General features: G+C 36.8%; 2 protein-coding genes across 2 annotated transcripts; both read right to left on the bottom strand.

Annotated features, from left to right (window-relative positions):
- Positions 1–4,056: 4,056 nt before the first annotated feature.
- LOC143593526 (uncharacterized protein At1g15400-like) lies at positions 4,057–4,359 on the bottom strand. The gene has a single exon (XM_077073134.1). The coding sequence runs from the start codon at positions 4,357–4,359 to the stop codon at positions 4,057–4,059; it is 303 nt and encodes a 100-aa protein (XP_076929249.1).
- Positions 4,360–16,400: 12,041 nt separating this feature from the next.
- On the bottom strand, positions 16,401–58,033 carry LOC143593525 (zinc finger CCCH domain-containing protein 39-like). Its single transcript, XM_077073133.1, has 4 exons — positions 57,890–58,033; positions 57,337–57,418; positions 17,450–18,163; positions 16,401–16,642 (listed from the first exon to the last, which is right to left on the bottom strand). The coding sequence occupies exons 1-4, from the start codon at positions 58,031–58,033 to the stop codon at positions 16,401–16,403; spliced, it is 1,182 nt and encodes a 393-aa protein (XP_076929248.1).
- Between the last annotated feature and the right edge of the window lie 14,056 nt (positions 58,034–72,089).

Raw genomic sequence — 72,089 nt, 5'->3', positions numbered from 1 at the left:
TTTGGTCAGCCTACTTCGGCTCAGTCGGGTCCAACAACGACATAAACGTTCTCAACACGTCGCCCGTGCTAAAGTATTACATCAGCCGTAGCATACCAGTCTTACCGTTTTATGCCAACGATAACTTCTATCGTCACAAATACTATTTGGGAGATGGGATATATCCAGAGTACTCGATTATCGTCAAGACGTTTCAAGACCCGATCGAAGAAAAAGAGATTATTTTAAGAAGAAGCAAGAGTCCGCGAGAAAGGATATCGAGAGGTGTTTCGGGGTTTTAAAAAAACGTTGGCATTATGTGAAAAACTCTTGTCGTGTATAGACGCTGGCAAATATGAACGATGCCATGTATACGTGTATCATATTGCATAATATGATTTTAGAAGACGAGGGAAACACAATATGTTAATACTATACACCAGGAAGCGTTCCAAAACAGTTCCCTGAACCAACCCAAGACCAACGAACGTATAACATTCACTAGCTCACATCAAGTGATATACATCACCAACTGAAGGCGGATTTGGTTCAACACGTGTGGGATAATCGTCCCGTTGTGGACGAAGAGTTGGACGAAGACGAGGATGGGGACGAAGACGAAGATGAAGACGAATGAATTAGTTTTTTTATTTGTATTTTTATATGTATTTTGTTGTGGTGTGTTTTTTTATTATGATTTATTTTTATTATTGTGTGTTTTTTTTAGTTTTATGTATTTTTTTGTATTTATTTTTTAATTTTAATATATTTTTATTTAATTATTTAATTAAATTGGTTTTTATTAAGAAAATAATAAAAAAAGATACTGTGGGCCCAACTTGTAGCCCCCCTACAGTTCTACACCATTACACCCCAAAAACAAATTCTCACCCTTTGTTGACTGGACAACACGTGTCACAATTCACCCCCATTTGTAACCCCTCCACTACGCATAACTTAAAATGGGTCAAGTTATTCTACAAAGGGTAAGAAAAATGAGAAGTGTGAGAAGCCATAAATAATTGACATGTGTCAAGGAGGGACCAAAAGAAAAAGGGTATATAGGTAATTGTACACATTTTCTCTCTCCACATGCAAGGCATATGTTAATACTCCCAACATTTTAGAACGTTTGTAACTTTTTCGTATGACATTTTTTTTAAAAAAAAAATATCATCATAATAACAAGTGTTTTTTTTATCTTTAACATGAGTATGATTTTTGTTATGTAAAATTTAAAACAAAAATCACGTCATTGTGTCTTTTCGCACACTATTATGTCTTTTCGCTTATCAGTGTGTCTTTTTTAATCATTGCGTTTTTTCGCAAACCATTGTGTCTTTTCGCACACCATTGTGTCTTTTTTCGTCATTGTGTCTTTTCGCTTATCATTGTGTCTTTTTTCGCACACCGTTGCGTCTTTTTTCGTTATTGTGTTTTTCGCACACCATTGTGTCTTTCGCACACCATTGTGTCTTTTCGCTTATCATTGTGTCTTTTTTCGTCATTGTGTCTTTTCTCACACCATTGTGTCTTTTCGCACACCATTGTGTCTTTTCGCTTATCATTGTGTCTTTTTTCGCACACCATTGTGTCTTTTCGCACACCATTGTGTCTTTTCGCTTATTATTTTGTCTTTTTCGTCATTGTGTCTTTTTTCGTTATTGTGTCTTTTTGCACACCATTGTGTCTTTTCGCTTATCATTGTGTCTTTTCGCACACCATTGTGTCTTTTTATCTAATACATAAAACACAATACTTAATACATGTTACACAATAACTTGAAACGTAAAACACAATGGTGAATACGTATAACACAATGACCTAAAACGTAAGACACAATGGTGAATACGTATAACACAATTACCTAAAACGCAAGACACAATGGTGAATACGTATAACACAATGACTTGAAACGTAAAACACAATGGAAACAACATATTACACAATGACACAATGAACAACAAAAAAACACAATTAAGAAAACCCATTAAGTTTTTTTAATTTTTATATAACAATATGATACTCATATTAAAGATAAAAAAACGCTTATTATTATGGTGATTTTTTTTAAAAAAAATAATGTCGTATGAAAAAGTTACGAACAGTTTAAAATGATGGGGGGATTGGCATGTGCCTTGCATGTGGAGAGAGAAAGTCAACAAAGGTGTGTTATTACCTTCATGCCCTTTCTATCAATTTTTACTTATTAAATTAATCTCAGCTATTAAAATACAAGATTAATGAACTGGATTCCTTCTCACCCTTCTCATTTTTGTTGTCTTTTGTATTTTAACTTTACCCAGTGTTTAAACCAATAAACCGATCAGCTTTAAACCAAAAGTATTTTAAACCAAAAGTATATACACTATTACATGAGTTATTAAATTAATTTAATTAATTTTCAGGACAAAGATATTATAAAGCAATTACATTTTTTTTCTATAGTCTATCTCCAACTAGAGGTGTCTACTGGCCGAATTGGGTAAATGTAATTAATTAATAAAATAAAGGAATGGGCATATGTGGATGCCATCATAGCCATACGAGGATGGTGCAATCAACACTCATATAATTGTGGCATGATAAAAATACTTAGAAAAATATAAATTAACCACGCCACCATCACATCACATGCAATTGACATTTAAATAATAATAAGGCTGAGGGGTATGGAGCGCGAGAAAGGGCGCGTGAGGCCAGCCGCTCGCGCCCCGGGGCGCGAGCACCACACCACCGAGGCCCGAGAGGGGCGCGAGCACGAAAAACAACGCAGGCGCAAGAGGGGTAGCGGGAGGGAAGAGGCGTAAAGGGGGCTTGGGAATGCGTGAAGAGCCGTTGGGCTTGGGAATCCAGTTAAAATAATAGTTTAAGGAGGCTTTTTAAGGTGGCCAAGGTCGGATTCCGACGGCCGGAAACCCAAATCGGAAAAACGGGAATGAAGGAGATGGCTAGCATATTATAATTTAAATGTATTTTCACTTTTAGCCCTTAATCTTTGAAGCTTTATTATAATTTAGATGGCTAGCTTTATTTTCACTTTTAGCATATTATAGTTTGGATATTTAATGTTTTTTTTTTATTTTGTACTTTAATTTTTTTTTTAGATATTAATGTGTTTTTTTAATTAATGTGTGTTTTTTTAAATAATTTATGAGTTTTTTTAATAATACGTTTTTTTAATACATTTATAAAAAAATAAAAAAAAACCGCTAGCGCCCCCTCTCGCGCCCCTCCACACCAGGGCCAGGGGCGCGAGCACCACAACCAACACCCATCTTATCAAGTTTCTCTCTCTGCCACACGTCACAATATTATTGGCTGGCGCCCCCACTCGCGCCCCCTCTCGCGCCCCCCACACCCCTCAGCCTAATATTTCCAAAGGAGCCATCTCTTTTGAAGCCTCTATTGTCTTTTATCAAAATTACAACAATATGCAACAAAAAGCTGTACCATGATTGGTTTTTGTCAAACAAAATACACCAAGAACAAGATGCCCATCTTGTAATTGCCACTGATTTCGTTGTAAGGTACAACTCCATAGCGGATCAAAGTACAATCCTTTAATGCATCAAGGTACTTCTTGGAAACATTCAAGATAGTAGTAATTAGGGATTCTTTGGACATCAAAGCTTTTGAGTTTTGACACACCCACAAGTAAAGTATAAATTATAAAAAGATGTTGATGATTCATCCACAAATTCTTTCAACACAACTCATAGTACCAATCTTTGTGATTGTGATCCATTCCAAGGTACAACCCTCAATGCAATTGGGGATTCTCTATACAAGACACGCTCATAATTTGGAGAGAAGAAAGAATTGTATACACAAACAATTACATGAAGAAAGAACACAAGAAACTATAATCCTACATAAGACAGCATCCCAAGAACACAAAACTAGACTTTCCCATGCCCCCAATAATATCTTTGTATGGATATATAGATATAGAGATGTATCCCATGAAACTAAACCCAAAAGTATTTAAAAAAGGAAAACAAAGACTGACCCACAAACACCCAACAAACAACAAGATAGAATCAAGCTCACCCACTTCAAGAAGATTTTCAAGATTCAAGATTTATGGGTGGGTTTAGGTTTGTGTTTGTTGGGTGTGTTCTTGCTGGATTTAACAGGCTTTCCAAACATGGCACAGCAGCCAGAGACCTTAGGGGATGGAGGGTCAATAGTGGCTTCAACTTCAACAGATTTGTAAGGTCTTGGTTCTGATCTTTGTGGCTCATGAGTCTTGTCCTTGTCGTCTTCATCTTTCGGCTTGGTTGGTTTAAGCTCTCCTGAGAGCAGTTTGTCATCCCAAACAAGCCCAGAAGACCCTGATCTTCTGAATGATATTTCTGACCTTGGTAAAGCCTCCATCTCTGGCTTTCTCTCTCTAAAAATGAGTTTGTGAGGGTATATAATGATAGAAAGATGGAATCCAGTGGGGTGGGTTGGTGATGAAATTACAAGACTGTCCTAACTCTTGAGGTCACTTTCAATTTATGTAATTGTAATTGTAAATTGTAATGTAATGGTGGCATTTAATGGATTTTATTATTATTATTATTATTATTATTATTATTATTATGTGCAAAGCTTGTAAATTTATTTATTTATAAAAGATGGAGGTCGGTTGAAAGTTCGTTGTGTGGCAGGGTAGACGAAGTCAAAGGAGGAATGCCAAGATATTCAACACTCTGTTTAACTTTGAAGACTGTGGCCCATCTGCAGAGGCTAATTTGGACCGTTGATTGGATTTTGGCATAGGTGTTAATGCTTGAATGTGTGGGCCACATCTCATTGAAAAATAAGCAATTCATGTTATGTTTGGGGTAGGACAACGTAATTCTCAAAGAAATAGTTATGTTATGCTTACTAATCTAATCTCTATAATTTATTTCATTATTATTTCTGGGTATATACATACGCTCGTATACAAGACCGTATAAAGTGAATTGTCATCAGTTAAACGGTCGTATAAAAGGAATTATATCATGATTAAACAACTGTATAGCATATCTATATGTCGATACACAAAATAGACTGGTTGATATGATAAGAGGGGTGTGTAACTGTATACCAATGTCTAATTTATTTATATTATATTAACTAAATTACATAATATGCACATTGCAGGATTCGAACGTTTGTCATTTTAATGAGGGGAATTGTAGCATATACTTATGGCCCAGGTCATGAACTCCCCATATCTAGATTCGGATCGGCTCACCTATCTAGTTACATGAATTTAGGAGTGAGGAAAAGTGGTAGATTTAGACATAAATCTCAGGAATAACGTTACAATTTTTTTTTTTGCTGTTATTCATACAATGTAAACGAAACAAAAGTAGAAACATGATAATAAATATAATTAAACACATGGGTGTAAATTTCTCCTCTTTGGTTTTTGAAATCTTGAAATTGAGTCATTACACCCTCTTTTTTATTTGTATCAAGCGTTTATTTTTCGACTGCACATTGTTCAAATACTTATCACCCATTTGTTTGCGCAAAGCCGCATTGATAAGCTTCATTTTAGAAAAAACATTTTTCAACAGTTGCGATTGTAATCGGTAAAACTAACACTGGCTTCAGTATTCAATAAACCAAAGGAAAAGTGGTGTGCTTTTCGCTTTTCACCATTACATGACACAGTCACAGGTTCCATTCAATCTTGCAAATTTATCATCTTCTTTTAAAATGAGATAAAATTTTGTACGATCACCTAAAATACACCCTCTTTTCATTACTAAAATCATTCGGATACATCTCCGAAAAGACCACTATCTTAGATATATCAAACTTGAAAAACGAATATCATAAATTTAAACCGGACATATTTTCTAACAAAGTAGTTGAGACCTCAATGAATCTATTTCCAAGTTCTTGAATTTGCATATCCAAAACCGTATTAAAAGCTTCAACCTCAAAATGATGATTTCGTTAAGCGTGTTTCCGTTTGTTGTTTCTCGTTCAAACAAAAGAAAAAAATGGTTAATGGTTTTTATTTGTTTTGGGCTATTAACTTTGTTTAGCCTTTATTTAATATGAACTTCTAAAAAATGATGATTATGTTGAGCCTATTTCTGCATGAGCATGTTTCTGTTTGATGTCTCTCGTTCAAATAAAAGAAGAAAAAAAGTTAATGGTTTTTATTTGCTAGAGGCTATCAATTTTGCTTGGACTTTATTTGATTTGAACTTTTGAATTGGTTGGGCTTTAAACAAATATGGGTAACGTAATATTTTTTCAGGGTTAACGAAATACAAAAAACCAACCCAAAATGAAAAAAGAAATTACACTATCGACGAAAAGTTGAGGAGTGGCGGAGGCTACCCCTAGTTATACTATACACCCGCCACTGCTTAAGTATATCATTGTATTTGCTTAAGTTATCGTTTTTTAGTGTTTTATATCTTCGGTTTTTATCTTTATCAGTTAGTTTGTTAAAACCTCTGATGCACGGAAACGGCGCTAACCTGCCGTACCCCGTCCCGGAAACTCGCCGGGGACAGAAACGGCGTCGGGGACGGCCGGAAACGTTTCTTGACCGTTTCCTAGGGGACGGTCTTTGACCGTTCCGATAAGTCAAAGGGCGTTTCCACTCGTTTCCAGAATTTGGGGACGTTTTTTAAAGGTTTCCGGCAGCATATTCTGGCGTCGGAGCTGTAGTATTTTCCAGAAACAATGAAGAAGAAGAGTAATCACGGCTGTAACTTCACCTTTTAGGTTATTTAGGTTTAAATAACTTTAGATATATTAACATTTTACCCATTTAACTTTCAATTGTTTGTATCTAGTCCTCAAAACTTATAAGTTTTAACATAAAATGTTTAAAATTAGTTTGTGTATTTCAGTATTTAGCCCTCTCTATTATTACTATGATTGATTATGATTGATTTTAAAAGACTTATGATTGATTATGATGTATAAATTTTGAAGTTTACATCAACGTATAAATATATTTTGGGCTTTGTGGTACATTATCTATAATATATATTTATTTTTTATATGCATTTATTGCTGTACCCGTGCAGTACCCGTTTCTTAATTTTTTGAGTTTTTCCGTTTCCCTTTCCCGTACTCGTGCCCGTTTCCCGTTCCAGTACCAGTTCCCATGCAACATAGGTTAAAACACTCATATAAGTACTTTTGATTTGAAATTTAAAGTTGATTATTTTCTTTGATTAAACATAACTTTATTTGTTCTTGTTCTTCCATATTCATCGATTTTTTACTTCACATATCCGACCCATATTAGTTGGTATACGAGTTGTTGGTTATCAAAATGGTTCTGGTTGTCGTGCCATGTTTTATTACTAAAAATTAAAATAAATGCTAATACCAATGGTCAAAACGGTTAATATATAGAACTCATGTGAAGGTAGAAGTAAAAGTCATAAATAATATTGAATTTGTTAACGGATTTATTTATTTATTCAAAGAAAGCATGAGATCTGTTCTGCAATGGCGTTAAACTTAAAAATATGTCATGTGGTAAGCTTTGGGGGCTTGACCAATCATTAAAGCAATTAATTAAGTTAATTAATGGTCAAATTTTCTTCAAAATTCCAATGGAATAGTCGGCCTTGAAGAAAGGATACCAAATTTGTTGTTATTCAATTTACAAATGGTTTGTCTCCTATTAACGATACTCTCCGACTAACCAACCTAAATTATTAATTTCGCGGCTAGATTTTATTTGAAAGATCGAATATATTAAAACAAAAACGGGAAACATCTAACCATCAGCTATGAGCCCAAATGCATACAAACGGAAACATCTAATGTTGCTAAGCCATGAAATATATTTTTAGACTGGGATTTAAATCATAAATCTTCTTTTCTAACTTCCACAACATATGCATAGACCAAATAGGAATTGGATATTAGCAAGTGTTTGTTATTTGAGTCAATAAAATCATTTGCTTCAGCATATCATTCTTTTCATAAATATTTTAACACAGCAACGTCAAGAGTAGCAAGTTCAGCAAGTGTTTTAAGTCCTTAAAGTCGTGTCTATCATGTTATTCATTATGCATTGAGGAATTACCATATTTCTCCTTTTTAGTATCGTCTTAATCGTATCATCTTTCTAACATTAATTATCTCTATTATATCATCGTTCTCGAATTTTTACACATAATTCAACTCATTTGGTTATCTTTATTGTATAATCATGTTATATTTGTCGTGTCATCATAAAGCACGAGACATTAAGTCATGTATAGATATCTAACATAGGCGTTACTCATGTATAACAAGGAATTTAATGTGAGAATGCACGCTAGTTAGCATCATTGACTCGGGTGAAGGACTAAGAAATGTCGAAAACAGAGGACAATTGGCTCATTTGTTGTCATTGTCTTGGTCGAATGATGCTTCTAGAATGTGACTAGCCGTATTGTCATGTACTAACCCTCGGTGTATGGCAAGAAAGTAACCTCACCAAAAATCTTCACATAAAATGGTGTTTAGAGTATGATGTGCAATTGCTACTTTAAGCTTATCTTGTAAGTTTTTAAATTATTACTTTAAGCTTATCTTGTAAGTTTGTAATACGGCCACACTCCTAAGTGCATATGGTAAGGCATTCTATTTTTATAGGCATTAATGAAGTTTATCTTATAACACACTCTATTTTTATTGGCGTAATTTATGTCGTGGTCATGTGCATTGTCTATTGTTGTTTTGATGTATCTCCATCATACGTCATAAGCATATAAGCATTAAAATGTGTGTCTACGTGCTCCTAGTTTGATTTACGGGTGTTCTTCGGGTTCGGGTTTCGGGTTTTTTGGTCGGTTTATTCGGGTTTCAAAGTTTTAAATATTGACTAGAAACCCAACTCAAATCTTTCACGGGTTTTTCGGGTTTGGGTTTTTCAGGTTGGGTTAATCGTGTTTCAAGTATCCTAGAAGAAAAAAAAACACAAAACCATTTTTTAAAAAAAAAAAACACAATGCCAAAATTAAAACAACATGTTCTTCTTTGCTTATAACACAAATAATTAGATAATAAATTAGCCTAACTTGATAAAACAATTCAAATGAAGAGTAAAACTATCTCGAACCATAATCGTATCAACCGGGCTTGATTTGGTTGTTCGATTACGATTGCTATTAGTAATAAACGGAAAACATAAATTAATACTCCGTAATAAGCAATCAATCCATAATAGTTAGAATGACAACATTCGATTAGAGCCAGATTCAGATAATTTTAGTGGCTAAGAATTTACCTTTTATATATAAAAATATATTTAATTTCAAAGCTAAAAGTTTATTCGGGTTGACCCAAATCTTATAAATCAAACCCGAGAACCAACCTGAATTACTTCAGTTGGGGCTCGGGTTTGGTTCTTCGAGTCGGGTTAGTTCGGGTTCATAAACGGGTTTTTTCGGGTTGGGTTTCGAGTTTCGTGTAAAAATGGCAGCCCTAGTTAAATTCATAAACAATCAAACAAGGTATGTAGTTTTTAGTCGGTAAGTCAAAATTTCCAAATAAAGAACTATAAAACCCATGTTTTTTTTACCTTCTACATGACTTATATGACCCATATCCCTAATTAAATTCATAAACAATCAAACAAGGTATGTAGTTTTTAGTCGGTAAGTCAAAATTTCCAAATAAAGAACTATAAAACCCATGTTTTTTTTACCTTCTACATGACTTATATGACCCATAGCCCTAGTTAAATTCATAAACAATCAAACAAGTATGTAGTTTTTAGTCTGTAAGTCAAAATTTCCAAATAAAGAACTATAAAACCCATATTTTTTTTACCTTTTACATGACTTATATGACCCATAGCCCTAGTTAAATTCATAAACAATCAAACAAGGTATGTAGTTTTTAGTCGGTAAGTCAAAATTTCCAAATAAAGAACTATAAACCCATGTTTTTTTTACCTTCTACATGACTTATATGACCCATTTGAGAATTGCATGAGTTGTATATAATATGTATATCTTGTGTAAACCACTAAAGCATGTCAACATAACACCACACATAGATTATTGAGACGACACGTCAATTGATTCCTATCAAAGTTTTCCTTTTCGTACCACACATGACTTGTGTCAAATGAATGCGCACACGACCTGTGATTAGTTGCAATTAAACCTTTAAACTGTTAAACCCGTGTTAGTAAACCCTATTAACAACAATATTCAATATTTTTTGAAGATTTCTCAAAACGGATCTATATGTCGATACACAAAATAGAACGGTTGGTAAGATAAGAGGGGTGTATAAATTGTACATTCTTTGATATACCGATATATAATTTATACCATATTAACTAAATTACCTAATATGCACATTGCAGGATTTGAACGCTTGCCATTTTGATGAGGGGAATTGGTGCATATACTTATGACCCAAATAACGAACTCGATCCAGATCTAGAATCGGATCCGCTCACCTATCCGGTTGCGTGAAATTAGGAGTTAACACTTGTCACTAGAATTTGAATTCAAATGTTCTTAAGTATTTCGTTTTATATGCTTAAGTTATCGTTTCTTTAGTGTTTTATCTTTTCAGTTTTTATCTTTTATCACTAAGTTTGTTGAAACACTTATATAAGTACTTTTATCACTAAGTTATCTTTGATTAAACACAATTGTTATATGTTATATTTCTTTCATATTCATTGATTTTTTATTTCACATATCCGACCCATTTCAGTTGGTATAAGAGTTTTGGTTATTAAAATGGTTCTGCTTGTTGTGCCATGTTTTACAATTAAATATTAAAATAAATAAGTTAATACCAACGGTCAAAATGGTTAGAATATAGAACTCATGTGAATGTAGAAGTATAAGTCATAAATAATATTGAATTTATTAATGGGTTTTTATTTATCTATTCAAAGAAAGCATGAGATCTGTTATGCAATGGCGTTAAACTTAAAAATGTGTCATGTGGTAAGCTTTGGGGGCTTGACCAATCATTAAAACAGTTAATTAAGTTAATTAATGGTCAAATTTTCTTCAAAATTCCAATGGTCGGCCATGAAGAAAGGATACCGTTTTTTTGTTATTGAGTTTCCAAATGGTTTGCTTCCCCTTAACGATACTCTCCAAGTAACCAACCTAAATTATAAAAACCGTTATAAGATTTTCTTTAAAAGCCCGAATATATTAAAACAAATACGGAAAACATCTAACCATCAGCTATGAGTCCAAATACATATAAACGGAAATATCTAGCATTGCTAAGCCATGAACCTGATGCATTTTGACATTGTGGAATTGAAATAATAATAGATCTTCTTCTCTAACCTCCACAACATACGCATAGACCAAGTAGGAATTGGAAATTAGCAAGTATTAGTTATTTGAGTCAATAAAATCGTTTGCTTCGGCATATCATTCCTTTCATAAATATTTTATCATAGCCACCGCAAGACTAGCAAGTCCAGCATAGTGTTTTCGCACTTAAAGTCGTGGTTGTCATGTTATTATTAGGCATTACGGAATTGCCATACTTTTCTTTTTAGTATCGTCTTAATCATATCATCTTTGTAACATTATCTTTATTGTATCATTGTTCTCGTATTCTCTATCTTAGTGTTGTCACGCGAGGAAGACCATCGCCTGTAATCTTTACACGTAATTCAATCTATTTGTTTATCTTTGTTGCACAATCATGTTCTATTTATCCTTGTCATCATAAAGTGCGTGGGCATTAAATTATGTATAAATATCTAACATAGGCGTTACCCATGTATAACAAGGAACTTAAGGTGGGAATGCACGCTAGCTATCAACATGGACTTGGATGAAGGACCACAAAATGTCGAAAACAATGGACAATTTGTTCATTTGTGTAACATCCTAAAATTTATAATGTTGAATAAAGAAAGTTATGTTAGTGATTTCGCGTTTTTAATTATTAATATCGGGTAAGAGCGGGTCATGGACTTGGATTAATTGAGATAGGATAAATGAGAATGGGATTTCAGGGATATAAATACCCCCAAAATCCCAAAATATCTCATTTCTCACCAAACTCCACACACACTTCACACACTCCTCAAAACACCGCATTCTAACCGATCAAGATTCGAAGCCGAGACCCGAGATTTCGTTGATAGATCTGAGTTGGTAAGGTAAGAACAAATCCAACAAAGTTAATATTACTGAAAATGGTTAGGATTGGATGGGTTAACCGGACCCGAAACCCAAACTGCCCAAATCGGACCCCTAAAACGTCGATTTTAGGCCGATTTGATGGTTGGGATTTGTAGGCGCTGATCATACGATTCCGTGGGTACCAAAATCGAGTTATTTGGCTAAGAAACGAAGGAGTTATGGGCAAACAGATCTGCAGCGCGATAACTTCGCCTGCAAGATTAAGTTCGCCTGATGAACTTCGCCTTCAAGCGTAACTTCGCCTTCAAGCGTAACTTCGCCTAAGGATAACTTCGCCTACGGCCAAGTTCGCCTAAGGTATAACTTCGCCTGAAGCCAAGTTCGCCTAAGGTTTAACTTCGCCTGAAGCCAAGTTCGCCTAAGGTTTAACTTCGCCTGAAGCCAAGTTCGCCTAAGGTATAACTTCGCCTGAAGCCAAGTTCGCCTAAGGTTTAACTTTGCCTGAAGCCAAGTTCGCCTAAGGTTTAACTTCGCCTGAAGCCAAGTTCGCCTAAGGTATAACTTCGCCTGAAGTGAAGTTCGTTTATAAAATAAATTAAAAACCTAATGGAAAATGTGTTAAGGCAGTTATCGAAAATAAAATTTTTCCAAGCTGACCTGGCAGCTTAACCCCAGCCAGGGGCTCTGCCCCTTGGACCCCGCTAGGGGCTGCCGCCCCTAGAACCCCGCTGCCAGGGGCGCTGCCCCCGGACCCCCGTTCGTTGTGGGTCATATATAGATGGAAATACAAAACGAGTAGTAGTAGTTAATTGATATGTGTAAATATTATACAGTTAGCCGAGCCCAGTTAAAGAAATGAATTACGATCAACGGCGAGCGTAACAGGATCCAGGTGAGTTTCTAGCCCCATTCCTTGTTATGTTTTCGGGGCTGTGTGCATACTTGATGTGTTGTTAATACATTTATCCTAAGTGATAAGTGTATGCCATATGTGATATATGTGATATGTATGAATGATTGCTTGACGGTTCGTGAACGATCTTCGGATATTGCACGTACTGTCAGGTTGTAACGTTATAAAGCCATATGTGATATATGTGATATGTATGAATGATTGCTTGAGGGTTCGTGAACGATCTTCGGATATTGCACGTACTGTCAGGTTGTAACGTTATAAATATGGCAAGTATGATATGTATGTTTATGTGTATGAACGTAATAAAGTTAAGAAAAGAAGGAAATGACGGTTGTATGGTTGTATGGTTACGAAAAGGGTACCGAGCCCTAATAATACTCGAGGTATGATGCATGGTTGTATGGTAACGAAGAGGGAATCGAACCCTACTAATATTCGAAAACAAGGGACCAGACCCTTATAATATCTGTGATGTTAGGGACCAGACCCTGATAATATCTGTGATGTTAGGGACCAGACCCTTACAATATCTGTGAGGATAGGGACCAGACCCTCATAATATCTGTGATGTTAGGGACCAGACCCTTATAATATCTGTGATGTTAGGGACCAGACCCTTATAATATCTGTGAGGTTATAGGGCGAAAGGCTCTTAAAAACGTATGATTATGAATGTAAAGAAAGTATGTAAGTAAGAAAGAAAGTATGTAAGTAAGAATGAAGGTATGAGTACTTATGTGTGTATGAAAGAAAGTTATGAGGTTAAGAACGTATGTATGTAATAAGGTATTGTATGGTATTGTATGATTAACTAGAACTCACTCAGCGTAGCTGACTTTTAGTATGCACGCAGGTGAGTAGGATGAGACAGCTGGCTTGAGTGGAGGACACATGGCAGAAGACTAAAGCCTGGCATCTGAAGATCTGTTATGTTTTATAAGTTATGTTTTGATTTTGAAAGAAAAGAGGAATGTTTTAAGACATGATTATGATTTGATATGTAATGTTTTATGAAAGTTTTATATTCCGCGTAAAGTTTTTAATTAACTATGATATTTAGAACTGTGTTTATGAGTAAATCCAACACGAAAGTAGGGTTACCGGTAACGGGGCCTTACAATTTGTTGTCACTATCTTGGTCGAATGACGCTTCTAGAATGTGACTAGCCGTATTGTTGTCATGTACTAATCCATGGTGTATGGCTAGAAAGTCATCCCACCAAAAATCTTCACATAATAATGGTTTTTAGAGTTTGATGTACTATTGTTACCTTAAGCTTAATGTCTAGTAATCATGTCTTTAGTAAGTCCATTGTGTTATTGTCATTAACTTTATCTTGTGTGTTTGTAGCTTGACTCTTTTAACTTAAAAGAGCTTTAACTTAACTCATCAGAGTCATGTTTCTAAAACTTGAGCTTGTTTATTATTTTTCTTATTTTATTTATCTATATTTTAATTTTTTATACATATTTATGATTAAAACTTTTATATATAACATAATATATAATATTTAATTACATAACATCAAGTGTTATATAATTTATGTTTCCTTATATAATAGAATGCTCGCTTAAGCTAGCGAGCCTACTCAAGCTCGAGTTCGAGCTCATTCATTAAAGTGCTTTAGAGCGTGTTTGGGATTGCGTTTGAAAATGCTTATTGACTTACTGGCTTTTTCAAAAAGTCATTTTAAAAAGCCAGGATTTGAGGCTTTTGGAAAAATGTTTTTTAACCCTTTCAAAAAGCTAAAATATATTTATTTCTGTGATTGCCATCACGCATTTTAGCTTATTGTCTTTTTGAAAACACAAATAAGCCAATAAACATTTTTCAAACTCAATCCCAAACATGCTCTAAATATAAATACAAACTCATATAAGTTCTTGGGATGTTTGAACTTTTAGCAAACTAATCTTCAATAACTTACGACCAGCTCAATTCACACAGTCACACTCCTACGTACATCTTGTAACACGCTCTATTATTATTGATGTAATTCATCATGCTGTGGTCATGTCAGTCGCCTATTGTTGTTCTGATATATTTCCAAGATTACCTGCTCCTAGTTGGATTTATAAACAATCAAACAAGGTATATAGTTTTTAGTCGGAAAGGCAAAATTTCCAAATAAAGAACTATAAAACCCATGTTTTTTCACCTTCTACATGACTTACATGACCCATTTGAGAATTGCATGGCTTTAATTGTTGCATATAGTATATATCTTGTGAAAAGCACATAAAGCATGTCAACATAACACAAGTACACAACACATAGGTTATTAAGACGACACGTCAAATGTATCCTATTGTCAAAGCTCTTTTCCTTTTTGGACCACACATGACCTGTGTCAAATGAATGCATACGACCCATGTATATTTTGATTGTGATTATTTGCAATTAAACCTTTTAAACCGTTAAACCCGTATTAGAAAAACCCTTTTAACAACAATATTCAATTTATTTTGAAGATTTCTCAAAACGGTCCTAATATATTTTCTGAAAATAGTTATTGTAAGATGGTTGATAACTAATTAGCATTTAAAGAAAGAAAAGGCTCAAATTTAAATTCCATTCTAAACCTTGAGATATCAGCCACCTACGTCCCGATCGCATGCAGAGAACACAAGATGATATGTTACATTTGTTAAGGAATCAGGCATATGTATTAACATATGTCTTGTGAAGTTTTCATATATTCATTACTAGAATAAGATGTAAGAAGTTTCCTTGTAACAAGGATCTTAAAACAGAACAACACTATAATTCAAGGATAATTTCACCGGGTCATTTTTGGGTTACATAGTTTATTCGAATTTGGGTGATAGGTCAGAGTTTGGTGATAGAGATCACCATCATCATCATCATCCAACCCAGTATATTTCATCAATAGCGAAGCTATGGTAGGGTCTGAGGAGAGTAAGATGTAGACAGTCTTACCTCTACCCTTTAGGAATAGAAAGACATAAAGCCTTGGACATATGGCACATAACACTCAACCATCGGGACACCGCCGATTGGTGCATGTACCATTGTCTTTTGGCTATCAACGCCACCACATGATGCCTGATTAACCTTCCATCACTTTTAACGTTATTTTCACGAAATTAGTAAAATAACGTCAAAATTTGTGCAATTTCACTTTTGCCCACACGATGGTTCACACATATATACATTATGTGCGGGCACCGTATATTTGGTGATAGAGATGATGGTGAAATTAGCAATAAGTTTACACATACATAATCAAATTCGTTCATGCAGAAAATCATCTAAAATATTCAAGAACCAATGGAAAACAACATGCAAATGAGTTTTATTTGGAATAAGAACCAAAAAACATATAAAATCCAATACCTAAAAAGATCAATTTATTTTAGCTCCAATGGCTGTCAAACTCTAGTTAACTCAAATCATCCTCATCATCACCGATCCAGTCTCCATAGATGCCGCTCAGCTTCCTATTTGCTAATTTCAAGAACCCTTTTCCAATACCTTTCCGTGCAACAGGAACCGCAGCGACTGCTGAGCCAGTAGCCGATGGTTCGGTGGTGGGACAGTTGACCATTTGGGCAGCAACCGAACCGCTAGCATGTCCAGCCGGATTGTGTAGCTTTGACAGAAACAAGAATATTGTTATTGACGCTTACAAAGATGCATCATAATGTGCAATTACATTATATGTACTAGTGCATGCGTGTTGTGTGTTCTAAGTTCTAACATGAACAAAAATAAGAAAAATTGCTCAAATATCAAGTATTAATTGTATTTTCATATCTTTATATCAAAAAAGACCAAAAGCTCCTAACTTTATATACAAGAAAGTCTTATGTGGACCCGAAAATATAGTGAAAGTTAACTATCAAGTTCCCATCTTTACAAACAACAAAAACACTCCTGCAATACTGCAGAATTTGTCATTACTACTCTTACAAACTTATAAAATATCTATCATATATACCAAACTCAAACTTAAAATATCATATATTATATATAATATACCCTTAAAAACTAGTTGGGATATTTTCTTGAAATTTTCATTAAAACAAGTCAATAGATGGCGGCTTTACCCTTATTTCTCTTAAACTCAAAAATATCATATTTACCCATTTTTAACTTGAAATTTTCGCTTCTACCTGTCAACGATATTTTCTTAAATTGTGAGATTTATCTGTTTCATTAAACCAAGAAAATATATGTTCGACTTTATTAACAAGTTAATATGTAGCCGTTCGTTTAAGCTAATATAACTGAAGTAGATTTCATATATATATATTCTTACGATCTTGCAAAATATCATATACCCAAATCAGACTTAAAATATCTAATATACCCATAAAATTGAAATAGTCAAATAGGTAAATATGACATTTTAACTAGTTTTCAAGGGTATATATGATATTTCACAAGGGAAGTTTTCATTTTTTTATCACAAATTGAATGAATTCAAACCTGCAAGCCCATGAGCAAAGTGACATTTATCTGCATATATGCAATGGCCAGTAGTTTCCCATTTGCCACAAATTTGAGTTTTCCAAAAACTCGTCTTCACTCGCGAGCCATCTTGATCAGTCTTGACAGTGGTAAAAGCATCTTGACCGGCCTCGGTCTTACTTTTACCATAGTCAACAGCAGTTTGAATGTTGATCACAGAACTCTCTCTTGCTCTTCCACTATCCATTCCTGCTTCAACCTTGAACTTCGCAGGACTTTCATGGAGAAAATTACACTTTTCTCCATACGGGCATTCTTCCCCGTTAACAAACTTTCTACAAATCCGCATTCGGTGAATTATTTTCTGATCATCATTCCAGTTCCCACCTCTATTATTATTATTATTATTATTATTATTATTATTATTATTACCATTATTGTTATTGTTATTGTTATCTTTCACAAGTTCTTGCCAATTTGGCGGCGGCTCACGCAGATCATTAGGGCCGTGAGCGAACGTGCAGCCGTCACCATTACGACAGTTTCCTTCTAGAAACTTCTGGCATATTCTAGTCTTGTAGAATATGTGAGTGGTTCCTCTATTCACAGGGAGGTTTGAGAAGGTGGATCTTTGACCACCGGGGCGGAAAGATGTTGACTTTGCAGGGTTCATGTTGACTTCAAACTTGGAGTTTGATTCATTTTGTTGAATCATTGTCAAAGAATCTGAATCTGGTCAATAATTACAAAACTTTGGGTCAAAATTCAGTTAGAGACATCAACAACAGTACAACACACACAATGTAAGTTGCTAAAAATTAAACCTTTTTAACTCAAATCATACAAATTATGGGGATTAACTTATTATTTTCTAAGAGTTTTAATTAGAATCGGTACAATTGCTGCATGCATACAATAAAGAAAAAAACAAGACATTAACAGTACAATAATCAAGAAACAGAGTACATAATAATCAAGAAAGTTTAAACACTCAAGATTTCATTTTTATATCAAATAAAATTCATCAAATGCATAAAATCATCTTTTTTCAGAGTTTTGTGAATTCAAAACGTTTACAAAATTTTCAAGATTATAGATTTGGGCTTAAAATTAAAAACCCTGAATTTTTTTTGCCCTTAAACTGATAATGAGATGATGATCAAAGATCCTTCATAGGCAAATGAATCAAAAAGATTGAAATTCAAGACTACATGGATCATAATTTTGGGTAAAACTAAAAACCCACAAAAAATTATGTAAAAAAATAAAATCAAACCTGTGCAAAAAGTTGACAATCAAGTAACTTTCTTGGTGACTTGAGAAGAATAATCGGCGGCAAGAAGAAAAAATGATGAAACCCTAAATGAATTAGTGAGAAAGATTAAGAGGTATGTATTTATTATGTACACCTTAATGATAAAAAAGTAAATGTAATTAAGGAAAATATATGCAATCTCTGTGTATCTATGCATTAATGATTTTTACATAAAAGGAATGTGATGATATCCATGTGAGTTTGATCTAGAACATGACTGCAATGGAGGTTTTACAAGGGGACTAAACCCTAAAACCTTCTTTCAAACGGCTAAGCAATAATCATGGGGATATTCATTAATTTTTATCTTAATAATTTAAATTTAAATATGTATAATTAAAGAATTATCCTAAGTTTCGTGCAACAAGTTAGCAAATATGTATCCCCTATACCTACTATATAGTCTAGTAATGGTTTTTGATTACTTAAAACCGATGAATCGCTTAAAATTTAAACCGAATCAAACAAAGTATCGTAATTACGGATTCCATGTAATGTAATACGGAGACTTGCGCTTTAAGAAGTATGAACTCTTACCGTTTATGTTATCATTTGGCTAGCATATCAACCTCCAATCTATTGTAATCATGTATGTTTAAATCTAAATCTATGGTAACTATGGTATAATTCAAGATACGTTATTACAAGTATATACTACTTCGCTTCACCATTAGCTCATCTTCTCTGATTGTACTATGTGGTACTTATAAGATGCGTGTAAAATTACAATGAAAAGTGTTAATGATTAGGAGACTCTCTTGATCATTTATACAAAATGAAAACGCTGATGAGCTAAAGGTTGAAACGGCATCTAATAGAAATCGTTACAAACAACTGATAAACTAACTTAAACAAAAACTACTAATAAAATACAAAGCAAACTTAAAATGAAGATCACATAACAATTGCTTTATGATTTGTTACTTCAAGACCTTTATTTTTCAATATCAATCCTTTGTTATAAGCAATACTTCAAGACCAGTTATATTATAACATCAGTTCTTCTAAATCAGTCTTTGGAAACAATCTTTATTATTTATTCTTTATAGTGAAGAACAACTGATTTCTCATGATAAGCTGTTTGGCCTTTAGCACATTAGTCATTTACAGGTTCCAACATACACACTAGCTTAAGACCCACGTATGACACGAGTAGTTAATTAAAATAAAATATTTAATAAATTATTACAATACAAATTTAACAATATACTTAATACAAAGTCTTCGTACATTTACGGCAATTTAAATATAAACAATTACATAGTAAATTGACATTATTTGTTGTGTTCTTTTGAGACTACATGGGTCTATTAAAAAACAAAACATATAAACAAAAACAAACATAACATATAAAAAAATATTATTAATTAAAAACTATATAAAAAAATATTATTAATTAAAAACTATAAACACGTGGAGACGACTGTATATTCGAATATGTGGAGCCACTTTCACCTTTATGATATGTGAAGAGATATGTACCCGCCTCAACATCGAGCAAGGCGGGTCAACCCACAAGATATAGACAAGAGGCTTGAAATCAAGATATTATGAAGGCACAAAGCCAAAACATATGTGCATGGCGCATATCACATATGCTCACGCATATCACATATGCTCAGGCATCACATGCTCAGGCATCACATATGCTCATGCATCACATATGCTCAGGCATCACATATGCTCACGCATCACATGCTCACGCACCATATATGCTCACGCGTATCACATGCTCACGCACCATATATGCTCACGCATATCGCATCCGCGCGTGATGCATATCACATGCTCACGCATATCACATCTGCGCGTGGCGCATATCACATGCTTGTGCATATCACATCTGCGCATGAAACATCTGCGCGTGAGAATAAAGAGAAGACCTCGCGCATCCTCAGGATAGGCGCATATCACACATGCACATAATCAACCTCGTCCTTATCCAAATCAGGATAAGGACAACCTTGATTGTGCACGTCAGACAACCTTCCAGAAGGTATCTTTTTAAGGAATAAGAATATGCTGATGTTGACAGCTGCCAATGAAAGGTGGACAACTCAGCAAAACCCATGTGCTACCACGTGATTGCACATGGGTCAGAGAATAATCAATGAAAAAGCACCAGGTGTCCCAAGGACACGTGGCGCAAAGCAATAGGAGGAGGCCAAAAAGGCCCTAATTGGGTCTGAGCCCAATCATTGGAAACCCTAGCACTATAAATACCACATCAACTCCACAAGGAGAGGTATGCCCTATTACATAGTATCACGCAATATTAAGCTGATACACTCCAATTCCTTACTCTCAGATTATTATCTTCTTCTACAAACTCTTATTCTCACACCGGAGGGTTACCCCAAAGAGGACCCCTCTGTCCCTTTCTGAGGGGTAAGTTTACGGTGTTGTTCATTTTGTAGGTGGAAGAATCCAGATTCCAGAGAACCATCGGTGTAATAGCATAATCACACCCGAGGAAAGTTGATCGTCTACCAGTGAGTCTATCCACGTTTCTTCATTGGCGCCATCACCTGTTACAACGGCAACAAAATCTCATCAGTTCTCTAAAAAAAAAAAAATTTCACCATGGTTTCTGGTGTTCGTAACAGCGATCAAGTTCTGGAGGATATTGAGCGTGAGGATGTTAATGAGGGACAGCAGTTTCTGAGGGTGCCGCGTGATTCTACGCGCACCACCAGTAACCATCCCTTCATCACAACTCCTCATGGCCAGACTGAAACTCCTCCAGACGATCTCACGTTCCAAAATCTTACCGGCGCGAAACAAAAAGGACCAATGGGTCCAGAAGATGAAACCAATGACCCTAAAGAATGGCTCATAAACGAGCAACGACGTCTAATGGACAAGTACAATGAGCTGGTCAAACACAGAACACAAAGGCTAGCGTTTGATAAGCAAACCATTCAAGGAACAAAAAGGGCGCGCGCGCCGGAAGAGGGTCACTCTGTTCACACTGAACACGCTGAGTTTAGTGATGAAGAAGTGCACAGCATGAGGAAGACGCGAGATACTCATGCAGGAGGCTCACAGCTCCGCGCGCACGTGAACATGGCGCCTGGAGCCAAAGCCGATCTGGATCTGTACACACCATACAGCCCACAAGTGAGAGGGCAAGTGGACGTAACCACACCGTACAGGCCAGCCATCTTGGTGAAACATTCAAAATTCACTGAGCGCATAGCGAAGGCTCCCATTCAGCACAAAACCAAGATGCCAAGTGGTTTGGGCAAATATGACGGCACAACAGATCCAGACGATTTCTTACAAGGTTTTTACAACACCGGAAACCTAGAAAGCTGGACGATGCCAACATGGTGTCACATGTTTGCTCGCTGCCTCACGGGCGCGGCGCGTGTCTGGTTCGAAAGCTTGCCTACTGGGCAAATCGATGGGTTCGAGGAACTATTGGAAAAGTTCCAAGCTCACTTCGTACAACAGCGCAGACACACGCGCGACCCTGATGACATCATGCACTGCGTGCGCAGGAATGATGAAACGATTGAAGACTACATAACTCGTTTCAATCAGGAGTCTCTGGCAATCGGAGGTATCACTGAGCAACTATTGCGCGTGGCCTTTATACAAGGCGCGCGCAGTGATCAACTCCGCCGAGCTCTCGTAAGCAGAGATGGCATGCCAACCACTTGGGCCAAGCTAATGGAAGCATCGCGAGTCTTCGCGAGAAATGAAAAACAAATTGCCCAAGATAGAGCGAGAGAAAAAGGGCATCAAGCAGAGGCACCGCGCAACAACGAAAGAAGGGGCAAACAGAACTCTGTATGGTCCAGGTTGCAACCAACCAGTTTTTCTTCTGCAGAAAAGCAGGCGCAACCAAGCTCACCCCAGCCCCAAAAAGACGTTCGTAATCGCGGGGAGGGTGACAAGAGGGAAGGCGGCAGAGATCCTAACAGACCTCTGCCAAGAATATGGACTCCCCTCACTAAAACGCCTTCACAAGTGTTAAGCACTGAGAATGTCCAGTTCAAAAGCCCCAAGCCACTACACCACAAGGGACCATCAAACAGTGGCAAGTATTGTGAGTTTCACAAGTCCACAGGACACAACACTGATGCATGCCAGCACTTGAAGGATGCAATTGAAAAAGATGTGAAATCAGGCAAGCTGGCTCACCTGGTGAAAAACTCAAGACCAGAAAATGAACAACCAGAAGGAGCCTCTGCCAGTAAAAAGTTCAAAAGAATCTGTGTAGCCGAGGGAGGAAGGCAAGGGCAAAGATCAAGAAAGAGAAGCGCGCAAATCCAAGGAGATTGACGCGAGCAACAAGTAATCTTCCCAAGAATCAGGGGAGGCCCTTCTATCAGCAGTCCTCTTGTCATCACTACACACATTGCTCATTATGAAGTGTCAAAAGTCCTGGTGGACACTGGCAGCGAATCAGACATCATGTATGAGCAATGTTTCAGGAAGCTAGATCCAGCAGACCAAGCAAGGCTTGAAATTGTGAATGCACCAATCTCTGGTGTTTCAAATGAAATCATTCATCCCCTAGGTCAAATACAATTTGAACTAACTATGGGGGATGAGAAACACAAGCGAGCCGAAGTTGTCAACTTCTTGGTCTTGCCCACCACTTCATGCCACAATATGATCTTGGGTAGAGGAACGATTGCCCAATTCAACGCCATACCGTCGCCAGCGCACGGCGCGTTGGGGTTCCCAACACCAACAGGTGTAACATTTGTATACCGAGATCATTTGTGTGCAGTGACAAGTACTCCGCGGGAAGGGAGAATGAAACTTCCAATGGCAGACAACGCGCCAGAGGAATGGATTCTCAACCCAAAATTCCCGGAGCAGACAATCACAATTGGCGCTACGATATCAGACGACACGAGGTTGAGAATGAAAAGATTGCTCACAGCATATATGTCGGTCTTCGCGTGGCAACACTCTGATATGACTGGGGTTCCGCGAGACCTGGCGCAACATTCTCTCAACACGTTCAAGTCTGTAGAGCCAATTGCTCAAAAAAAGAGAGTCATGGGGGATGAGAAGGCGAAGGCCATGAATGAGCAGGTTGAGGATCTACTGCGCGCAAACATCATCCGCCCGATACGATACCAGACATGGGTAGCCAATCCTGTGATGGTAAAGAAAAGTAACGGGTCGTGGAGGATGTGCATTGACTTCAAGGACCTCAACAAAGCATGCCCAAAAGATTGTTACCCCCTCCCAAACATCGACGCAAAGGTGGACTCCGTGGCGCCATTCAAGCTCAAATGTTTCCTGGATGCCTACAAGGGCTATCACCAGATTCAAATGGCACCACAAGACGAGGACAAGACCGCCTTCAGAACAGACAAGGGTGTTTTTTGTTACACAAAAATGCCCTTTGGTTTGAAGAATGCGGGAGCCACCTACCAAAGACTTATGGATGCCGTTTTCAACGAGCAAATTGGAAGAAACCTAGAAGTCTACGTGGATGATTTGGTGATCAAAAGCAGGGAGGAAAAACAAATGCTCAAAGACATCGAAGAAACCCTTGGGCGCCTAAAGGAAGTTAACATGAAGCTCAATCCGAGCAAATGCACTTTCGGCGTACAAGAAGGAAAATTCCTAGGTGTAATGGTCACCAAGGATGGTTTCAAGGTGAACCCAGAGAAGGTGGAGGCCATCCTTGACATGCCCTCGCCATCCACCATGAAAGAAGTCCAAAAGTTGAATGGGAGATTGGTATCAATCAACAGGTTCCTAGCGAACCATGCAAGCAAATCTACCCCATTTGTCAACACATTGAGAAATTGCTTAAAGAAAAGCCAATTCAAATGGACTCCTGAGGCCGAGCAAGCTTTCAGTGAGATAAAAGAATGTTTGATAAATCTGCCTGCGCTCACAGCTCCACTTCCTGGTGAAATCTTGACATTGTACCTATCAGCAGGAGAGCGCGCCATCGGCGCAGTATTGTTGGTGGATCGCAAGGGAATCCAAACGCCAATATACTATGTGAGTCGGGTGCTGACAGATCCTGAGACGCGCTACTCCATCATGGAAAAGTTAGTTTTGTCACTAACACACGCGTCGCGCAAGCTTCATAGATATTTCAATGGTCACCCTATTGAAGTTCTAACTGGTTACAACATCCAGCAAGTCTTGCGGCGTCCCGCGCTCTCGGGAAGGCTGACAAAATGGGCGCTGGAATTAGGAGAGCACACGATCGCCTATAAGCCCCGTCCAGCAATAAAGGGACAAGTCTTAGCTGATTTCATCGCAGAAATCCCTGAGGGAAAAATTGAAGAGGCTCAGCGCGAGGTAGATCCTCCGCGAGCCAATGATGAAGAAAATGTTTGGAGATTATTCACTGACGGAGATTCAAACAATGAAGGATCCGGCGCAGGCCTCAAACTGGTGGATCCAGAGAATCAGGAATATACTTACGCCATCAGGTTGGACTTCAAGAGCACCAACAATGAAGCTGAGTATGAAGCCCTGCTGGCTGGCCTGCGCTCGCGCACAAATTCGGAGTTAAAAAGCTAGAGGCCCATGTTGATTCATACTTGGTAGCAGCACAGGTCAATGGCCTTTATGATGCCAAGGAGAACACCATGCCTCTGTATCTAGAGCAGGCGAAAAAGCTCATCGAGCAATTTGACTGCTTCAGAATCATACATATTCCGCGCAGTGAAAACAAATCTGCCGACGCGCTGAGTAAGATGGCATCAACCAGCTTCGATCACTTTGGCAAAGATGTCAGGGTAGAAGTAATGAGCAAACCGTCGGTGGTAGCGAAGTCTGTCCTTGTAACTCATACAACCCCTTCATCATGGATAACTCCAATAATGGAATTCTTGACGGAGGGAAAGGTACCGGACGATCGCGCACAGGCGAGGAAGATAAGACACAAGTCGCAGAACTATGAACTGCTTGATGGTACATTATATCGACGCTCTTATCTTGGACCGCTCATGAAATGCCTAGATGCTGAGGAAGCAAGCTATGTGATCAGAGAGATACACGAAGGAATCTGTGGAATACATGCTGGCCCGCGCATGGTGGTTGCCAAGGCAATGAGCGCAGGTTACTATTGGCCAGGCATGTACTTGGACGCATTAAAAGAGATCCAAAAATGCAAAGCATGTCAGAGCTATGCGCCAAACACCATGCGGCCAAAGAACAACTTGATTCCGGTGACCTCTGCATGGCCTTTCCACAAATGGGCAATCGATATTGTGGGTCCCCTACCGCAAGCGCAAGGGCGAGTAAAATTTTTGGTAGTGGCAGTAGACTATTTCACAAAATGGGTTGAAGCCAAGCCACTAGCAAAAATCACAGCCGAGGCGATGAAGCAATTTATCTGGAGCCACATCATATGCCGTTTTGGCCTTCCCATGGAAATTGTGAGCGACAATGGCAAACAATTCACTGACAGGAAGATATACAGCTGGCTCAAGGAGTTGCGCATCAACCAAATTTTCACTTCAGTATACCACCCTCAGGGGAATGGCCAAGTGGAGCGCGCGAACCAAAGCTTGCTAAATGGGCTGAAGAAAAGGTTGGAGGGAGAATCCCATTCTTGGGTCGACGAGCTACCTAATGTCCTGTGGGCGCACAGGACATTAAGCAAAACCAGCAATGGCGAATCCCCGTTCAGCCTAACCTATGGAACGGAGGCTATGATTCCAGCAGAAGTTGGATGCCCATCCCATAGAGTGCTCATGATGAACAAGATTGATAACGAGCGCGAAAGGAGGTTGGATCTCAACTTACTTGAAGGGCGCAGAGAGGCGGCTATCATCAGTGAAGCCAAATACAAGAAAAAACTGGAAAAATATTACAATCAGCGCGTGAAAGAATGCCACTTCAAGAAGAATGATTTTGTCCTTCGAAACAATGAAGCTAGCCGCGCCATACCCCCGGGAAAGATGTCCCCCAATTGGGAGGGACCTTATCAAGTCTCCGAAGAATTGGGAAAAGGCGCATACGCTTTAAAAGATTTGAATGGAAAGAAGATCCCGCGCGCATGGAATGCGGCACAGCTTAGAAAATGTTTCCTGTAAAAATTGTCAAATTTGTAATCAATGAAGCCATTATGAATAATGATACGCGTTATCTTCTCTTAATGTGGATTCTATTACCTTTTGCATACATGTTTCACACTTCCCTTTATTAATTTTGAGCAATATGACAACATTGTATTGACATCAAAACAAAATAAAACGAAGTAAAACATACATGCGCGAGCTTCAAGTTCAAACTCGTTAACGAGTCTTAACTCTAAAACGTCAGGGTCTTAGCCCAATAATATGAGCCTTAGCTCAGGGCCTTAGCCCAATAATGTGAGCCTTAGCTCAAATCACTCACAACATCCATCCTACATGCTGCGCAGCCTGACCATAAAAATACCTAAGCACAACTAAGGCAAAGCAAATGCCAAAACATAGTTGTTAAGGTCTCAGGTCGAGGTCGCGCATGAAATTGTAATGGATATCTGAGTAACACACTGACACGTAAAGGCTAAAAAACTCATAATTCCCTATAATAAATGCGCGATAACGTCGCGCAAAAGAGGAATAATGAAACGCCAAGGCACGTGTCAACATAATCAAGATATGGCAAAATCACTTACAATATGACAAGGATTAAGTATAATAATTTCCTTACAACCTTGTTCTTATTTCAACGTGCAAGCATATCTTATATTCAACAAGCAAACATGCAATATAAAGAGATGAATGGGGAATGCGCAAGATGCGAATAAGGGAAAAACAAAATTTCATTCCAAAGCATTGAAATTTACAAGTTTACAAGATGATGAGATACAAACTACAAATAAAAAAAAAAAAAAAAACATGAAGGGCTTCTCAAGTCTCCACGTCGACGTCAGCCTCTTCATCGTCCTCATCACCGCCCTCAGCATCTGGCGCAGCCCACTCCTCGTCATCTCCAAACTGACCATAGTCAAGATGTTCGTCCTGAATGGAGTCGCCTTCTATCACAATAGTGTCAGGAGCGGGTCCTTTGGCCACGCCAGAGCCGCTAGCAGGGGCAGCATTCCCCGCGCCATCATCGCCGCCACCAGCCCCTTCGCACTCGTCAAGTAATTTCTTTAGCGCGCCGAGATCGGGCTGGTCTGCGAGCGCGGATATCTGCAAATCATAAGGAAAAATATGAGTACCAAAAGACTAGGAAAATAAGTCAAGGTAAATTCATTAAGGTTAAAATACCTGCGCAAGGATGGGAATGGGAGTATTCAAATACTTCTCCCCCATCTCGGCCATGTCCGCGCAGACAACGTCGAGCTGATAAGGGTAGTCGGATGGGTTCTTCTTCAGCATGCTATATTCACAGCCATCTTTAAACCCTTCAGCTCGACCCACCAAGCGCGAGGCAGCGTTGCAATCCATCACAAGGGCCTGAAACTCGTCTGAGTATTTCATCGCATAAGCGCAATGAGTCATACCCTGTGAGACTAGCCATTGGCGATCCTGCGCGAGGGAAGAAACAGTCGTCTCGAGGGCAGGAATCTGAGAGTTTAACAACTCAACAGTTTCCTTGGTCTGTTTCAGCTCCTCTTTGTCGGACGCTGCTGCCGCCAAGGCTTCTTCTTTTTCCGCTCGCGCAACATCGAGTGCTTCCTGGCTAGACGCTGCCATCGCTAAGGCTTCATCTTTCTCGGCCCGCGCGGCCGCCAGCTCCTTCTTCAGGCGCGCAACCTCACTCTCCAATGATGATTTGTCAGTTATAGACTGGACAAGAGCTTGGTCACGCGCCTCCGCGTCCAGCTCCAAGTCGCGCACTCTACGCGCGTACTTGGCCGCGTCCGCCTCGGCCGCCTGTAGCTTCTCCCGCGCAGCCTGTAGCTCATGCCCGCGCTTCACGAAGGCGGTGTTGGCACTTGCTCTGTTCTCGCTGAGCTCTGCTTGGAGTTTCTCAGCTCTCTCTCGAGCATCAGAAAGATTCCAAGCAGACACTTTAGCCTCTTGCTTGGCTTCCGCAAGAGCATCACGTACCTTTACGTAATCATAGCGAAGCTCTTGGGAGGCAGCAAAGAAAGCCGACCCAGCAAACAGATGATCGTTGAGCAAGTCTTCGCGAGCGCGGTCCTCCTGAAACCTCCTTTCAGCTGGAGGCACAGAATGAGCCCAGAAGTCCTCACACACACCCATGGACTGAAATGAGCTGTCCTCAGTAATATTCCATCTCGGGCGGTAAATGTGATCGGCTTCCTGCAAACACAAAGTAATGATCTAAGTCATCAAAACACTAATATGGAAGTCCGCGCAGCGGAGCAAAACGAACCTATACCTGCGGGGATGAAGCAGAAAAGTCAGCGCCAGCCCCACGAGAAGACTGCGCCGTGAAATCTCGTGGCGCTGCAGGGCTGGCGCGGCCGCCGTCGGAGTCTTCAACTTGAACCTCCTCATCCTCCTCTGAAACAGGCCTTTTCTCCTGCGACCTGGAAGAACCAAAACCAGTCTCGCGAGGGCTGCGCGCAGGAGGAGGTGAGGGAGGCCTCGACGCCGCCAGATCGGCGCGTAAAACGGCCTCCTGCTCCTTAGTAATCCCGATGAGGGGAGATTCAGCGCTTGCAGGAGCAGGAGCAGAACCAACGGCGCTGGCACCGGCGCCAGCAGTGCCGCCAGCAGCTTGTACGCCAGCAATGACTCCTATGAAAAAATCAACAAAAGAAATGGTTCTGACTTGAATTAAAAAGAGAAAAGTCAGAAAATAAAAGTGCAATACATACCTTGGCGCACCGCCGTTCGCGAGTTAAACATCGCCATGAAGTCCATTCTCCCCTTTTTTGAGGGTAAAACAGGGGACTTCGAAGCGACCTCCGGCGCAGCCTCGGCACCTTGTTGCGCCTGAGGTTGATCCACCAACGTCGCCGGCTCTACAAGCATTTGAGAGAAAAGATTCATTAGTAATCCTATCAGAATAACGCTCATAAAACCATAAAGTATAAAGTATACCTGGCGAAGAGGAAACGGCAGGCGCAACGCCGCTTCTCTTTTCCGCCGCGCGAAGGGAGGAGGTAGCGGCACCATACCTCGTGTGGACAGGAGGTCTGCCCACATTTTGAGGCAGGGAAGACAAGGAAAACTTGGAGGTAAACTCCTGGGTTTTCTCAAGTCCCCTCGCCTGAGTAGGAGGATCCTGAGCAACAGGGGCAACATCTTTCTTCTGTTTCTTACTGGCCCCTGCGCCAGTTTTCCCCTTAGCTTTACGCTTTAGTTGGGGCACCTCAGCCTCCTCCTCCTCCTCCTCTTCCGCGAGTTCTAGCTCGTAGTTCTCAAGCGCGTCTACAATACACGCAACAGAAAGGTTAGCCAAATCTGGTATTATAAAGGCATAAGCATAAGTACAAAGGCTTACCAGGCGCGTCGCTGTCAAAGCGAAATCCCAGATCAACAGGGATGAACATGTCATCGAAGCGATCGGGGAAGCCAACCTCCCCAGCGCCCAGCGCGACGGAGCCACCCTCCATATGCTTATCATAGGCGGCGTGGACATACTTCTTGCTGACTGCACAAAACAAGTCAAATGATATCAGCAAAACGAATTATATTCGCGCAGAAGTAATGCAATGAGTTAACTTACACAAGCCGGTCAACTTGGATAACGGGCTCAGTCGCGCTGTCGGCCTACCTCCTGCTCATACCAACCCCCACCAGCGCCTCCTCGCAAATGTTCTTGGCGGGGGATGGTTCGCCAGTCAACTTTTTTACCCAGGCGCCAGTTGGGTTCTTGAAGACACCCACATCCGCAGGCGCAGAAGAGATCGCGCGCATGGTCATGCGGATGGGGATCACACCAGCCCTGATATAGAAAAATCTCTAAGACCAGTCATGAAGGCTCTTGAATGAAACAGTGCAGCACTTGACCTTCTGACTGCGAGGAATAAATGAGAACCAAGAATCTTGGATCTTGGGCTTATAAAAAAACTGAAAACGCCGAGGGGTGGGCTCCTCGCGCTGAGATTTGCACATGAACTCAAAGTGAGTCATGCGCACGAGTCCAAACGGATGGACTTGGGATATATGAATCCCATAAAACCTAAGCAGCGCACCCACAAACCTTGTCATCGGGAGACGAAGGTTGCAGTGGGTGAAAAAATGGCAATAAAGGGATATATAGCCGGTGGGCGGGTCCGCCGCCGTTTGCCCGGCCGCCGGCAGCATGCAGCCATACTCAGGGAGAAAACCCTGAGAGGCGATAAGGCTGTCAAAATCGGACTGCCTCAGTTTACAGGGGATCTCATCCCACTTCTTCACTGCCTTGGTCTTCCCTACCTCCTCCGATGAGGCCTCAGCAGCCCTCTTCCCCTTGCCGGTCTTCTTCAACGTAGACATTACTAACGATTTCACGTGGCGATTGCTGGGGGAGATTGTGTTGTCTGGGCTATCAGACATACAACAGAGTCAGGCACAAGTTGCTTCTGAAGAACGGAAATCTGGAAGATAGGCACTTAATCGGAATAGAAAAAAAGGAAAGCTCTGAATAAACAACAAAGAAGATGAAGGATAAAGAACTCAAAGGGCTTGCTTTTATAGGCCCAGGAGAGAGAAAAATTGGTACTGATCGGACTTCACGCGCCCCCACTCGCAGGTGTAAGCCAACGCGAGCGCGACACGTGTCCCTGACACTGTGTGAGGGGACACGAAAAGAAACGATACAGGTGCTGCCAGAGTTCACGCGCCACCACTCGCAGGTACGGACCAACGCAAGCGCGACACGTGTTCCTGACACTATGTGAGGGGACATGAAAGGCAACTGTAGCACCTCGAGCACATGAAAAGTCTGACACGTCTCCATCACTTACGCATGTCAGCAACAACCAACCACGTACATGGACGATTCGTTTCAACCAAAAGGATAGAATTTCGCGCAACGATGAGTAATAAGAAGAAAAAGACAAAACCCTATTAAAAGAGCAAACTATTAAGTCTAATATCTATCTTACCTCGCTCGCGCGAGACAAGACACACATTAGACTGGGGGGGCTTGAAGAGATATGTACCCGCCTCAACATCGAGCGAGGCGGGTCAACCCACAAGATATAGACAAGAGGCTTGAAATCAAGATATTATGAAGGCACAAAGCCAAAACCTATGTGCATGGCGCATATCACATATGCTCATGCATCACATGCTCAGGCATCACATATGCTCATGCATCACATATGCTCAGGCATCACATATGCTCACGCATCACATATGCTCACGCGTATCACATGCTCACGCACCATATATGCATATCGCATCCGCGCGTGACGCATATCACATGCTCACGCATATCACATCTGCGCGTGGCGCATATCACATGCTTGTGCATATCACATCTGCGCATGAAACATCTGCGCGTGAGAATAAAGAGAAGACCTCGCGCATCCTCAGGATAGGCGCATATCACACATGCACATAATCAACCTCGTCCTTATCCAAATCAGGATAAGGACAACCTTGATTGTGCACGTCAGACAACCTTCCAGAAGGTATCTTTTTAAGGAATAAGAATATGCTGATGTTGACAGCTGCCAATGAAAGGTGGACAACTCAGCAAAACCCATGTGCTACCACGTGATTGCAAATGGGTCAGAGAATAATCAATGAAAAAGCACCAGGTGTCCCAAGGACACGTGGCGCAAAGCAATAGGAGGAGGCCAAAAAGGCCCTAATTGGGTCTGAGCCCAATAATTGGAAACCCTAGCACTACAAATACCACATCAACTCCACAAGGAGATGTATGCCCTATTACATAGTATCACGCAATATTAAGCTGATACACTCCAATTCCTTACTCTCAGATTATTATCTTCTTCTACAAACTCTTATTCTCACACCGGAGGGTTACCCCAAAGAGGACCCCTCTGTCCCTTTCTGAGGGGTAAGTTTACGGTGTTGTTCATTTTGTAGGTGAAAGAATCCAGATTCCAGAGAACCATCGGTGAAATAGCATAATCACACCCGAGGAAAGTTGATCGTCTACCAGTGAGTCGATCCACGTTTCTTCAATATGCAATAATAATTTCCTCAATTTACGGTTTTCTTAGTAAACATAAACATCATTTGGATACCTAAGATATGGAAATATTATAGCATAAAAACATATTCTAATTTATGTATATGTGTTGAATAAAAGTGTGAAAATTAAAGCTAAAAAAATCGATGTAATGTAAAAGTTATTGGGTGTATACTATACGATATTAGTTTAAGCAAAATTAACTTAATGATTACAAAAATATAAATAACAGAAATTATTTTGTTTCGGAAATAATGAATTTATTTATTTATAATTATTAAAATTATAACTAAGTGTACTTTATTAATAGTAAGGAATTAAATAAAATACAAATTTTAAAGATTGGCAAATAAATAGTATTAATGAATTACCATATTTAAATAACTGAATTAATTAACTTAAAAAATGGTAAATTGGTTCATTTATGATTATAAAATTTTAACTAAATTTACGTTATTAATAGTAAGGAATTAAATATATGCAATATTTAAATATTGACAAATAGACGGTATCAATGAATTACCATGTTTACATAATTTAATTAATCCATCTATCTATTTATGTAAATGTCTATCAAAAAATCTTATAAAATTTTATGTGTCACTCTCTGGTTGCTCCTCATCCCATCTCAAATAAAGCCGTCTCCGAGAATTTTCAAAAATTTGAGGACCCGAGACAAGTAAGAAATGGACATCTAAAATAAAAACTCAATAACTCTCATGTATAAAGTAAATTATAAAACGATAATTGTGAAACAATGAATAAAACAAAAGTGTTTTGGAAAAAATAAAATTTAAATATTGAAGTGAACCGTGAAGTTATCCTACTGTTTTTGGTTTTAAATTAAATGGTCTTTTCTCTTTAAATATAAAAAAAATATGACTATTAACATGGAGTTAATAAGAATTAGACTCATGACAGTAGATATAAATGAAAATGAAAAACCAATTGAAACCTTTAAACTTGGGCAGCCCACTTTTTATTTGGGTTGGGTGGGGTGGGGTGGGGTGGGGTGGGGGGTAGAGGTGCACTAAAAACCCATATCAAAACTGGACCCAAAAAATACTCAAAACCGGTTATTTATACCTGGGTATTCTATACCCGAAACCGGAACCGACCATACCCGTTGGGTATGGATAGGGTATGCATTTTGAGCTCAATACCCGTACCTAGAATCGTACCCGATTTATACCCGTAAATACTCGAAACCGGTCATACCCTATACCCATACCCGGTTATATCCAATACCAATATTTTTAATCCCGAAATAATACGCGAGTTTTTATAATATACTTTTATGTTTACTTCACAATTTTTATGTTTAAGGTTTTTTTAAATGTATATTAGAAAGTAAATAATTTGTACTTGAGTGAATTTATGGTTTTTGTAATATATTTTAATTATTTTTATAAATTACAAAGTAAATGTAAAATTTTAACGAATTTAAATATGTATAAAAATTACAAATTCAAAACCCGGTATTAATGCCCGGCCATACTCGAACCCTATCATACATTACCCGGGTACATAAAGTTGAGTTTTCTCCTCAATACCCTACCCGAATCCTACCTGATTTTTCAATACACGACATATGGTAACCCGGTTCCGTACCCGAAACTGGGCATTAGAGAAACTCGATTTGTACCCCTCTAGGGGGAGTGTTACCAGTTGAGCCAATTAAAGTTATTGAACTATAGGCTTTACATATATATATATATATATATATATATATATATATATATATATATATAATAAGTGGAGTGTGTTAAAGAAGTGTAAGAAGTAATCTGGTGCGATTAATATGTTGATCTGATGGCGGATATGGAAAATATGTTTATTGTACAGTGTGTTTTATTAGATATAATGGTGAAAACACGCATCCTACACTTCTTAAAAAAATCTACTTCTTATTATAACCTTGTTATATATATAAATATATGTGTGTGTGTGTGTGTGTGTGTGTGTGTGTTAAAGATATTTTGAGAACTTAATGAGTTATAAAAACTTTAAGATTTCAATATGGATTACACAATCATTTAAATGATTACTGAATATATGGCTGAGATTAAACTTGATTTAAAAATGAATTAAGAGAGATAATAAAGATGTGTGATGATTACACTTGTGTAAACGTAAGTTACACCTATGTAAAAAGTCGATTTAGTGTGTAAAAAATATTGGAATATTGGATTTTAATAATCCCTATTAAATGGTATTGGCTGATAATAATCCCTATTCATTTTATCGCCACTGGCAGTCCCAAATTCAAAAAGTTGGCCCCCAATGGTCCCCCGTTAAAAAGGACTTAACGACGTTATACTTTTTTCCGAATTTCAAACTAACTTTTTAGGGCAATTAATCGGAAGGAAGATACGAGTCGAATGATATAAAACTTAGCTCCAAACAATGATCCAAACGACTTGATTTTGGTTAATTGTAAGTTTAAACACCCGAATTGAAGCATTGTTTCGTCATTTTGAAGCACCGTTTCGAACTAAGGTTTACACCAATCGACTCGTATCCTCCTAACGATCAAAAACCCTAAAACATTGGTTTGAAATTCAGAAAAAACTATAACGCCGTTAAGTCATATTTAATGGGGGACCACTGGGGGCCAACTTTTTTGAATTTGGGACCGCTAGTGGCGATAAAATGAATAGGGATTATTATCGGCCAATATCATTCAATAGAGATTATTAAAATCCAATATTCCAAAAATATTTTAATTTTTTACGTACATGTAACCTACGTATTACATATATGTAAACTAAACAAATTCAAAAAAAAAGTGTTACACTGAGTTTTTTCGACTTCTTAAAACTTAAAGCGGTTCTCAAAAGAAATCAATTATATATATATATATATATATATATATATATATATATAGGTATTGGATCATTTCAGAAGTTTTTTTACACGAAAAGTGAAGGTGTAACTCCATTAATTCCTAATTTCACTTCATTTCTTATGTGTAGGAGTGTATGTACGTGTGTAGATACGTATGTTTGTATATGTCTATGTATGTTTGTATGTGTGTAGGTACGTAGGTTTCAATGTGGCTCAGTACATTTGTATGTGCATAGGAAGGTTTGAATGTGTATTAAGACATAAATACAATCAACCTACATACATGTAGGTAATATCATAAGTAAGGGAGTGAAAAATTATGGATTAATGGAGTTACATATTCAATTCTCGCACTTCTCGCTGTAATATCACTTCTCGCAATATCCATCCATATATATATACTAGCAGTAAACCAGCGCGATGCTGCGACGATGATAATATATTTAGACGATTTTTAGTAGTTACAAGACATGCAATGACTGATCATAAAGATAACAATTAGCAAACCAATATTAACAAATGATTAAAAAACATGTTCTTTTTGGAACATATAATCAAATGTACCTTTTTCTTGTATACCAATTGAGTAAGGCTTTAGCCATTGTGTTAACATCTATAAATAAATATAAGAACAAGTTGAACTCTCAAAAACCATTAAGATGAGATAGCATATAGTACAATAATACTATATGGGTACCTTTCTTAAGAACATAGTAGACAATAAAACTCGGGAAAATGGTTTCATAAACTTCATTGTGTGTGTAAATGAAACATCAACCAGTGACGGGTCAATAATTTTTCTTCCATAAGATTCATTGTTCGCCGCGACCTCACTACTTACACCGTAGATCCAGATCAGCCTCTGAAATCAACTTTCCCAAGACTCGTGTTTGCAATCGTCGTAAACGACCAAAGATTAATGTCCACCCAAGCCAAAAGTGATATGTTTTTAAATGACTTAATTCATTTTGCATATAACTGTTTTGATACGAACCAAAAACAAAAATTTATTACAGATAACTTGAACTCGATATGCTCATAACATGGTTTAACCATGTGTTAGTTTTTTTATATGGCCCGAACTCATTTTACATAGCACCCTTTCTGACGTGAACAAAGTTTTAAACTTTTTTTATAATAACCTAAACCCATTTGGCTTACAACTCGTGATTGTAAGGTTGAAATTTGTTAAAATTTATATATTCAAATATACAAAAGAAAAACAAAGAAAAAAGAAAATATAGATTAATATACGGGTAACTTAATATCCACCCAGAGCCAAAATTGATATTTTTTTAAGTGACCCAAATTCATTTTGCATATAACTATTTTGACGTAAACCAAAACCATTTTTTTTTTAAAAAAAATGACTTGAATTCGACAGGCTTATAACATGGTTTAACTATAACCAAAATTGTTAGTTATTTTAAATGGACGGGACTCATTTTACTTAGCACCCGTTTTGACCTGAACAAAGTTTTAAACTTTTTTCTTTATAATAATCTAAACCCACTTAGCTTACAACTCGTGATTATAAAGTTGAAATTAATTTAAATTTATATATTCAAATATATAGAAGAAAAACAAGGAAAAACAAATATAGATGAATATATGGGTAAATTTAATGTCCACCCAGAGCAAATTGATATTTTTATATGTCCCAAATTCATTTTGCATATAACTATTTTGACCCAAACCAAAACCAATTTTTTTTTAAAATGACTTGAATTCGATAGGCTCATAACATGGTTTAACCATAACCAAAATTGTCAAATTTTTTAATGGCCGAACTCATTTTACTTAGCACCTGTTTTGACCTGAACAAAATGTTAAACTTTTTTTATAATGACCTAAACCCATTTGACTTACAACCCGTGATAACTTGAATGCGTTTTGACCTATCAAAGTCCTTTGATCGTTGACCCAAAACAACAAAAAATATTTTAAAAAAATAATCAAAACTCACCAAAAATTATACTTCTTTTAAAGTGACACAAAATGCACGTCTATATTTAGTAAATCCTACATTGGAACGTCCACAAAAATAAACATGTCGTGATTGTAATGTTGAAATTTATTAAAATTTATATATTCTAATATATAAGAGAAAAACAAAGAAAAAGAAAATATAGATGAATATATAGGTAAACTTAAGGGAGTGGAACGGTAATTATAAATTAAACTTGCAAAAGTTGAATATAATTGAAGGGTTAAATTTGTAATTATATTTTAGGTTTATAAGTGCATATATGAGTTGTACTCTTATGCTTAATTGACTTATACATTATCATAAACATCTCAAAATAAAATAAAATTTACATTGAAACGTCGACAAAATTAAGCACGTTGCAATGGTAAATTGGGGTGTTTTTAAAACATAATATATTAACAGTTATATAAGAAATAAAAATTTTAAATGAATATGTCAAATAAATGGGTTAAGTTAAGGGGATTATGTGTAACTACTTCATGAATTAACAAAGTTTTGTTGAAGTAAAAGATCATAATTGTAATTATATTCTATACTAAATATTCTTAACCGTTCAAGATGTCTAAAATACTATAGTACCCCTACATTTTCAAATTTGTATGCATTAAGGATAGTAATTTATGCAATGGTGTTTGTACCTCTTAAAATTTAAGAGGTCCTTCATTCATGCATTATATATAGTGTATATATATATATATATATATATATATATATATATAGGGGATGATTCAAGAGAGAAATGATATTACTACAAGAAATGCGATAAATGAATATGTGCCACTAGTTTTGTTTTAAGTTTTAAATACTTAAAGCTAAATAAAGAAAGTATTAATCATTCTCCTTCTTCAATTAATATAACTAATAAACCATAATACTTATCTACTTAATTAATATAACTAATTAAATTATTATAATTGAAAATATTTAAGAACTCATTTATTATTAATTTATTATAACTTATTTTTTGTGTCTTAAATTTTTATCTTACACAAGTATAATTTATTCATACGTTAAAATTTCTTCCAAATCAATATATTAATATCCATCAACACATACTTACATTATAATGAATAATACCAAAAAACTATTTTACATGTGTTGCATTAGATATCAACAAAAAACATACAACTTACTCAAAAACGTATAATTTACACTTGTTCTAAGAATAAGACAACATATAACCTACACACGAAAAACATATAACCTACACACAACATGTAACATTCGTTACTTTTCAAACCCGAAAATCTGACACGTTTTAAATTTTCGGTTTTTATTTTTAAATATATGTATAAAATATATTATAATATCCAACTCCATAATAAAATATACATTCAACAATTCTAATCCCCGATGTGATACCCGACATTTTCAGTTAAATCATGTTCACTGTGTCAGTAAACCTAATTAGTTCTGTTAACTAAGTTAATGAACTCCCATGCATATAGTGTCATGTATGCATACATTGAGTCAGTGGTGTCGTTGATGACCTAAGTGAGAGTAACTAGTTATTGATAACTAGAATAATAAACTTGTCACACATCTTATAATATATGATAGGTTATAATAAATTTGTCACACATGATATATTACATGACAAGTAACAAAAAGACTAGTACACAAGTGGTGTCGTTGGTGACCTAAGTGAGAGTAACTAGTTATTGATAACTAGAGTAATAAACTTGTCACACATGTTATAATATGATATGTTATAATAAATTTGTCACACATGATATATTACATGACAAGTAACAAAAAGACTAGTACACAAATATGATTACTAGAAAATGTTTATAATAGAATGTAACATGTCACATGTAATAAAAACTAAAGTTTAATAAAATTAATTATGTCTTAATGATTGAGTTAATGATGAGTAAATAACAATTAAGGTTATAACTTTCTTTTTCTTCCTTTTGGCCGTCCATATCACATCACACACACATACATTTTATTTTTCCAAAACACTCTCAAAATATCATAATCAAGTTGGGTGATTCTTGGAACAAATAGTGATATATCATTGATCAAGCAAGTAAGTAAGCATGGTTAATATATATTTTGTTTATGTTTCTTTGATTTGGGATTGTGGGATAGAGTATCCAAACACATGTAATCATAAGAAATAAAAAGATGATCAAGTTGATGGTTTTAAAAGAAATTGTGTGTCTTGTCATAAACGAAAATATGGAAACCTTTTGTACATAAATATTATTTATTAAATCAGCAAAATAATGAAATACATGAGATTTGGTTATAGAAAATGTTTCCTTGATGATTAAAGATCATAAGGATATAAGAATCATGATTTTTGTGACTTTTGGTTTGAATCTTCTTGTTGACAGATTTTGTGTTTTAGATTGTAGACTGTATAACTTGATAACACGTTGGTGTTTCTGATTGATTTGTGATACTATGATTAATTAATTTGAATCTAGTTTTCAAAAAGTCAAGAATCTAAATTTTTGGACTTTGTTTGACTAGTTTTTATTAATTTACAAAATCGGGTTGCAATCCTGATTGAAAAAGAAATTTTCTGAGCTGTGTTGTAAATTGTATAACTTGAGATTGAAAATAGATATGGGTGTTATTCCACTTCTGGAATGTTATAAATTGAATTATGAATCCAATCCAATTGGTCTTGCATCAAATAGACATATATGGAATTTTTAGCAAATATTTACATTCTGTTTTGCTGATAAGGTAGCTGTAGTGTATGAATTTTCATGATGTTTGTGAGAGTTGAAATATTACAAGAAAAATTTATGTTGTTCCTAATACATGAAAGTATCTGTGGGAATTATTTGGTAAATTATTTGCATGTTTTGACTGGTTAGAAAAATAGGTTTTGGTGACTTAAAACCTGCTCAAATTTATCTAGCATGCTATTTGGTAAAAATAGTTGTAGTTTGTACAATGATTGTTGTGTTATATTGGAATTTGACTTTATTGGTCAACTTGAAATTATTTGACTAAATGCTTGGTCTTACTTATGAGAAATGAAATTGGTAAAAGTGTAACTTAGTCATAGGGTTGCATGAAAAATGATTAACTGCAAATTACATGATCGATTGTTAGGTTGCGACTATGAATATCTTATTATTATTTTAAGTCTAGATAATTGGTCAAAAGCCACCAACGGGTCTTCGGTCAACATTTAGGGTCAACGGTCAATATTTTGGTCAACGGTCAATATTTTTAGTCAACGGTCAACAACATGGACCTTTTGGTCAAAAGTCAACGAAAGTCAAACTTTGGTCAAACTTTTAATAATCCGTGGGATTGTTTGGATACTAAGGATTCTAGGAATCGCTTAGAAATACTTATAGTACTTGTATGAATATCTATATTTTATAAGTCGTCAGTTAATACTAATTTTTATGCTTTTAATTCTAGTTCGTGACGTTCAATTGCTTCGATTTCATTTACGTACTTTCGGTTTTATTTCAAGTTTGTCTTCAACATCAAGGTGAGTTTCTCACACCCCCTTTTTACTCTTTTACTACTTTTGGGGGTAGCATATATATCCTATCCAAATTACAATTTCGTTTATTCATTATTTACAAACTACAATTCGCTACATGGACTTGTGTGTTTACTTGTTACTTGCTACAAATTACTTGCTCATGGATTACTTCAATTACTTCAATATATTATGATCATACGCCCCCCTTTGCGCTCAATACATTTGTTGTTATGAGTGGAAAAGGGCCTCATTATCCGAGTACGTTGGTGCACAATCCCAACAGGAAAGGACCTTACTTGCGCTTATCTGAGTACGCTGGTGCACAATCCCAGTTGGAAAGGACATTACTTGCTCATTTACACTTGTTCATGGAATTGTATGATTTTTATATACGTATATCAAAACTTGTGTGAACTCACCAACTATTCATTTAGTTGACTTTATTTTATATATATGTTACAGGTACAATTATTAGAGGATGAAACGGAGAATTCACTAGAACTTAGGTTATATTAATAAATGGACAAGTTGTTAATAGTTCTTGTATTTTCCTTGTATTTCTTGTTACAAACTTGTGTACTTGATGTTTAAATTAATTAATGATAATATTGTCACTTAATAGTGTCACATGGGTTTTGGGCAATCTGTACGTCACACTCGGGCGTATTCCGCTTTAGCTGGGGTGTTACACAACATCCATCATCAATAAAATACACACGCACACGAAAACATATAACCTACACACAAAAAAACATATAACGTACAAACAAAAATATCAACTTACACAAATACAATTTATTCATACATTAATTTCTCTTTATTCAAAACCAATTTCTTCATACTTAACATATCAATATCCATCAACACGTAGTTACATTGTGATGAATAATACAAAAAACTATCTTAAACATGTTTGCATTAAATTTCAATAAAAAATATACAACATACACAAAAACATATAACCTACACGTGTTCTAAGAATAAGAAAACATATAGCCTACATACGAAAAACATATAACCTACGCATGTGTAGGATATGTGTATCTTTGTTTAATTTATATAATTGTTGATGTCGAATTATATATGTAAGGTGTATGCTTTTTGTATGTTATACGTTTTTATTGCTCAAAACAAGTGTAGGTTATATGACTTTGTGTAGGTTGTATATTTATTGTTTACATTTATTGGACACATTTGTATGATATTTTTTATTATTATCTATGACAATAATTTTTATAGGCATACCAATTGAAATATATATATATATATATATATATATATATATATATATATATATATATATATATATATTGTGTTTTGATATTTAGTGTTAAAAAACACGTTAATATATGCTAATAAATTGAGTGAAAATTATTTTTTTAATATAAAGAAATAGTATTATATGAATAAATTGTATTTATGTTGAATAAAATGAAGAATGTGTAAATAAAAAAATAAAACTAAAGTAGTGTTTTTATCTTTTAATTATTATAGTTAATTAGTTAGATATATTATTAGAGAAATTTATTATGGTTATATTACTTGTATTAATTGGAGAGAGAGTGCATTTATTGTTGCATTTACATATTTTTTATTTATTTTTAAATATTTAAAACCTAAAATAAAACTAGTGGCTCATATTCACTTTTTTCATTTCTTGCAATAATTTGATTTCTTTCTTGAACTTAAGCATATATATATATATATATACATATAGGAGAGGGATATTTTGAGAACCATGTTGAGTTTTAAGAACTTAAGAACTCAATTCTAGGCCACACATTTAATTAAATGGATTGAAATATGTGGTTGAGATTAAATCTGATAAAAAAGTCAAAGTAGGAGAGAGAATAAATATGTAAGTGGTTACACTAACTTTTACGTCCGTTACACATGTGTAAAAAGTCGACTCGGTGCGTAAAAAATTCTGTAATTTTTTTCCGTGTATGTAACTTACATATATTACGCATGTGTAAAAAAAATTCAAAAAAAAATCGTTACACTGAGTTCTTTCGAGTTCTTAAAACTCAAAGGGGTTCTTAATTGAAATCTCCCCTATACACATATATATATATATATATATATATATATATATATATAAGAGTTCAAATATAAAACAATTGTTTTGTGAGAAGTGTGAGAAGACTTTAAAATAAAGTACACCGCCTAAATAGGACACTATACCATGTAAATATGAAACTACAACTTTTAGAAACTAACAATCTCAACCACTAGATCCTAGATCCCAGGGTCTACAACTATTCTTATGCTTCTCACAAAACTATTGTTTTTACGTTAACATTACCCTATACACACACACACACACACACATATACCGCGTTAACTGTTTTTGGGCCTAAACATCGATGGGCCTTGGGTCATCACCCTCTCTGCCCACCCATCTAGGCCGAGCCTGCTCTCAAGCTACCAAACTGTATGATTTGTTATTTAAGGCTTTTTATACGTTTGATTTGCATTTGCGGGTACGAGTCTCACCAAACCCGAATAAGTCTTAAATGAGTTATAATATCTCCTTTATTTGTGAAACTCTTTCATAATCAAACAACAATTTCTGCGGGTCATGGGTCTCACCAAACCCACATAGCCCTTAAACGAGTTATAACATCACATTTATTCGTGAAATAACCCCTTAATCATCAAACAATAATTTATGCGGGTCATCAGTCTCACCAAAGCCGGATAACTTTTAAACTATTATAACATCTCATTTATTTGTGAAACACTTTCATCCTCAAACCCTAATTTAATTTCCCTCGTCTACATATTCTCCATCGCCGGCCTATCCACTCCATCACTGTTAACTTTTGATTACCACTAACCATCGTCACATACATCAACCGCCCATTTTTCATAGGACAATATTTGTGTGTTCGTTTAAAAAAAGCAACATGTTCGCGTTTGTTTATGTTCGTTTGTTGAAAATATAAAAAATCTACACATCTCAATTGAAAAAGCCAAAACGTTAAAAAATATAGTGAACGTAACTAGGGTTGTTCAAAACCGGATATCCGAAATTTCGGATATCCGAACATTGCGGATAGTGAAAATCACTATCCGAATCCGAATCCGAAACTTCGGATATCCGAATCTCGGATATCTGAATATCCGAAAAAGAAAAAAAACATGTTTTAATTATAAAAACTATACATCCTAAGAAACTTTTAAATCCAACAAAGTTGAACCAAGTAGCCGGTGGTGGAGACTAGAGACGAGTGGACGGTGGCTAAGTCTGACGGTGGTGGAGGTTGGAGAGAGTCGAGACGAGTGAAAGGGACTGACGGTGGTGAAGACGAGGTACGACGGTGGTGGAGACAAGTGACCGATAGACTGATGGTGGTGGAGACGAGGTCCACGGTGGTGGAGATAGGTGACCAATGGACTGATGGTGGTGGAGAGGAGGTCCGATGGTGGTGGAGACAGGTGACCGACGGACTGATGGTGGTGGAGAGGAGGTCCGATTTGTTGATCTAGGGTTGAAGAAGATGAAGGCAGAAGAGGCGCTTGTTAGGTCCTGAGTTCTAATGTGTCATGTGTTAACAAATTTAGGGTTTTGTTATTATATGTGTTGTATAAAATAAAACTAAAAAATATTAAAATTAAAGTACGGATAGTTCGGATATCCGAACTATCCGAAAACTGATATCCGAATCCGAATCCGAATCCGAATTTTCGGATATACGGGATTCGGATATCCGGGATTCGGATATCTGAATTTTCGGATATCCGAAAATTCGGATACGGATAGTCGGATAATTCAGATACAGATTCGGATTCGGATTCGAATAGTTTTGAACACCCCTAAACGTAACAAACTATATATATATATATATATATATATATATATATATATATATATATATATATATATATATATATATATATATATATATATATTAAACCAAAACAAAACTACGTTGAAAAATGAAACAAATCATTAGAAAATACAAAATAGCAAAACTATTAAAAACAAAAACCAAATAAACTGATATAACACTGGGAATATGAAAGCGGAACATTAGCAAAAGATGACGGTCTATAGATTTAAGAACCCAACCTAGTTTTTCTATGGTCTTTTAACTTCTGTCAGATAAATCGTGAAGATTTATAGAAGATTATTCATCAAATGCATATGTAAGAAGAACTTATTTTTTTAATTACATATGTAACAAGATTAATTATCCCTTGACAGAGATCGTATATGCCAAGCGATTTACATGGGATTAGTCGATGATATACCATAAACCAAGATTACAAGATAAAGATTTTATAATACCACGCTTTCGTTGATATTTATGAATTAAGAAAGGTTGGCCGTGAATATTTTATATCTTAATATATCACTAAAAGTCGGCCAGAGCTTAGCTTCGTGCATGTGAGAAGATTTTTCTGGTTAAGACATTTTCATTATTTCATATATATATATATATATATAGTGGGACGGTACGTAAGGGGTAGATGGCATATCTGGATAACCCGTGAGACACTCCTCTTTGACGTGTTCTAGTCTAGTTAAGACGACTATGTGTGAAAGGTATGCCATACATCCCGGATCTTACAAATGTTGGTCATATGTTCGTAGATTCATGTTGCGAACCCTTCGTTAAGGGTTCGAAGGGCAGGTCTGACTTGTTTAAAGGCCATCCAATACTAAACATCTTTAATCATTTTCTGATAGAGCCAAGTTCGAGATTGGCTAATCTTCTTCTAAAATAAAAGAACAATAATTGTAATGAGACTTTTTGATCAAATTTTCATGTTCTCCATTAAAACCAAACATGCCTTTCATAGGCTTACAAGATAAGTAACTAATGCATGAAATAAGGAAGATGGAGTTAGTGGTATAACTACCCACTATTTCTAGGAATTCAAATAATTAAAATAAAGGACTTAAAACAACTTATGCAAATAAACATGGGAATGACCAGGAGAACATGGGTCTAATAGTGTGGTTCATGGGGGATCCGTATCAATACCCGCCCCATTAAAACGGGTCGTGTTCTAATGACCCACAAGTGGTGCAGCCAAAGCAGCCCATGGTGATTCTATTGGCGGTTCAAACAACAAGAACTGGGGTGTTTTGCAGCGATGACCAGGGTTAAACTTTTCGTAACAATGGAAACAAATGTCGGCGGCTTTCTTGGCTTACATTTCGGCTTGCGTTAGGCGCTTTAGGGCAGGGGAAACTGGTTGCACGATGTTTTGAGTGGAACTTGGTACCACTGTTGGAGCATTAACGATCCCAACATTAAGTTTGTCTTCAAGCAAAGAAGCAAGCACACATGCTTGTGGAAGGGTGGTAGGCTTAAGGATAGCCATTTTGGTTTGAATGTCATGTAAAAGGCCAGAAACGAAGCAATTTTTAATTTAGGCCCCTTGAGACAAACCGTTAACGCGATTGCTAATCCTCTCAAACTCGGTTTTGCATGCTTTCATAGTGGACGTTTGAAGGAGCTTAAAAAGAGTGGCTTCATGGTTCTCATATGTTACGGGCCGAAACAGAGTTCCAATATCACGAGAAAATTCCGGCTACGTTCCCAAAAATCGGTTGGCCGATAAGTGCTTACACCAACTAAGCGCCTCACCGATGAAGTAGATGATGGCAAGGGAGAGACGTTGGTTCATTGGAATGTTATAGTAGGTGAAGTAGTTGTCGGCTTGAAAGAGCCAATCTAACGGGTTAAACCCATCAAAGGTAGGAAGCAAAATTTTAGGAGGGCGAGGTTGGTTATTACTGGGCGGTGGCGGGGGGTGGCGAACGGTAACCGGGTGGTGGAGGAGGATTGTAGGACGAAGAACCGAATCCGGAAGAAGATGGTGCGTCCTTGTCCTTAACAAGGGCGGCTAGGAGCTTGTTAGAGATTTCTAATTGTTGGTTCATGGTAGCCTGTAGAGACACTAACTGAGCTTTGGCTTGAGCAGATGATTGGGCTGTAATTTGGGCATAAGTCGAAAGGAATTGATCGAACTTATCGAGGAGAGCTTGCAGAGGATCATCGGTTGATGTGGTTTCTTTGCTGGGAGGCATAATGAAGTCTCAATGAAAGCACCAAATGATAGAGCTAAGTTCGAGATTGGCTAATCTCCATCTAAAATAAAAGAACAATAATTGTAAAGAGACGTTTTGATCAAATTTTCATTTTCTCCATTAAAACCAAACATGCCTTTATAGGCTTACAAGATAAGTAACTAACGCATGAAATAAGGAAGATGGAGTTAGTGGTATAACTACCCACTATTTCTAGGAATTCAAATAACTAAAATAAAGGACTTAAAACAACTAACGCAAATAAACATGAGAATGACCAGAAGAACATGGGTCTAGTAGTGTGGTTCATGGGGGATCCGTATCATTTTCACTATGATGAATGGTAATATACATATAGGTTGACGTCTTTGAACTTCATGCATAGCTATCTCAATTTTTCAATTAAATGTTATGTTTCTATATTTTAGATTTTTGACAGAATCATTTGTACTTGTGACCTAATATTATGTTACGTCTAGGGTTACTTATAAAGATGCCATGCTCTTTATGAGTCAGCAATGTTCAGGTGAGTTATCTTTATAGTATTAAGATATTTAGCACCCACTCGTTATGACCTAATTTCCTTGGTGTGTGTGTGTGTTGGGTGGGGGGTGGGGGGTTCACATTCAACATATTCTATATTATACAAGTTGGCATATTACCCCCTTCCATGAACACAATGTTTGTCTGTTCTACTCTACTAACACCTTTACAAAATACATAAGTAAGCATACCCGTTTTGAAGAAAACTCTTGTATAAGATGAAATTGTCAAACGCACGTGATAATAACATGTAAACATGGCTTAATATTTTGCAAAATAAAGTTACAAAAGAAGACGGCAAATCACACAACGCTTAAAACACATAAATAAAAAAGAAAGAAAAAAAAATTGTGAATCGGTTGTCCAGTGTTGATGGTACCAACCATGGGTCGACCATGTGGCACTTTTTGTTATGTTTTCTCTTATAAATAGATGTCTTGTTCAACTTCTAACTTAACCCCTTTTATAGAAACATTTTCAAATACATGTCAAATAGATATTAAACTATTTCCTTTTATATTATTATATATTTATATCATTTAAGAAGATTAAATATCAATGATGAAGAAAGTTCAAGTGTAAAGACGAAGAAGAGTGTGAACTTCAAGTTTCTATAATTATTAACTATTGTATTTTATATTCACTATCTTTGTTAGTGATTTTTTTTTGTACTTGAGAGTTTGAGATAAGTAAACTATTTTGATATGTGGTAAATTTAAGTTGTGAGGAAACACTATCTTGATATATTGTGTTGTTAAGTTGTGAGCAAAACAATATGACACAGTGTGATATTGAGATGGGATAATCTCATTATCTTGACATAGTAAGATCTTGAAGAAGTGTAAAGACCACTATCTTGATATAATTTGTTGAAGAAAGTGATCACTACATTGGAATAGGGAAATTTTTGTACAAGGTGATTACGATCTTTGAATTAGAGAGACCATTAGCGTATTAGCGTTCTCAAGCACATTAGAGAGACGTTTTTAGTGGAGCAAACTCTCGATTGGAGAATTGAGGAGATGACGTAGACTGATTTTGTTAACAAACATTTGAACCTCTACAAATCGGTTGCGTATTATGACATTTGTCAATTTTTGAAACCGAAAACCCGACACGTTTATTTTTTAAATATTTTTTTATTTCTTTTATTATTCATTACTAAAAGGATGTATTATTATTATTATTTTATTTTATTTGGTCATTATTTGTTTAGTTCATTATGCAAGTAATTAATAGATTTAAACTTAGTTTGATCTAACTCAATTAATTGATTTAACTCGAGGGGTTAGTTTACAAATATTTTAAAACCTTCTCTTCCCTCCTCTCCCCAATCCCATCGGCAACAGTCCTCTTCTCGTTTGATCCAAAATTTTACTGGGGATCGTGGAATTAGTCGTCTCTACATGTCAACTAATCAATTATGCGTTCAATCATTGTTTAATCATGGAATTTGACAGCTAATTGACAATGTTATTCATTAAATGAACCACGGTCTAAACGATCTTCAAATTCCTATAAATACCCGACCATAATTCAATTAACTTAACTCTCACACTCCTCACATCAACGCTAAGCAGTGCCTCTTATCAATTTGATCATCACACTTCTCACATCAACACCAAAACTTTGCCCTAACCAACCCAAACCTAACACCAACCCAAGATACCCAAAGTCAACCTAACAAAAAGCTCTACACGGGAACACATTCTTTGCTTAACACATATAAGTTTTACCACCCTACTACTACACAGTGCCGAAAATGCTTCAACTGTGGTTGCTTCAGCCACTTGATCAACTGTTGTCGAGAACCTATTCAAACTTATCACAACCCATCCTTCCCACAACCCGTTATTCAACCATTTAACCAATCATAGGCCCTACCATATGCTCTCTCATTCCCAACCATGCGAGCCTGCTATCATTATGGTGACCCAAGCCACCTTCGCTACACACATCCAAAACTCGTTTATTAAATCCAAACCTACCCAAATCCAACCAACCAATTTCATGTTTACCAAGCTCAAACCTCCCAAACTCAAACTCAAGTCGATTAAGTCTTAGCCAACCAAGCTCAACCTATACAAGCCCAACCCATCCAAGCTATCCAAACCCAACCAAACCAATGTAATCAAACTCGAGAAAATCATGCCAATCAGGTTATGCATGGACGTGTATACTACATCAACGCAATGAGTTTCAGGTAAAAAGTCATGGCACCACCTCACACTATTCCTTATACCCAAGACCCACCCAACCTTCGAGAAGACGAGCGCCGTGAGCAAATTTTCCTTGCATTTATTTTGCATTGTTTTTTGTAAAGCCCTAATCCCGGGTGCCCTACTTTGGTGTTGGCTTTACTCATACTTAAAACTTCAATCATATATTACAAAACATGAAATACTTGTCTTAAGAAAATTCTAACTTGTCTTAAACATAACATAAAACACAATAACATTTCTTCTCAAGATGCCAGCCTCTTCAGTCCAATGCCATGTGTCTCCCTCAAGATAGCTCTTTAACATATTTGCCTGCGTGCATACAAAAAATCAGTTAAGCTGAGTGAGTTCTAGTTAATCAGGCAACATACATTACATTCTCATACTTTCATATACGTATTCAAAGATACATATTACATACTTAACATGTATACCTTTATTTCTTTCTTACATACATACATGCATTCATACTTTATACTTTCATTCTTTCATACTTTCATACTCATTTTGTTTCATTCTTTCACACTTTCTTGTTTTAACTTACTTAGTATGTACATAACTATCTCTACGTATTAAAGAGTCTTTTGCCCTCTAACCTCGCATATATTATTAGGGTCTGATCCCTATATTCGCAGATATTATTAGGGTTTGTTCCCTTCTTAATCATACAACCATACAATCCATACAACCATACATACACTTCTTCATATTCATAAATATATATAAATTCATATATTGGTATGCATATACTCATAAATCTTATATATTCACAACATTCCTATAGCATTCATATATTATTCCTATAACATTCATATAGAAGGAACACACATTGGTCCTATTTCTTTCGGAATTGATTGTAACACCTCTCTTCAGCCGGGCATGACTAAGTGTTTAATAGATATAGGTGTTAAATAACCACTCTCTATTTAAGTCTTACTACCTAGGCTAATAACAACTTTAATTTTATTATTGGATTAATGCTAGAATCGAATTGAGTATTCTCATGAATCGAGTCGAATATCACAAACGAATCGAGTCAAATATTACAAACAAAATGAGTAGAATATTACAAAGGAATCGAGTCAATTATCACAAACGAATCGAGTCGAATATTTCAAACGAATCGAGTCGAATATTACAAACGAATCGAGTCGAATATTACAAATGAATCAAGTCGAATATTTCAAATGAATCGAGTCAAATTTTCAAATGAATCGACTCAAGTTTTCTTCCAATCGAATCAAATTGAGTTCTAACGGATCAAATCAAGTTTTCTTCCAATCGAATCGAATCGAGTTTCAACGGATCGAATCAAGTTTGTAACTGATCGAATCGTATTCCCAATACGATTTAATAGGGTTTGATTTTCTTGATTCAATCGTTTCTTTCAACCAAGATTGCTACTTTTTCGTTCCTCATAACCCTTTCTACCGTCGTATGAAGTTCTGTGTCATACCGACTCCATTTACGCATCTTTTCACGATTCTAACCTTAACCGTGTTAACCCGAACTGAGCAAACTTGCCCATTTACTAACAAATTCATTAATTGATCAATAATCGTGACCCGAGCTATCATCCTACCAAGTTTCATGCGAATATGTACATGAAAAGTAATCCTTTTAATAAAAACGTACCTCCGAGGTTTATTTTCTAAATCACTCAAACAGCCCAAAACCAAATCAAACAAACTCCGATTTATGTGACTCAAGCGGCCACGGAACCGTATCGCCATGATCTATGAACCCGTCAGCTCTCCGTCGCCAGAAATCGCCGCTACAGTCGCAGGAAAACTCAAACAGTCATAAAAAAAATCCATTTTTCACTGTTACAGTTTCCTTGACAAAAATCGGACTTCTCGACCTCTAATCAAAAATCTGATAAGTGGAAATCTTCGTTTACGTGTCATGAAAACTCTGTTAAAATTTGAAACAGATCCGACGATTAGATCTTCAGGAATCATCGGGTCTTTGTGGGTTGCTCTCTCAAAAACGGGAATTTTGGGTTTGAATGAGGTTGGAGGCCAAGATGGTTATGAAATGAGATGGTGGCTACTCTTACATGGTAGGGGCAGGGTTTCATGTTTAAATTTTCATCTAATGACACTTAACCCCCTCATACTTTAGATAATTACATTTATCTTATATAATTTAATTAAAACCGATTCATTTAAATACCAAATGAAACTTGGGATGTTACAAGTCTATCCACCTTATAAGAGGTTTTGTCCTCGAAACCTACTTAGTCCTTGTAAAAGGAATGCTTCCGGTATTCCCATCCTTTCTTAAAGCGTCTTAGCTTCCTAGCTTACCAGTCTATCCTTTGTCTCACAATCATCGAGTGATGCTCATGAGTTTTAGCTGTCTTAAGTAGCTTGTCCATGAAGTTCTTGATGATAAATTTACTTATATAGACTTAACAAGCCTACATCATTTCTTTAAGAATGCTTTTTATTTCTTGTCCTTCAAACAAAAATATTGCACTTATCATCACCACCCTTAGCACCGAATGACTCTTCTGTCAAATTACATCTTTTAACAAATATACTGATTTGCAATACGTTCAAAACATATTAATTCCATAAATGAAAACCTTTCTAGTTTATCCTTAAGAATTACTTATTTAAATCCATTTGTCTATTCCTTAAGATAGAACACCTATTGTAATTCTTGAGCACAATCGTGACATAACTTGATGGAGAACTTCTTAAATCACCATTTAATCCTCCTATCATTTTTAGTTCCTTACTAACATATAGGGCTCATGAGTTGTAGTTGTTCAAGGTAGCTTGATCATGAAGTACATGCTGATACATCTTCCTTTTCTTTACTAATCAAGTCTCGTCTGGTCCTCTGAATCCATTATTGCATGCTGCTGCATATCAGGTTGCCTGATATATCATAACTATTTATCTTAACCAACTTTCTTTTCGAGCATGTCCTAACCTTTATATGGACATTTATAACACTATTCTATCGTTAACGTTTTATATGACTTCCCTCTTAGGATCACATGATTGTCACTCACAAAACTAATCACTCGTGTTAAGACTCATTTCAAATAAACATAAGTCTAAACCATCTCTACACCTTCCTTGCATGTCTTTCCATCTTCTGTCCTTGGATTCTGGCATCCTCTTGCGTTGTAACTGTCGGCTCCACATTCGTAACAATAGTGGTTGTTCTTATATTTGTAGGCAAAGTATCATGTCCTCCCACAGTTGTCACATACTATGAACTCATCTTCACTTGACTTTTACTTAAAGGTTTCACTTTCATCAGTATATGCCTTCATTGTAACTAGAGTCTTTCCTTTGTAAATCTCGATGTAAACCGAGTATCTCTGTCTGACACAATTAACACGCAACTCCATGCTTTATCACATCCTTTCTAGTGAACATCTTAGCTCACATACTATGATGAGATAGCTTCTCGCATTGATATAAAGTGAGCACTTTTTTTTCCGAAATTGTCCATAATCACCCGGATGGTTTCATGATTCTTAGTTGTACAAGGTAGCTTTATAAAATCCATAGTGATGTATTCCCATTTCAATTATGGAATTTCTAAAAGTTGTATCCTTCCATATGGTTTCCAGTGTTTAGCTTTGACTTCAACAAGTCAAACACTTACTTACATATTCTACTACCTCGTTCTTTATACCCGGCCATTCAGTAATCTTTTTTCAAGTCTTGATACATCTTGGTGGATCCCGAATGAATCGAGTATCTAGACTAATGAGCTTCATCCATTATTGGGCCTCGAGGATCTCCATGGCGTGGGATCCACATACGACCAGATCTGGATTTCATATCATAAGTATTATCTTACGGCGTAGTGCGTCAGCAACCACATTAGCCTCAACAGGATAATACTTGATTTCACAATCATAATCCCTTATCAACCTCATCCATCTTCTCTACCTCATATTCAGTCCTTTTTACTTGAAGGGATACTTAAAACTATTATGATCTGTATAGATGGTACACTTGAAAACTTAGCATATAGTTTCTCTTTCTTCCACGTCTCCAACACTTCTCTCAAGTGTTTAGCATGGTCGGACTTATTCCTTGAATATTTCAAGATTATCATCAATAAAGACAATGTCAGATTTGACCAACATCAGATGACATACCCTATTCATCATAACCATAAATGTTGCTGAAACATTCGTCAATCTAAACGACATCACGAGAATTCTTAGGATCCATATCCCGTCCGAAATCTTGTCTTAGGGATGTCCGTCTGATGTGCTAAAAGTAGTCAAATAATTATTAACTAAAATTATACTAATCTAGACACTAAGTAATACTCTAGACTCTTAAACTTAACTTAAACTACTAACCGGCAAGTGTACCAGTCGACTCTAGTATAGCTAAGTAAGTCCGGAAATCAAACCCACGAGACTCTTTAAATTACGAAACTAGAAAATTAGACTCGACTAAAAGACACGATTATTTAATAATATTGTTTACGGGTGGGGGGGGGGGGAGGGGTTAAACTAAATAATAATAAACTATAAACTAAACCCTAATTTAATTAAAAAATAATAAAGCATCATGATTACTTAAACCTAATTAATTATTATATTAATAAACTTAACCCTAATTAATTAAAATATAAAAAACTATTAAAAACACTTAGATTAATTCAGATGATGGAAACAACTACCAAGGCTAGAATCCCCTAAGTTACGGCAATCAATTAATTGGAAACTTGAGTTATAGAACTCGGATCATAAGATAAACCCTCGACAGAAAACCCGAACAGGACCCTTGACCTTCAAGAAGACACCCAGGGATTTCTAACAAGTTTAAGACTCACCCGTTTTAAATATTAAACTTCCTTACGGTTATTTAATTATATATGTCTAAGTATCTTTATAACGAAACCCTATCTTACAGCACGAAAATCAAAGATAGTTAAGTAGACTTAATTGACTTAATAAACTAAGTTGACAATCAAACCTAGACGGACTCCTTACGAAGAACTAAATCTAGTAATCCTGACCAACAAAGATATATTAATAACCTATCATCTTACAGTTTTCTAGGCTAGCAACGCACTTTTATTTATTTAATCAGTTTTATTGTTTCTATGATTTTAATGCATATTAATCATAAACTAGTCAAAAACACACAGTAAATGACCTAACAAAACCCTATCCTATGAAACAATCAACAAGCCTAATGTGAAACAATAAATCCAAATAAATAAAACTAAGTAATCATACGCATCAATTAACTCAAACTCAACAATTTACTTAAAGCATAAAATCCATAACGAAAGAAATCCCAATCAAAATCAAACTGAACAAAGGTTCATCACGGCCTAGGTAGTTTATTAAGTTTAGCCTAAAATCGGGTAATGTAAATCAAACAAAATAAATAAAACCGAAAACATGGTGAAAATATAAGAAACAGAGAATCAAAGATGGTAAAACCCGTAATCTTCACTGGCGAACGTCTAACTCTTCACCGGCTGTTCTCGTGCCTTCAAAACCTCCACGGAACTCGAATAATAGCTCTCGCAAACTCTAATTTCGTCTGGTGGCAGCAAGTTATGTTCAGGTTAAGGTTAAGGATGTTTATATACTGAAAACAGAGTCCAACACTTAACGAAAACGAACAAAAAATAACACCTGATGGCCGTAGGCGCTGCGCGGCCATGAAGTGCTCCCATGGTCCCGCGGCGCGGCGCATGGAATGGGTAGGCCGGTCAGACCGGCCTGGTCTGACCGGTTTTTCTTTCGGTTCATTCCTGACGCGTTCTGAATCCTTGTTTAGGCTCGTTTTGACTCGTTTTTCTCCCTTTTCAATCACGATCAACTCCTGGAACATACGAAACATAAAAGTGTTATTAGTATACAAATCTCGACTAAAAACGAACATAAACTATTAAAATATTAAATAAAATATACACGGGAAACATAAATGTTTAGCGTTATATCAAATATCCCCACACTTATTCTTTTTTCGTCCCTGAAAAAGTCTAATGCAGTTGGATCAGAATCGGAAAATACAGTCTTAAAAACATATAGGTTAATTTAAAATTCAGATAAACGCAAAAACCGCGATCACCGATATTGTTGTCCACTTAAACCAATTCCTTAATCTTTACCGGGATAAATAAGATCTGAAAATAATATTACTCAGTGGTTTACACAATTAAGACCCGCTTATTTTCAGCTTTTACCAGACCAGACCACCCCAACTTGACTTAAACCTCAAAATTAGCAGATTTAAAACTTTTGTTGCTCTATTTTTTTCATGAATAGTTAAGACGATAAAGGGTATTGTTTATCCACCTAAGCTTAAGCATCAAAGTCTACCAAGCAGCCATTAGATACGATTACGGTACAATTAATTAATAGCTAATGTTCCCCACAACATGACATACCCCCGTTATCAAGCAATACCCTGAACCATCACCATATGTGAGCATGCAAAGTTTCATCTGTAGGGTTTACATGTATCGTGTCCGTTGTGGTCCATTTCTTAATGGTAATGAGACGCGAGCAAGGGGACCCCACATGGCTAACAGCGTGGATGATCAAGTCAGTAGAGTATTTGTACTCTTTGTACGTAGTGATCATGTTATTGACTTATGTGGCAGAAAACTGCAGGCCTGCTCTTTTTAAACTTTATTTAAATATCCACAACCCCACTTAGAAATTGTAAATACCCAGATGAATAGACTGCATACAGACCCATGGTCTCCGGACCTGAGGCATCCCATCAATACAAGAATTAAGGTTATAAAACCATACGCCAATGGAGTGTAAAACACTAAAACTAAGCAGTTTAGGATTTATATCACCGGCTACACGACATACTCTAACGCTAAACCTACCCAAGCATCATATGATAACGCATTCAAATATAAAATTCATAATATTTATTACATTTTCATATTTCATACCGATAATTGAGGCTTGAGTATGGCTCGACCTTTCATTACTTATCTTCCATGGACAAAACGCTTTACCCACAAAAGATTTCCGTTTTACCCATTTTATCAAATTGCCCTTTCATTATCAAGGCTGAGCCTACCAACACATCCCAAGTTAAGTGCATTTTCTTTTATATTATCTCATATTGTTAATAGTTTGAAAACCCAATTTCCGATAAATATCATCATCTCCAACTTTAACGCAAAAAACTAAATTCAAGGGACATTTTCTTAAAAACTTTTTCAATTGTTTTAAATCAAACTAAAACCAAAATTAGAATTAGTTTAATTACTTGTGTCTCATCCCCACACTTGCATTGTCCTCAATGCAGGCACGGGAAACATGACCCGAAAATAAAATAAAAAACAAAACTAAAAATTATAAAAATAAAAGCAAAAACTTAAAAAAATAAAAAAAACATAAAAATAAAAACATAAAAACGAAGTACAATGGAAACGACTTAGCTGGTAATATGCGAGACTGTCAATGTGCCAGTCTATTTCCATGGGTGCTCTCCTTACCGACCGCTCACCATGATTTAGCAACTCGTTCTCTCTTTCTGAACGGACACGGTCACTCCTCTCGACAACCATAAGTAACATCAAACACAATATCTAGAAAATAAAGGTTACTTATAAGTCTTAAACGGTCACCAAACTCCAACCCTCCAAACCCAACCAAATAGTCTAGAATAATATCAGTACAAACCAAATAAAAATAAAAACATCATAAAAAGAAAAATAAAACATCCTAAAAGATACGAACTCCCAAAGCTGGTGCCTCGTCCCCACACTCAGTCTTCGTCCTCTTCCTCCTCCTCTGAACTCTGCTCATACGTTCCATACGGCTCTGCATTATCAAACTCTGGATTACCCGGTCTCTAAAGCGGTGCCCTATAACCATAACCCGAACCACCCGGGGGCACTCGAACCACTCGGACCCGCAACATCCGGCTATCGAAGATAATTAGGCAAACCAATTCTTAACCCAGTTATCAAATGCCTCAACGTGTCATCTTGCCTCTGCTGATTTTCGCTCATAATCCGCCTCAAATCATCACACTACTCAGTCATATATCCCCTCACCTGGTCAAACCCGGACTCCATCCGGTCATACAACGACTCCATAGTAATCGTCTCGGGGTGAGGCTCTCTAACCGGAAACTGAATACCCGGTCTCTCAGATCTGTGTAACGGCCTCTGATGTCGTGTGGGCAAACCGGCTCTCATCTCTGCGGCAGCCTAGGTATCTGGCGGTGGATGAACTTGTGGACCCAGGTTAATGTCTTCTTATGCTAACAGGTCACTAGCCTTCAAAATCCCCGCCTTCCTTAAATCATTTACTCCAACAAACTCTCTCGCGGGCCCCTTTCTCTTGTACTCTAGTTTAAACTTCAGAAACACACCCAAATTTCTAGCAATAACTTTGATTTATGGGCCCATGTCAATCTTTGACTTTTGCTTTGTTCCACCTCGTCTCTTACGATGAAAGACAATGCCAAAATACTAGCACAATTAACCAGCACTTTTTCCACCATTGCCAACAAACAAAATATATCCAACTAATTCACCTTATTATCACCCGAACCCCGTCCAATAAGTGTGTTTACCAAAATCCGATAAATATAACGAAGCACCGGGTCTCGAATATCAGAACTCATCATACTATCCGAAAACGGACAAATTGCAATTTTATTCCAAAATCTAGCCAATTGAACCTTAGAAAAACTTACCGGTTTATCTGTCGTTAAAGCACCCCGTATACTCGTCCTAAACTCGGCAATTGAACCTCCGCAATCGAGTAAAAACCACTCGCTACCCCAAACTCCAATATAGTCATCTCATATGTCTTTCGACCAAGAGCAAACGAAACCGCATCCGGTTGATCAAAATTACCATCCTTGTATTGAAAAGTGCTTAGAAACTCCAACGTCAATTCATGGTATTGCAGCTCTTGAAGACACAACATCGCCTTAAACTTTGGACCCAACAGCTCCTCCACACGCTCTCTTTGACTAATAGTATCCAACAAATTCCAATCGATAGTCTTGAAAGTGAGAAGATCCGAATTAGCAAGATTATCCATTCGAATATATTCCGGTGTATCTTCCTCAAATTGAAGTAACGAACTATCGCGAAGATATTGACTTTTTCTTCTCGTCTCAACCGGCTTATCTTGATATTCAACATCACGAGTTTTCGGCTTAACCGGAATAACCTCGGTCGGCCCGTCTCATGGCCGCGGATCCGGACCTCTTTTTCGCTTTCCCGCTTCTTTCGACATCCTATAACACAATTAGTCAAGCAAAAAACAATGATAGTAAGTAAATAAACAGATAAAAATAAAATATATATATATTTTTAATTTTTGGATTTTATTTTATTTATATTAAAAATTTAAAATAAATAAAGTTTGGAAATCCAGGTTAAAAATTATTTAAAACTAACTCATTCGAATGGAAATTGAATACGAACGAGCGATTTTATTTTCAAATAAAGCTAACGGAAACCCAAAATATAAACACTAAATTAGTTTTCAAAACCCGAAACATTCAAACCGAACTCAATGTATATTATCTCCTCTCGACACTTTAATTGTTCCAAATAAGTCTAAGTGCCAACAACCCGAACATTGAGTCGAAAACGAGCGGAAAACCAAACTTTGGCTAAACATATATTGTATTAAAAATGTTTTCTGTCTCGTTTTTAACCATTAAAAACATTATGTTCAACATCCTAAAACCAAACCCCAACACTAGATACACTCGGTTAAACTCAAACCGTAACCGCGAAAACAATATTTCAAAAATGTCAAACCCAACCAACCGCACCCAACAAACTGAAACAATCTACCAAACCATACCGACCTGCACTTGAAAACCAACTCTTACACTAGCTTCTAACTAAACCTGATAACTAAGTAACCAAAACAAAGTAAAAACTAACACTAAGAATACATAAAAATTACAAGAATACATGAAATCATACCTTTGAGAGATGTAAAACAAGGATGAAAGTTGCAAAACGATGAGAATCTAAGTGTGTGCAAGTGAGAAGGTTGATGAAGATTGGTTAAAATTAACGATGGGTTATGATAATGTGATGATAGTATGTTGATTTTAAGGTTTATTTTGGTGAAAAATGGTGAAAAAATGGTGGAATTGGTGAAGAATGGGATTAGGGTTCGTAGGTTTTGGGTGAGGGAGAAAGGGGGTTTTGAAAATTTGTGAAAATATGTATAATATGGTGCAAAAATTAAAAATAAATCTGGATATGGTGTTTGCGGCCGTGCCGCGCGGCCTTGGTGCTTCATGGGGTCGCGATACGCGGCGCCCTATGGCCGGCCACATTCTCCTCCGCATCGCGCGGCTGTTTCCAGGTACCCCCGTCGCGTGGAGTGACGGGTGCTTTTAACATAAAGTTTCGAAAGTTTGCAGCCCTTTTGCCTTAGAAAAATTTCCAGAAAATTACCAAGTCTTTGTTTTGCCCATTTTATGTCATTTTTACGTGTGAAACTTACCTGACATCTCTTGAATTCTCGTCAAATACTTTCTCCATGATAGCTATGATTCCTTGAAACGACTCGACGACGCAACAAAACTACAAAAACTAGTGTTAGTGACTCAAAGAAAAATAAAATAAAATGAAGCAAATTGTACAAACTCTACACTTGAGTTTTCACTCAAGAACACATTTGATGATTTAATTCGATGGATCGAGGGGAGTTTCCTCCACCTCGATTGAATCCTCCGATCCTCCAAGCTAATGCTTTAAACTTTGACCATTCACTTTCCATGAAGTTCCATTTTCCGGATTCTCTAGCTCAACCTTATCATACGGGAACACTTCTTTCACCAAATACGGTCCCGTCCACTTTGATCTCAATTTTCCTGCAAATAACTTCAAACGAGAGTTAAATAATAATACTTTATCACCTTTCTTGAAGTCTTTACCTTCCTTCAAACGTCGACCGTGCAACACTTTCGTCTTTTCCTTGATATCCAACGATCGAGAATATGCCGCATCACGAAGTTCCTCCAACTCATGAATTTGAAATATCTCTTCCTTGCGGCCTTAGTAAGATCAACATTAACCGTTTTCAACGCCCAAAACGCCCGCTGCTCTAACTCAACGGGAAGATGACATGCCTTACCGTAAACTAGCATAAACGATGTAGTACCCAACGGTGTCTTGTACGCGGTTCTGAATGCCAATAGCGTGTCATCCAATTTCCTCGACCAATCTTTCCGACTTATTTCCACCGTTTTCTCCAAAATTCTCTTCACACCTCTATTAGCATTCTCGACTTGACCATTCGTTTGAGGATGGTAAGTGGTAGAGGTGCGATGAATAACTCCATAACGAGCTAATGCCTTCTCCATCATGGTGTTGCAAAAATGAGTACCCCGATCACTAATAATCACCCTTGGAGTAACTAAACGAGTAAACAACTTCTTGAGAAACTTCACAAAAACTCTCGCATCATTTGTGGCCAATACTTGGGCTTCAACCCACTTGGAAATATAACCTATCGCCACTAGAATATACTTGTAACCACCGGATACGGGAAACGGTCCCATAAAATTGATGTCCCAAACATAAAAAATTTCAAGAGTTTGTATGGGGTTTTGAGGCATCTCATTCTTCGATGAAATATTACCGGTGCGTTGACAAGCATCACACGCGCTAACAAACACCACCGCATCTTTCGCAACCGATGACCAATAAAAACCACTATCAAATACCTTCTGTGCCATGGCATGCGCTCCATGATAACCTCCCGTTAAACCTTCATGAACATGTCTCAAAATATCCAACCCTTCTTCCTTTGTCACACATCTTCTTAGAATTTGGTCACCACCAATCTTTAAAAGAAAAGGCTCATCCCAAACATGCCGAGTCACATCCTGAAAAAACTTATTCTTTTGTTGCGTAGTCATCCCATTCAACACAAGGCCGGTAGATAAATAATTAGCAAAATCGGTGAACCATGGCAAACTTTGCTTTTCAGCCGCAACAAAATCAATTGACTCATGCAGAAATCTATCTCCAATCTCTTCATCACGAATATCTTCTCTCTTCTGTTCTTCTAAACGAGAAAGATGATCAGCCGCAACATTCTCCGCCTCCTTCTTGTCTTTAATTTCTATGTCAAACTCGGAAAGTAAAAAAATCCACCGTATAAGACGAGGCTTCGCGTCTTTCTTGTGAAAGAGAAAACGCAAAGCTGCATGATCGGTAAAAACGGTGGTCTTTGAAAGCACAAGGTAGGACCGAAATTTGTCAAATGCAAACACAGTGGCTAAAAGTTCCCTTTCGGTGGTGGTGTAGTTCTCTTGGGCATCATTCAATTATGTGTGCTGCGTGTGATGGTAAAATTGATAACTGATTGGATTTAAGCTTTGCACAAGATCGTGTTTTAAATTTATAAAAGTGATTTCTACTAAAACTAAACACACACAAAACAGGAAAGTGTACCCATCGTATATGTAGGATTTCATTAGTAAGAACCAAGTATCACTCCGTGGACACAAATGTTCCTAATGATGAATCTTCGTCTTACTTTAATCAGAGGGTTTGATCATTTTTTAGATTAATTTTTAAACTCTTTATAAAATAGAAATACTTATGTATATAATATAGGTGACAAGAAGAGAACTTCTAAATGAGTAATTCAGTTATATTCAGGTTTACCATCTAAAATCAAGAATCCACTCCATTATTCCTTGATGATTATTAAATAAACATGTAATAAACTTGTCCTAATAATATATGATAGAATAGTCCCCCATTTCTAAGTGAGCATATTCTATGACATAAAAGAAAGTAGCATGCGCATTTTAACTTTCCTAATGTCATACTACCACATAAATGCCAATTTAAGTAGACAAGCAGTTTGGTATAGTAGAACGATTTGGATTGACTTCGATTTCTCAAATACCAATCCTAACAACTTCGAGTGGTTGTAGTTAACTCACACAACCACCCCTTGGTTGATTTAATAAGATTATAATTACACATTCCATTAACATATGATTTCTTTAACTAGCATGATAACCTAAGTAATCGTGTTAACAATGTTATTTCAAAATTATCAAAACTAGAGAAATAGATCATAGCTTATATCTCATCATTTCTAAGTACAACATAAGGATCCATTTTTATCTTGAATAAAGTATCAAAGTATTCTTTTTAACATTTCTAGTTTCCAAGAACATGAGTTACCATGAATGATTATAAATCATCAACTTTGAAGTAATGAATTAAAGTGATGAAACATTTCTTCATCAATGGATAATAACAAAATAACCATGTACTATATGATGGTCGGTTAATTTGTATTTGTTTTAGTTCGTTTATTAATTAGTTTTAATTGTTTATTCTAGAACTTTCGATACGTCATACGTGTATTATTGAATTTCAGGTCACAGATGTTAAAGTACATAATTTGGACATGTTGTGACATGGTATGAAGACCCGGGATGTCCTGCACGCGAAACGAGGAAGTTTTATAAAGTTTGCTGGTGACCAGGCCCATCGCGATACGCGATAGGCATGCTTGACGACCCATCGCGTATCGCGATGGGATTTAAATTGATGTTGACTTTATGGTCAATCGCGTTACGCGATTTGCCAGCGAAGACCCCATCGCGTATCGCAATGGGGGGTGCAGACGGGAAATTTAGGTTTATATTTCATTCTTCATCATAAACAACCCTAACTCCATTTTGACGACCAAGAGGCGATTCCAGTAGTCCAAGAAGGAGATTTTCACCACCATAGCTTGTGTCAAGATCCTATACATGATACACATCATCCGTATCGAAGATTCAATGATGTCAAGGCTCGGCTAATCTCCTAGAATCGCACCCGGGATGTATAGTTTGTAATCTTTATTGTTTTTCTCATGTGACTAAGAATATTATTGTGTTATTATTGATGGTTGATATATGATTATTGATGTTTGGTATTTCTGAGTGTTCGGTCGGTTTAGGTTTACGTTAGTCTGAACGATTTGTTACCAGTTGCTAGATAATTAATCATATGACTGTTTGGTTAGATTGAATACACTAAAACATACAATTACCCTTAACTGAGTCATACTGGTAAGGAGTGTTTGATAACCAGTGTCGTGTGTAAAGTGATTGTTGATGTCTAAGGTTTTGTCTGATTAATCAATCTTTAGTTAATCATTTATAATTAATCTGATAGGTTGCATGAGATAACTATTGGTTGCTTACCTGAATTCCCGGGTGTGATTTGCTTTGTTAACTGCTTAAAACTCGTTTACTTGCTTGTTGCTTAGTTCTCTAAATTCATTTCAATTGCTTGTGTGATCAGCACTAAACACTAGTTACTTTATAATATTAAATCTGTACACGAATTACAATGACCACATACTCCTTGTGATACGATACCTTACTTGCTCTAACTATTTAATTTAAATTGGGTTTTTGATTGACTTGAACAACGGTCATCAAAATGGCGCCGTTTCTGGGGAGTTAGCGCGCTTAGTGTTTTTCGTGTTATTTGATTTCTTTGTTTGTTTTAGTTTAGTTTAGTAATTTTTAATTTTATTTTTGGTTTTTATTTTTTTTTTCCATTTTACGTGGGGTGTGTTGTTTGTGCAGGTAACAGGTTTTTACACACTCGCCACTCGGGCAGACAGTCACCGCTTATGGGTCAAAACCAAAACCCATCCCGAAACCCGAGCACACAACTGTCACTATGAGCAATTATGGTGATTTTTGTTATTGTGAAGGCCCGTATCGTTATCGGGATTGTCCAGTAGTTGCACAAAATCGGAAAGAGCGTTACCATGGGCGAAGATATATGATGACATGCTATGAATATAAAGAGATTTTGTCATATTATGCACACTCTAAACAACACACATCACCAAATTATGATGAAGATTATCAATCAGACATGGATGACCAATATGATCAAGAGCCGTATTATGCCAACTGCGAACCGGAGATGCCCTATTCCTTAAGTTCCCAAGACACGGTGGAATCCAAACTTGACAAATTGATAAATATTATAGTCGAGCATAACAAGGAATTAGAACAACAAAGGAAATCTCTCGAGGCTAAGTGGACCAATCAAATTAATGAAGAGATTATACACACTGAACCAGACTGGGATGAGGATGATTATGAATATTCTCATGAAGAAGATGATTATGAAGAAAATGATTATGAATATTCTCATGAAGAAGATGATTATGAATATCCTCATTCAGTTGATTAAGACCAACAAAATATTCTGCACACTAAGCTCGATACCATCATGAACACGTTAATGGAACGTAAGAGACAGATGATGGAAGAAGAAAAGGAATATGAGCTACGACATGAAAGAATTTTGGCCTCGCTTAATTTGAATATTGAGGACAATACTAAAATTAAACGAGACCAAGAAGAGTTGTCTAGTGGTACTGTGTTTGATGGTGATGAAGAGAATGAGGTTGTTGATCTTCCAAAGCAAGAAAGTGAAAGTGGGATTCAAGTAGAAGATACAACTCCTTCAGAGTATGAAGAGCCCAAGGTAGCTAATGTGAATCCTATTCCTTCTCCAATACTTATTATTTAAAACAACAAGTGTAAGGATGAAGGCTTGGTAAAGAATGAAAAGAAAGTAAGCTTGCAAGATATTGGGCAAATAATTAAGAAGTGGCCTCACAATAATCATTCAAGTAGCATGCCAATCACTGTAAAGCGGTTATGGACTTGGCATGTAAGCTACCGAGCGCATATTGGAAACTCGGTGGGTAAGTGTGCACTTCGACCACCGTGAGAAATTCAGGTATTGTCGAGCTGTAGACATCAATTCAACGCTAACCGGGAGGCAACCCGGGGTTTGTAAGTATCTTTCCAATTTGTTTTTATTTGAGTTATTATATGCTGTATTTTGATTTATTGTATATTGTGTTGTATTTGGAACTTTGTGGGTGTAGTTCAGTATAAACCTCACGAGACCCCACTCGTCCTCCCGGGCTACCGGGAGGTTTACAGGGCTTGTTGCATATGCTAAATGCAATCGTGATTCCTACGAAAGTGAGTTAGGTCTTTTTACGTTTTAACTTGTTTAACAAAATTTATTATGAAACGAATTAATTTGGCTCGGTAATTATTTTAATAAAATCAACAGAAAATCAATTTTTTATAACTCTTAAAAGACCTAGGTCTTACACTTGTGAGAAGCTTGCTTCTACACGTCTCGAGATTTTGCAGGTTCAATTGTCAGATTGGTATTTGGTTGAGACGAGAGTATACGAGTGTTTATGAGAGTTCCCCCGATGTGGCCCTTTGGCGTAATCAGATTGAGCAAAGCTTTCAAACATCTCGTCACATTCGGTGACATTCTTCCTTGCCATTAGATTTCCTCCCACAGCCGTGTCGAAACGAACTTGGGTTTCGTAGTTAAGCCCATTGTAAAATTTCTCCACGAGAGCCCATGGTGTGAGACCATTCTGTGAGAAATGAGATAGCAGGTTCTGGAAACGCTCCCAAGCATGACAATATTGTTCATCCGGCTCCATGTGAAACAAGTGAATCTGATCACGAAGAATAGCCTGTTTAGCAGGTGAGAAGTATTTCTTGATAAAAGCGGAACGCAGTGCTTCCCATGTAGTGAACGTGCCAGGTGACTGAGTGTCAAGCCAAAGAGCTGCTTTTCCTGCAAGTGAAAAAGGAAAAAGATGTAAGAAAATTGCATCTTCAATAGCACCTTGTAAATTAAAAAGTTTTAAAATGCGGTAGAGCCGGTTAATGTGTGCCGGTGCATCCTCGTCATCACGCTCATGAAACTGATTAGTTTGAACGAGATTGTTCATGACATATGACGAAATCTGCCACGAGTTGGGATTGTTGATCTCGGGAATGACGATGCATGATTGGTTTCTGGTTAAGCCATCGAAGGCTTGAGCAGCAACTGTTCTATCATCGGCCATTTGGACTTCTGGTTGACTTCTTGGACTTTCTAGTGGTGAACTATTTGGTGATGACTTTGGTGTCGAATCAACTTCTGACGGTTGTTTCTATGCTGACGAACTAGCTTCGGTCTTCAACGGAGAAAAATCAAGATTAGCCAGTAATGGTCCTTGTGAACGAAGATGTGGCATATACCTGAAAACGCGAAAGACCAAGTAAGTATACTAAAAATTAAAAACTAAAACAAAAATAAACTAAAATTTAATTAGACACCTATGACTCAAACGAAAATAACAAATAGCACGGATGTAGCAAGCAAGTCAAATCGAAGCTAGTAACGCAATCGCCAAGATCCCCGGCAACGGCGCCAAAAACTTGATGTGCTAAAAGTAATCAAATAATTATTAACTAAAATTACACTAATCTATACACTAAGTAATACTCTAGACTCTTAAACTACTAACCGGCAAGTGTACCGGTCGACTCTAGTATAGCTAAGTAAGTCCGGAAATCGAACCAAATGGACTCTTTAAATTACGAAACTAGCAACTTAGACTCGACTAAAAGACATGACTATTTAATAATATTGTTAAACGGGGGTTAATTAAATAATAATAAAGCATCATGATTACTTAAACCTAATTAATTATTATATTAATAAACTTAACCCTAATTAATTAAAATATAAAAAACTATTAAAACACTTAGATTAATTCAGATGATGGAAGCAACTACCTAGGCTAAAATCCCCAAAGTTACGGAATGAATTAACCGGGAAACATGAGTTATGGAACTAGGATCGTAAGATAAACCCTCGACAAAAAACCCGAACATGGCCCTTGACCTTCAAGAAGACACCTATGGATTTCTAACAAGTTTTAAGACTCACCACTTTTAAATATTAAACTTCCTTACGGCTATTTAATTATTTATGTCTAAGTATCATTATAACGAAATTCTACCTTATAGCTCCGAAATCAAAGATAGTTAAGTAGACTCAGTTGACTTAATAAACTAAGTTGACAATCAAACCTAGACGGACTCCTTACGAAAAACTAAATCTAGCAATCCTGACCAACAAAGATCTTTTAATAACCTATCACCTTACAGCTTTTTAGGCTAGCAACTCACTTTTATTTATTTAATTAGTTTTATTGTTTCTATAATTTTAATGCATATTAATCATAAACTAGTCAAGAACACACAGTAAATGACCTAAAAAACCCTATTCTATGAAACAATCAACAAACGCAATATGAAACAATAAATCCAAATAAACAAAACCAAGTAATCATATGCATCAATTAACTCAAACTTAACAATTTACTTAAAGCATAAAATCCATAACGAAAGAAATCCCAATCAAAATCAAACCGAACAAAGGTTCATCACGACCTTGGTATTTTATTAACTTTAGCCTAGTATCGTGTAATCTAAATCAAACAAAATAAATAAAACCGAAAACATGGTGAAAATATAAGAAACGGAGAATCAAAGATGATAGAACCCGTAATCTTCACTCACGAACGTCTAACTCTTCACCGGCTGTTCTCGTGCCTTCAAAACCTCCAAGAAACTCAAATAGTAGCTCTCGTAAACTCCAATTTTGTCTGGTGGTAGCAGGTTATGTTTAGGTTAAGGTTAAGGATGCTTATATACTGACAACAAGGCCCAACACTTAACGAAAACGAACAAAAAATAACATCTGATGGCCCTAGGCGTCGCGCAGCCATGAAATGCCCCCATGGTCGCGCGGCGCATTGGGATGGGTAGGCCGGTCAGACCGGCCTGGTCTGGCTGGTTCTTCTTCCGGTTCCTTCCTGACGCGTTCCAGATGCTAGTTTAGGCTCGTTTTTTGTCCTTTAATATCACTATCAACTCCCAGAACCTACGAGACATAAAAGTGTTAGTAGTATACAAATCTCGACTAAAATGAATAGAAACTATTAAAATACTAAATAAAAATATACACAGGAAACATAAATATTTAGCATTATATCACCGTCTCTTTCACTTTCAACTGATGATCGCCGGGTTTGAGATCTATTCGGGAGAACCAACTAGCACCTTGTAACTAATCAAACAGAGTGACATTCCGTATGCTTATCCAACTTGCGGTAATATATACACATTTTTATTCTCCCGTACTTCTTCTTTACGAACAACATTGGCGCACCCCGAGGGGAAACACTCGGTATTATAAAACCTTTGTCGAGGAGTTCTTGCAGTTGGGACTTTAGCTCTTTCATCTCAGACGATGCCAGACAATAAGGTGCTTTCGCTACAGGTTGTGCTCGTAGTATTAAATCTATCTGGAACTTTACCTCTCGTGCCGGTGACATCCCCAGATGGTCCCCTAGGAACACTTCTGGATAGCCATACACTACAGGAACATTTGTAACAACTCGGACTTTTCAATATCTATAAACCCGACTCATTTCTATGTTTGGGAAATTTTATCACGTTTATCGAGTAACTAATATTTGATTTAATTGTTAATTATGTTTAATTATTATATACAAATAACTTTGAAAAAAAATATTCAACTTTAACCCAAAACCAAACTTTAACCCATTAGTGTTTCCACCTCAATAATTCAAGGGTCTATTTGCAATTTTTGCATATTTATTATATTATTATTTTCCAAACCCTTTTATCCAAAACCCATATCCTAAACCCGCTTACCCATATTGATTTCTTGATGCCTAATTCTCGTTTATGATCCCGATTGATCAGGAAACATTGTTACTAAACTAAAAATCGACTTAACCGGCCTTATAATTAGATAATAGATCATGTTTGATTCGTTTATTAACCTATCTTTAAAGCCGGCCCATAAGATCTCGAAATTCCTATATAAACGTAATCTTAATGCCATTAAAACCATCTGCAGCCTCCTTTTGATCTCGCGAACCTAACCCTAAGAGAGATTGAGTTTTAATCGTCTGCATCACAGCAAACCAGTGCGTTTGTTTGAACCCCTTATTTACACTCGATCTAATCAATAACTTAGATCTGATCCAGATCTATATGTTGATACTAATTAAACGGATCTAACTCCTTCTATACCTTAGTTTGATTGTTATGTAATATATATTATCAATAATATTAATCGTGAAGCTTGTGAGAGAGAGAGAATACTTTAACTATTTCAGAATAATATTAGTTCTCTCCCAACTTCCCCCATTTACAAGTGAACAGTGGTTCACTATTTATAGAAGACGATCTGGTTCGCTAACATTCCCTAGCGAACCAGAATCCCCTTCGTTAAATAACTTAATTAACTTAACGAACCACCCCCTGATTCGTTAACATCCCCTAACGAATCAGGAGGGAATACATTATAAAGTCCTAGTTCGCTAACATTCCTAGCGAACTAGACTTAACCTTAACGAACTAGTCTTAGTTCGCTAACATTCCTAGCGAACTAGACATGACATAACGAATTAGATAAACAAACATTAAATATTACATTAAAATAATCAAATAAACATTTAACGATAATTACAAAGACTCGAGACGCAAAACCGTGCACTAACAGACACCCCCTCGTCTTGAGCTCTTTGTCTTTAACTTATTTGAAACGCTTTGTCTGCCAATCTCTGCAACTATGAATCCCGTGCTCATGGCATACACGAACAACACGTTGGAATTGCATAGCCAGGTCGTAATCTTCTTGGCGTTCAAACAAAATTTGCTTCCTGTGTAGCACGTCATTGTCTGTCTCTGATAAATTAACCAACCACATCGGATCGATTATCTTGATGAGCTCAGCCTGTAGTCCTCGACCACGAACAATAACGGCCTCGCCAGTACGGTTGTCATAGTACCAACGGTTGAAAGACATATGGATATCTTGAGGCATTGTCTTCACAGGAACCCTTCTCATTGTCTTTGGTGGCTTCACTTTCAAAACAAGTTTCTTCCAGCCGGTCCTCGGATCAATCTCATCATTACGTTTACGTCTTGGGACCAGGGGCTTAAAGAACTTGAAGCCATGATTGACCTCGAACAGTAAGTGTTGATGAAACCACTCAGCAGTTCGGTTGCCCCCACGATTGATAAATGGACGTCTCGCGAGGGTGCGTACATCCCAACGCGGTAGTGTTAGAACATCCATTATCCTCTCGTAATATTGCACACCTTTTTCCCATTTAACAATACATACCTTAAGGTCTGAATCATAGAGCCAGGATACAATGTCACCATGTACCTTAGAAACAGTCTTGAAGGTAGTCATCTGATTTGCCTCAATCCAAGCAGCAGTAGTATCCTTTCTTTCTTTATCTACATACCGAAAAGCACTGATGATCTTACCCACTTTCTGGCGTTTGAACCATCTTTCAATGTCATAATCAGTCACTTCTTTAAGTGAAGGAACCGTTCGCTGCACAATCTTCTCCAAATCATCCTCAGTTTCTTTAATTATGTCTTCATGAAATACCGGAGCACCTTGATCAACATTTGCGTGTTGATACAAGTCCGGGTACTCTTCAGCAGTCACATCCTCTATTTCAATCTCCTCGTTCTCATAAATAAAGTCCGTATTCATAAATAACGGATCATCTTCTATTTCATTCTCATTGATCACTTCGACATCGGGCTCAGTCTCTAATGCAGTCAGCTGATCCTCATTTAGCCCAAGTAAAATCGAGATCTGCTCCCTTGTCAAAGATCTAACCACAAACTCACCGATCTGTATCTCATCTTTGTTCACCACACTTCTTACCATCCCCAATTCATCAATAAATATCACCGTGTTAGCCTCAATTATTTCTATCGGTTTGGCCGCTGTTGGATCTTGATATGAAATTATCTGTTTGTTTGAATCATCAGCGCCACTCACACCAGCATCAGAGGATGAACCATGTGATTGTTTAGGCTCACCTCCTGCATCAGACTCGTCAGGATCATCATCATCATTTTTGAGTTTCTTGAGGGCATCATCTTTACAAGTTAATTGTAAATTTAACTCATCTTGTTCTTTTAATTTCACCCCCTGAGACTCAACAATCGCACGCAGCGACTTGGTCTCCTTCTGACAAAACGAAATGTAACTCATCATTTTTCTTTGATTCTCCATGAGTCGTTCTTGATTGAGTCGGTCAGCTGCCATTTGGTTTTCATATAAGTGTAACAGATTAAGCAGCATTTCTGTTTGACGTCCAGGTGACAAATTGTATACAGATGGATGAACTGGTTGAATAGGACCCTGAGGCCGAGTGATTCTCATGAAAGAGACATCACTAGGCAGAGATGGAGGAAATGTAGTTGTTGGCAGAGGAGGAGGTCCCATTGTAGTTGTGGAAGAAACGGTTGACAGCACAGCAAGAGGCCTCAGCATCTCGGTC

This window comes from Bidens hawaiensis, unplaced genomic scaffold (assembly GCF_021521415.1).
Source record: "Bidens hawaiensis isolate Kalapana, Puna unplaced genomic scaffold, B.hawaiensis_p1.1 tig00042292_1, whole genome shotgun sequence".
Classification (NCBI taxonomy): Eukaryota; Viridiplantae; Streptophyta; class Magnoliopsida; order Asterales; family Asteraceae; genus Bidens; species Bidens hawaiensis.
Note: the sequence above shows the minus strand (reverse complement) of the source record. Positions and strands in the feature narration are given on the sequence as shown.

Bases quoted from the DNA above. Each gene is read 5' to 3' on its own strand.
- LOC143593526 (XM_077073134.1), bottom strand. From the start codon at position 4,359: ATGGAGGCTTTACCAAGGTCAGAAATATCATTCAGAAGATCAGGGTCT.
- LOC143593525 (XM_077073133.1), bottom strand. From the start codon at position 58,033: ATGAGAGCCGGTTTGCCCACACGACATCAGAGGCCGTTACACAGATCT. The intron at 57,419-57,889 runs GTGAGGGGATAT...TTTATTTTCTAG, and splicing joins TGGAGTCCGGGTTTGACCAG to ATATTGTGTTTGATGTTACT. The intron at 18,164-57,336 runs GTGAGCGGTCGG...ATTATTGACCAG, and splicing joins GAACGAGTTGCTAAATCATG to ATTCAGATTCTTTGACAATG.